The 72,089-nt window shown below is 35.6% G+C and overlaps 4 protein-coding genes and 1 long non-coding RNA gene across 6 annotated transcripts; 1 reads left to right on the forward strand and 4 right to left on the reverse strand.

Annotated features, from left to right (window-relative positions):
- Nucleotides 1-11,878: 11,878 nt before the first annotated feature.
- Nucleotides 11,879-15,063, reverse strand: LOC137837510 (lectin protein kinase family protein). Its single transcript, XM_068646516.2, has one exon. It carries the CDS (start codon nucleotides 14,732-14,734, stop codon nucleotides 12,218-12,220), a length of 2,517 nt encoding a protein of 838 aa, XP_068502617.1. The 5' UTR covers nucleotides 14,735-15,063; the 3' UTR covers nucleotides 11,879-12,217.
- Nucleotides 15,064-26,598: 11,535 nt separating this feature from the next.
- On the reverse strand, nucleotides 26,599-27,063 carry LOC137838592 (uncharacterized). Its single transcript, XM_068647833.1, has one exon. The coding sequence runs from the start codon at nucleotides 27,061-27,063 to the stop codon at nucleotides 26,599-26,601; it is 465 nt and encodes a 154-aa protein (XP_068503934.1).
- Nucleotides 27,064-36,487: 9,424 nt separating this feature from the next.
- Nucleotides 36,488-38,994, forward strand: LOC137837508 (PyrD). Of its 2 annotated transcripts, XM_090301862.1 has the most exons (3): nucleotides 36,488-36,645; nucleotides 37,686-37,812; nucleotides 38,480-38,994. In XM_090301862.1, the coding sequence occupies exon 3, from the start codon at nucleotides 38,495-38,497 to the stop codon at nucleotides 38,810-38,812; it is 318 nt and encodes a 105-aa protein (XP_090157988.1). In that variant the 5' UTR covers nucleotides 36,488-36,645; nucleotides 37,686-37,812; nucleotides 38,480-38,494; the 3' UTR covers nucleotides 38,813-38,994. The 2 variants fall into 2 exon arrangements, with proteins under 2 accessions (XP_090157988.1, XP_068502616.1); XM_068646515.2 differs by lacking the exon at nucleotides 37,686-37,812 and having other exon boundaries at nucleotides 36,489-36,645.
- LOC150027960 (uncharacterized) lies at nucleotides 36,525-38,587 on the reverse strand. The gene is made up of 2 exons (XR_016520653.1): nucleotides 38,456-38,587; nucleotides 36,525-37,925 (listed from the first exon to the last, which is right to left on the reverse strand). It is a non-coding gene; the product is annotated as an uncharacterized LOC150027960 (long non-coding RNA).
- A 4,218-nt stretch (nucleotides 38,995-43,212) lies between the features above and the next one.
- Nucleotides 43,213-44,232, reverse strand: LOC137836470 (protein DMP2). Its single transcript, XM_068645169.2, has one exon. The coding sequence runs from the start codon at nucleotides 44,073-44,075 to the stop codon at nucleotides 43,416-43,418; it is 660 nt and encodes a 219-aa protein (XP_068501270.1). The 5' UTR covers nucleotides 44,076-44,232; the 3' UTR covers nucleotides 43,213-43,415.
- Between the last annotated feature and the right edge of the window lie 27,857 nt (nucleotides 44,233-72,089).

Consider the following 72,089-nt stretch of genomic DNA (forward strand, 5'->3'; position numbering starts at 1 on the left):
CTTAAAAACAACACCTAATAACATTTTTAACTTATTAAAATCCATAAAAACTCAAGAGCTCAATGTATTACACACGGTACAACTCAAAAACAGTAAGGAACCTATGTGAAAATTGGTTTAGATGGTCCTTCTTGAATTTGGAGTATTCTAAACCGATTAAAGTTGAAAACAAAAAAATTAAATGGTGGAAATGAATCAAGACAAGTAAAATCATATGTGAATAACACGGAAAAAACAAGAACACAAATATTTTGAAGTTTGAACCGAAGAACTTAGTTGGAATGTGTTCAATTGTGGCTCTGATACTAGTTGACAGATTTCTCCTTGGCTCCAGTCTTATTCTTTGGTTTGGATGAGGATTTGATGGAGAAAGATGTAGCGAAAGTGGATTTGGATTCAGTGATGTTGAGGTGTGAGGTGTGTAGGCAAAGGAGAATAAGTAGCTTGAAGACATTAGGCCAACCTCAAGCTAAAATCTCTAGGCTAATTCACTATGTAGAGTGAAAGTAAGAGAAGAAAGAGTCAAAAGAGATTGACTGGAAATAATTCAGCAACAATTCAATAATTCGTTGTCTGAAAATACATGGTGCAAATGCCTATTTATAGAGGAGGTAGCTTGCAAGCCAAGCTACTACTTAAGCTTTCATGGCAAGCTAGGGTAGATTGTCACCCAAGTCTCCGAGCTTTAGCTTGGAGCACAAGCTTCTAGTAAAGTTAGTAAAGACGTGTATCTCTCCCATCTTGATGGTAGGGGCCTCAACTCAGGACCAACCACTAAAACTATGGCAAGGAAGATACAAGAAGATTAGGACTCTGCTATTGATGGCAGATACACTCTTTTATACATGTTAAAAAATGCCATAACTTAGTGTAATTTCCTAAAGCATAGTTTTTTTTTCTTGCTTAAATTTAGAATAGGAAATTTACTTGTAATTTTATTTAATTCAATTAGGGTTGGGAATAAGCATTTAAAACCTACCTACGGTATAATTGGGCTTAATTGTAACTCACATTAAACCTAGATCTAATTAGGTCACATGATGCACATTTGATCATGCTTACCTTGTGACTCCTAGATTCGGCGTCTAATTCAAACTAAATAGAATTTGAATTTCCTTCTCTTTTGTAACCCATGGCCGGCCTTCTACACCTATATAAGGAGTAGCTTGGTTCATGTTTTATAACATTAATTTTATGAGTGTTATGCTACCAAATTGTTAGTTTAAACACTCATTTGTCTAAATCTCTCTAGGATAGACACCTTGATCTTCTTCTTCACCTTTTTCAAGTGATATGGTTGAACCGATCACTCTCCCTACTCTTCATGCAACTACAAGGACACCATAGCTCCAATGAAGCCATCCTTGATCCATTTTTTCCATTAAGCTTTCGCAAATTTCATTCAAAATTCAAGAAAACATGCAACTGGAGAGGATGCTATCACATCTAGGGTTGCAAGCCTTCCTTTGTAGCACTTACTCATAAACCCTACTCTACTCAGCTCAGAATACAAAGCTGGCAAATAGTTTAGTCCAGAATACAAGATTATAAAAGCTATACTATTCTATATATGTGTATACAAAACTTAAGTGAATCAAATTTATATTTTTGTGTTATCTTTTTCATTCATTATAACCTGAGTTGGTGGTGATTGGATTAACCTTCTTCATTATGTTAGGAAGCTATATTTTCAATAGTTCAAAAGATTTTGACATAACATATTGTAGTAGACATGATTAACTACGAAAACCACAAAGAAATAGCAAAATTTGAATATTATCAAACTTCTTGTTTGCTCAGGACAGAAATATGCATAAATTTATTGAAATTAAAACAAATTATGATGTTTAGGTGATTATTTACTGTTCGTTTAAGGCAAGATAACTTCAGTCAGTTCTCTTTGAAAAAAAATGGACCAACAAGCTTGAACTATTTTACCATTGATATTTAGGCAAACTAACTAAGACTCTACTTACTATAAAAAAAAAAAAAGGTATATTTTTTATACTTGTCCTACAAGTTTCACCAATATGACAACAATATATAACTATTAAATTCTTTCCAATTTTTTATCTCGTGTTTTATTATCGTCATCTTCCATTTATATTTCTCGTGTTTTGTTATTTCTAAATTAATGATAATTATTTTTTATTTGATGTTTATCTTGTTCATATTTATCTAACTCATACACTACATTCATATTTTCAATAAATATTCCAAATATAACAATAATATGATAATTAATTATAATTTTTTAATATTTAGTCCAATAACTAATTATAATTATTTTTTAAAATATGTACTATCTTTTCACATTCTATATACTTAAGCTAGTATACTAATTTAGTTATATGTTCACTTAAATCGTTAATTTAAATTAAAAATAAAATTTGCAATTTTTATAATCAAATAAGTTTATATATTAATTATATTTATTTAAAAAATATTAATATAAATTGTATTTAAAATAACTTGATTCATTAATTTAAATAATAACCTAAATTTTCAATGTTTATTATCAATAATTTTTCTCAAAAATGGAATAACTTAAAATATTTTTTATCTTTAATTCACAAATGTATCCTTTTATTAACAATCGTATGAAAATAATTTTCATAGATATAATTTAAAATGAATAATATACATTTTCCTTCAATTAATTATTTTAAAAAGTACGACAAGTAATTATAGATCTAAAATTTAAATAAATTTCTTAATATTCAGTTCAATAATTAACTACAATTTATTTCCCGTATATTTTATTCCATATATTATATAATTGAGTTAATAAATTGATTTAATTATATATTCACTTAAACCAATATTTTAAATTACAAATAAAATTTCCAATTCTTATTATTTCTTTCCAAAATATGTTATTTTTCTTAAAATGTTAAAACAATGAAATTAGAAGTATAATTTCCATTTTACAACTCCAATCCATCTATATACCAATCTTGTTTAACTACTTTTAAGTTAGTACTTATTCAATAATTTTGTCAAACTAAATTTAACTAAAAAAAATTCTAGCTAAATTGCTCTATCCGTGCTTGTTAATAAGTCATCTATTTTTGTAGTACTCCGAATAAAATTCCCGAGACAAGCCAAAAATCAATTATCACACTTGTTCCTTTACACTTTCCTCTCTTTTTCATTTACCAAATATTGAAATTGTTACATTTGGTTTTTCTTAACCACTTATATTAAAACTTTATTAAAGTAACTAAAACTTAATAAATGTTAATACTATTATTTTGCATAATCTCACTCCTCATCATGTACGTCTTGATTGGAACAAAATTGGATTTCTATTAAAAGAATTACTAAAACTAACCACCTAAGATTTTGAAAGGAAAAAGTTGATAATGGATAAAATTATTGAATAATTTGTAGTAACAATATAGTTAAAAAACATTATAAGAAAATCATCAAATAGAAACCAATTTTTAATAACCAAAATAGTTAGTTGCAATAGTAATTAAATTAGAGACCATTTTAGAAACTAAAAAAAAAAATTGGTTTCTAAATTAGTTTTTATTATTGTTAAATGGTTTCTAAATTGGTATCTAATTAACAACCAAGGTTTTAACTACCAATTATTTAGATTCTAAATTTGGTAGCAAAAACCTTGGTTGTTAATTAGATACCAATTTAGAAATCATTTAACAATAATAGAAACTAATTTAGAAACCAAAAATTTATTTCGTTCCTAAAACAGTCTCTAATTTAGTCACTATAGCAACTTATTATTTTTTTCCTCTAAAATTGGTTTTTATTTCAAGATTTTCTTGTAGTGGAATCACTATTTTTCTTCACATTAGGTTGAAAAGTGGCTAAGTTTTTCCTAAACATGTTGTGGTATGTGAATACTCTATTCCCCCATTGATAACACTTCAATCAAACTCCATTGATGAATTAATAATGAGTGTTGCATGTTACCCATTGGCAGAAGCTCATTTTAGGTTTTCAGAGTAAAATTTGTGATGTGTCCACCTGCAGAGGAAGCCCTACCTATACTGATTCACCAAATGATTGTGCACCATATGCTCATCCATAACAATCTCACTTTGTTGCATAAAGTGTTCATTGCACCATCCTTCTCCATTGTTGCAATAAGTTAGAGAAGGCAGTACAAATTGTCTCTCTCGCTTTAGCCACTACCAAATTAAGTTGCATGTACTTTTCCTCCATTTGTCTTACCATCATCATAATTGGATATCCCCATTTTTTTTAATCACCACTTAGTGACACTTTCAACATTTTATTATACTTGTTTTGGAATTTCAAAATGTTTTTTTATATTTCATTCAATTTCTTACTTTACATGATAGTGAATGAAAGTCCACTTGATGTTCAAGTTAATAAATAAAATAATATATATATATATACTATAAAAAAATTATTAAATAAAAACTAATTTTAGAAACTAAAACTAATTAGTTGTTATAATAACTAAATTATATATTATTTTAAAGACTAAAAACTTATTGATTTCTATAAATTAATTTTTATTATTGATAAATAGTATATATATATATATATATATATATATATAAATAAAGCGTGTGTGTGAGAGAGCGTTATGCAATTTTATTAAATTTCTATCTACCTAATTAATATATTAAATGTATAATAGATATAGGTTAGCTATAAGACTTTACATCGAAGTAGTTATTAATTGACATATTAATTCGAGTAAGGTGAGTATAGGAGTTTTCAACATTTGGTTTTCAATAACAGCAAAGGAAAACTAATTTCAATGCTTGTGCTAAAACTAACATTTCTTCCTTCAGCTCGGTACATCTTTTCCGCACTTCATAAACATAAAAATTTTACTTTATTCTTTTTAAATTATACAATTTTTAAAAGTGTATTCAATATTATGTAATTACGGAAAAAAAAAGTTTTGATTACACATGGTAAAAGTCATTTAAAAAAAAAGTTTTTGGATTGCAGAATTCAAAATGATTTTCATCATTTTAGCTTTCTTTAACACTAGCTACCGTTAAGAATAAAACTGTCACCAACATTGAACTCTTTGCTAACAACATCATTGTCTCCCTCGTCATTGTAACTTTCAGAAAAAGGACCACGATCACTAAGTGTTACCAACCACTCACTTATTTTTCGACACATAACGTCACATGACTTTTAGATTGCATAATCTAGAAATTATTTTTACTACCATATATACAATCCGGTAGTCAAAAATGACTTTTAAATTGTGCAATGCTAAAAAAGAATTCCAATTTGTAATTTGGAAGTCAAAAATAATTTTCAAATTATGTCCAAAAGCTTTTTGGATTGCACAAAATGAAAATGAAAGATACTCTTGATTTCTATATTTTACAATCTGAAAAAAAAAAAAAAAAAATTTATATTTATGAATTGCAAAAAAAAATGCATGGAGGTTCAAGAAGAAATGTCCTATTAAAAGAATAGTTTTTTTTTATGGGTTTCTCTTTATAACTTGTATTATTATTAAAAAGATGTCCCATAAAAGATATTAGCTTGTTTCTACCCATTATCAAGAAAAAAACAAATTCAACCTATATAGTTTGTGGATAAAGAACTAATTACCATGAAGTTACTCAAATAAGAAAGTTGGACAAAAGGTGGATAAAAGGTAGAACATCAATTAAGGGCAGTTTCTTTTTCACCCTTACATTTTTCTTCCTGCACCCCATAATATTATGCAAAAACAAACATAACCCTATTATTTTTAAAAACTCCAAAATGCACATAAGACCTATACTACTTTTTCTTTTTCATTTGCCTGCAGACAACACACACGGATTCATTTCTCTCTGAACAGCGGTGACGCTACTCCATCTCTTAGCACGTGTTTCTTTTGGTGGTGGTCAGTAGTGTCTCAGATTATCATTTCCATAGTTTATATCTAGTATTTCAGACAATGCGGTTCTGTAATTTTATGGAATCAGGAATCCGCATTGATTTTTTCACATTCTGAATTTGGAAATTCATAAATCTTTCGGATTGGAAAATTCGTAAATCTTCCATATCCATCAATCCGTAATAGAAATTAGACTTTCGAATTTAGCAATCCAAAAAATCAACAATTATTAACAATTTGCTTCTGGAACACATTCTCATCCAGAAAACAACATGATTCACTTTCGGATTGGTGAATCCATAGCACACTCCACCACGGCGCCCTTTTCCAAATAAAAAGTCAAGGCCAGTTTCGAGATTTTTAAAATTGTGGGGGTGCGGGATGAAAAACGTAGGGGTGCAGGAAGAAGAAGTCTCAATTAAGGAGGGTTTAAGATTCTTCAGAAGTTTCTAGAGCCCGTTTTGGACAAAGCTCAATATTGAAGAAACTCCATAATTCTTGTAATGGGTCCAACATTGTGAAGACCCCAGACCAAAGAAACAAGGACCATGATTTTGGAATTAAACAGATACATAATATAACTAATATATGATATTATAATTACTTTGAATGAAATACTACATTTACCAATACTGATATACAACTACAAATACTATGCTTAACATTTATAAATTTACAGTATTATTTGTTTTATTTTTATAACATTTACAAAGATAGATGTTACTTACTTTTCATGTCTAGTTTTTCAGTTTAATATTAGTTAAATATAAATAATTTTTATAAGAGAATATTTTTTATCTTGTGAGCAAGCATAAAACTTTTTCATGATATTTAGTTATGAAGTTATTACAATTACCTATAAAGATACTATTTTCGATAAAGTTGAATTATAACCACATACAATTTATAAAATTTCTGATAACAATAATTCATGGAATGTCAACCTCAAGGAAATTAATTAAAAGAAAAATTCCTTGTATACTATGAACCATATACAAGTTCTTTGAAAAAAAATAATGGAATACGTGATTTAAATTCTAGAACAAATATAGTATAGTACGTATCAGATAATGTTTTAATGCGTGTAAAAGTTAAACTATTGTCACAATTGGTGGTCAAAATTTTCATAAGCTTTGAGATGTTACATCTGCTTTTACTCTTTCAATTATGGTGATACATAAATATGGACAATGATACTTGATGTGAATGAAATGATACCTAAAAAATTATTATATTATTATAATATAATATTGTATTTCAAAAAATGATTATAGTTTTTTTTATTAGAATGTCAAAAAACTTTATTCCAATAATGTTTAACCAGCTATAGAAAGTCATATTCACCAATAATAGAAAAAAGAAAAGAAAAAGTAGGTTTTCATCAACTAAATAGTTAAATATTGATGAACAAATGTATAAGGAGAAATCCAATTGTTTTTCAGCTTACCAATCCTATCGACTATATATTTTTCTTCTTTATTTGGAAACCTTCGTATTAAAATTTTATGGTGAGTTTATTTAAAGGATATTTTTCTCTTTTTCTTATTCATAATATCTGCTTTTGAGACAACAAGAGCAAGTGAGAAAATGGATTCATTTTTACTTAAAAGTTTCCTGAATTCAAAAGAAAACCTAGAAAAGTAAGATTCAAATTTCAATGCAATAGAGAAAAGAAAGTCTATTAGATTAGACTTCATAATTAATATTTAATTTTTATCCCTTTTATCAATAAATAACTTATTTATTCATTTCTTTTTAAACACACAAACACAGTGAAACAATGATGTTTAGAACAAAAAGCTCTTATACTTTTTCTTACTGTTTTCGTCATTATTTTAGTTGTTTCAATCCTTTTAGGCTCAGGTTTACCCCTTTATGCTTCAGATCATACTCATCCCCAATAACACATTTTCTCTTCATTTCTCCAAGTTCAACCTTCAACTTCTCCTCTTTTCTTCATGTTGTATTGTCCACTCTAAAGGTTGCCTCCTCATTTGGTTTGGATTGTTGGTGGTGGACCTTTGTGGAAGATATTCATACGGTTGGTCCATCTCTTAAATGATCCTTTTTATTGAGAGACTCATTTCAAATACTCATAACTGAAAGTTTCCAACTTGTTGATATGGTACCATAGTCTAGGACTCAGTAACTTCCCAATGCGGTGTCTCATCTACTTTCCTTGATAAGCAACCCAACTTGGTTATTTCCAATGGTACTAGTGATGTGTGGTCCAACTTTCATCACAACACTCTACAATTGTGTCTCTCCCAACATAAGTATAGAATTTGAATTGTGTTAAGTTAGGCTTCAACCTTTATGTTACCTCTTGCTGATATGGAATGGAAGTGATGTATATTGGAACCACACCTTGAATGATTCCATAATTCAACTTGGCTAGATTTTGGGTTGGAGCCTATACAAAGGAAATTCTTAAACAATTGTAAGGAGTTTTACAACAATTCACATAACTTATTTAACCAACTGAATTAGACCTTCTTCACCATAAATGAAATGGTAGTCTAAGAGTGTTGAAGTTGGATGGTCATGGAAATAAGAAGATTTATAGTTAATCTAAAAGGAGTGGAATTGTCATCATAAGATGGATGGTTGTGAAAGTTAATGTGAAGTCCATGGATACTATGGTATTTGTTTCTACAAGGACTTAGTTCCTATTTGTGGATGCCATTTGAGGTTTTTGAGATTATGGATTTCAATATTTGTAAGAATGGATGTAGAGTAAGCATATGTTGATTATGACATCATGGAGTATGATTTTGGTGCACCACTTCACAATGCTCATATAAAGATTTCATAGGTCTCACTAATAGGTTTGAAGAGAAGCTAGGTGTTGAGAGATTTATTTCTATTTATAAAGGAATGCTTGTTATTGGAACTATTGTTACAGTTCGCAACTTCAAGGAATTGAACTTGAAAAGAAACAAATTAATTTGAAATTTTCTACCATATGTAATACTCATCATATGAATTTGGTGTGAATAATTGGTTTTTGCTTTCAGAGGTAATACAAGAGGAAAAGGAAGTGGAAGTTATGTAGTTCCATAATGACTTTCAAATGTTATGTTATGGTTTTGTATTGGTATGGACCGAACGCTCAGCACCAGACCGGTTGTTATTCCTTATTTGTTATTTTATTATGATTGTAAGAACTAAATTTAAAAAAGAGTTGAGGACTATTGGTTGGTGTGCAGTTGATTTCATTGCATGCTCAATATCAGTTAAGGTTATTTAGTAAAATTAATGATTTTGAGTAAAAAAAATTATATAACAACATGTTGATAATTTGACATTAGGGATTTTAAAATATTTTTAAAAACTTTTTTTAATAAAAAAATTTGGTATGGTATTTAATTAAGAATTTTAAGCATTAATTTTTTTGTGATATTTAATTAAGATTGTTAAGACTTTCTTAATATGGCAATAAAATCAGGTGATATTCAATTGAACATTTTAAAGATTAAAAAAAGAATAATGTGTTACTCATAATTAAATAAATTTCAATGGAGTATTTCGTTTGTTAGATTCTCATGAATTTTTTGTAACTTTTTATTTACATGTATGCGTAAAATTCTTACGGACAAATCTCATCCAAATATGCGACTTTTCTCTTTCAATTTGACAGAAGCAGACTTGTCTTGTCTCTTCCAATTTTAAATGTTCTTCCAGGAATACGTAATTGTTTTATGTTATTTATTGTTTATTGATTTAGTACAATTAATTTATGGATTATTGCATTTATTATTATTTTATGATGTTCAACCAATAAGAATTAAATTTGGTATTGTTTTAGGTAAATGCTATAAGAGGATAAACCAAAGTGAATTAGTTATTATAATTTGTATAGGTTTTATAAATTTTTATCCAAATCTTTTCATTATTTTATTAATATTCACATTGATTATAGTAGTTATTTTGTAATTTCTTTTTGACAAATTCACTTTACTTTTTTTAGAGATAATGAATTATTGAACAAATATCTCTTCTCACCACATACTTTGTATTTCTTTCACTTGATATTTAACAGTTGATCTACTTATGATAAATGATAATAAAATTGTTTATTATAATTATCTCGTTTAGTATCTAAAAATGTTATTAGGATTAAAACAATTTTTTATGAAAAAAACCCACATTTTTTTATTCGGAAATCGTTAAAAGTAACGGAGTTTCGAAATTGCCGAAAATGTTAGGGGTTTGGAAACAGTTGGAAATATGTAAGTTTGAACACCATCGAAAATATCTGGAGTTTGAAAATCGCTAGAAATACCAAGGATTTGGAAATCGCCAAAAATATTAAGAGTTTGGAAACCGCTGGAATGTAACTGTCATTCTAAGAATGAGTAAAAATCGCCGATAATCCGTTAATGCACACTAGATCTTCCAGGAAAAAAGAAAACTGTTATATTATATTATATATATATATATATATATATATAATCTTTAGAAACCTCAATAATATATTTAGAAACCCTATTGTATTTCTGATTTTTCTTTTAAATATCTAGAATCTTTAAGTTCTGGTAAATCTTTTTAAATCTCATAATTTAATATTTTAAACTTTTTTACGTAAAGTTTTTTTGAAATCCCAATGGATAAATCCTCTAAATATATTCCTACAAATCCTTATAAATATTTGTTGAAAATTAAAGATTCAATTCAATACATTCTTTAAATATTTAAGGGTATTTTTTAGGAAAATTTGTATAATGGTACATGGTTGATGCAAATCGATAATATATATATAATCTATATATTTACACGCAAAATTGGTTTCTGTCTTTTTTAGACCTCTTAGATAGTTGTACTAAGTAAGAAAACTGTTGCAATGAGTTATTGCTAATTTTTTTTGCCTGACAAATAGATTTTAAGATATTAAAATATTATGTCTGACTCATCAATAACATAAATGTTATAATATTATAATATAATCCAATAGTTTTCTTACTATAAGTATTCAGAATATATAAAGTTTGGAATAAAGACAAAAACCAGTAACAAAAAACATATTTAATCCAAAAAAATTAGTGTTTGAAATTTAAATGAATTTGATTTTGGTTTTGCTAAACTTAAAAATTATTTTAGTTCCTTACATTAAAAAAAATTTCAGTACCTAAATATTAAATTTGGGAAATTAAAATAATGTTTTAAAAAAAAACATTTTCGGTTCCCTAATAATGAACTTTAGAGACTAAAACTATATGTTTTTTCTAAATTTAAATAACCAAAATGTTCTTTAAAAAAAGAATCGGAGGATCAAAGCTGACTTCACTCTAAATTTCTGGATTAAAAACATAATTAAACACTTAACTAAATCTTAAATTGACTAACTAATTTATTGATCTATCTGGTGAATGACCTTCTACTTGATTACACGTTAAATACCCTCTAATCTCTATTGGTCTTCAATAGCTGTAACCAGGAACCAAACCCTAAACCCTCTAATCTCTATTGGTCTACATTGAATTTGAACTTGTTTGAAATGAAGACGTTGGCATGGTCACATGGACATTATTTTGAAGATTTATTGACTTCAAGCAATGAAGTATTCTTCTATTATAAGTAAAAGTATAACTTTGCTTAATATTTTTTTTCTTTAAGAACATCTCATTAAGTGAAGAGAGAATGCAACATATGTAAATTATTCCGTCCTTGACTTCTAAACTATATTAGAATTTTGTAAGCTCCAAATTATCTCTGAATCTTGTGGTAAAAGGAATATTTTAACATTATAAATTGGAAATACTAGAGTCCACAAACAATAAAAAGTGAATGACACGGGTTGCATGCAGATGCAAGATGCATGCATATAATTGACCATTGTGCTCTAAATCATTGCTGCTTGCTTTGTTTTCAAATTACTTAGCTGGATATTGTGACAACCAGAAAGTCCTCACAATTGATTATTATGTGCACCATGAAACAAAGAGTCTCACGTTTCCAGTCATTCTCTCAAACTTTTAGGTTTGGTAAAAGAAAAATTCAATAGTTTATTAGAAGGGTACTTACTGAGAACATAAAATTTTAATACTTTTATTGGCACACCAAAGATATTGGGTTGCACTGTTGACCCAGAAATATGCTGACACAAGCACATTTTCAGGAATTGAATGCAAATAATTACTGCAACTTTGCAATATCCTGCTTTGAAGGAGTATACAATACAATGATCAGGATAAAGAAAAGAAAAAAAATGAAATATAGCATACAATTAATATCATATTATACACGGTTTGAGCAGCAAAGCTTGTACTTCTGCTGTTCCAGGATAAAGTCCCCCCAAACCAAGAGAATGAGAGTTTGAACCAATTGGGAAATGTGAAAAATGAAAATGGAAGCAATTTTCTGTCATGTGTCTGATTGTAAAAGGGTCGAGGTTGGCTTCTCAGGGTTCCTTTCTGAGTTGAAGGTTGAAACATTATTACTAATCTGAAATGATGATGTAGAGGAGGGTCCAGGGGGTGAAACTCCAACCGTGGAGAATGCACTGGCATTGCTACTCAGGTATGTGCTTGTTCCACTAACAGTTCCTTCCATCACTACTGATTTTGGGGCAGGTGGCTTTTCAAACTGAGTTACCCCTTCTAGCATTTGCAGCACTCTGCTCATTGTTGGTCTCTGAGATGGCTGCTCCTGGATGCACCAAAAGCTTGCCTGAATTGCCCTTCTTACTTGCTCCATATCAACTTCTTGCCGAGCTAGTCTTTTGTCCAAAATTTCACTGATGTTACCTTTCTCAAACTCTTCATAGGCCCAAATCGAGAACTTCTTCCTGTTTGTTTCCTCTGAAACATCAAAATTCCTCCTTCCACTCACAATCTCCAACAAAACCATACCATAGCTGTAAACATCAGATTTGGATGTTATTGGAAGATTTGCAAGCCACTCGGGAGCTAAGTATCCTCTGGTTCCTCTCACACTTGTTAAGGTCCGATGCCTATGGTCCTTAGGATTAATAAGCTTTGCCAGACCAAAATCAGAGACTTTGGAAACATAATTCTCATCCAAGAGAATGTTTTCAGGTTTTATGTCACAATGGACTATGCAGTCACGGCACTCCTCGTGAAGGTATGTGATGCCTCTTGCTGTGCCCAGCGCAATGTTGTATCGGTAATCCCAATTCAACAATTTTCCTGAATGCTGTTCTGTCAGAAATAGAAAATTATCAAGAGATCCATTTTTCATGAACTCATAAACCAGAAGCCGGTGGCGCCCTTCTGAGCAAAACCCAATGAGCCTCACCAAATTCAGATGATGAGTGCTACTTATAGTGGCAACTTCCATCCGAAACTGCTTCTCACCTTGCTCAATGCCCTCAAGTTGCTTCACTGCAACAACAGTTTTATTAACAAGAGTGCCTCTATAAACAGCACCAAATCCACCAGCTCCAAGCTTCTCCTTGAACCCCTTGGTCGCTTGCTGGAGCTCCTTGTACGAGAACTGCACTGGAGCACCAGAAGCATACTCAAGAAGAGCATACTGAGCTGACAACCCACCAAACCTCTTGTTATTCCTACAACACCACATCCACAAACCCCCTTCCAAGGCTACCAAACCCAAAAGGGTACCCAAAACAACCACCACCACAACCCATGCAGGCACCTTGGACCCCCTTTCCCTCACAGTCTCTGCTGAAGAGGATGGTGGATTTGGAGCCAACGGCGGACAAACCTTGAAATAAGAAGTGCCAGGCAGCGAAGGATCCTGATATCCACTAACAAAATCTACTGATCTTATTACACACTGCCCTGTGCCATCTGACAAGGAAGTAGAGGCAAAACATGCTGTTGAACCCGAAAGACAATTCGTTCTACACGCTGATAAACCAATGAAAAACGTCTCCGATGAAGCCTCAGGGAGATAACTCAACACCACAGCATGATCCAAGGTCAACATGGTTGCGCTCCCTTGACAACTATCAAGACTCGCCTTCCTCTTACACCCTTTCCTACCATCATTGGGATCAACCATCTCAAAATTCTCTGAAGGGCAACCACATACCGTGCTGGAATCATTGTAACTACACACACCATAGTTCCCACAGTAAGCATAAACCTTACATTGATCAGCAACAGCAGCCCATCTAACAGTAGAAGTTCCACCACCCTTATTAGTACTATAAATCCTCAAATTCCCATCATTATCCAACTTCAAAACCCTAAACACATCAGCATTCAGATCATAGTCACTACTATAGGCAACAAGAACAGGAGAACTCAATTTCACATCAGAAAGTTCCAAAAGCCCAATTGATGTCAAAGTCAACACAGGGGACTCTAAACTCACATTCACAGAGGAATTCAAACCCTGGGTCCAGTACACTATGCTACTGTTCCACTTCAGAGACAAATTCCCAATTCCATTAAGGCTAAAAACATAACTTTCAGAAGTGAGAACCTTACCAACACTGAAATTCTGAGAGGGCACCAGGGTATCAGTGGGGTTGTCAAAGCTTGACCAGAGGGGGCTAGTGCCGTTTGAAATTACCAATTTGCCACTCTCCTCAAGGGCTGCTGAAGTGGCGCCCGCCGTTCCAGAGTCCCACACGGTGGCGCCGGAGCCATTGACGAGGCGGAGGGAGCCGGAGGAGAGGAACCGTAAGGAGCCGCCGGAGTCGACTGCGGTGCCGTTGCCAGCGGACCAGACAACAGGGTTGCCGCCGGTGTAAACGATGGCGGCGATGAAGGAAGGAGGGGTGGTGGGAGGCTGAACGGAGATGAATCTGAGGGAGAAGGTGCCACTGGGAGAAGACCACGTTTGGTTGGAGGTGGAAGAGGCCGAAAGAGTGGAACCTGGGTCTATGGCGGTAGCAACGGTGGCTGCCAGAAAAAGGGTGAGGAACAAAAATTGAATTTTGAGGAACATGTTTTCTGATGTTTCAATTGGGTGTGTGTGTTCATATGGGTATGTTCGTGAATGGAATATAAAGATGTTGGTGTTGGATGCAAAATATGTATTCTTTTTGGGTTGAGATGGAATGGAGAAGAAAAGGAATGGAGAAGACTTTGACTTGGCCCTTTCTTCGTGGTGATTGGTGGAATTATTGAAATAATTTCTGCTTTTGTTTTCAATTTTGAAGATTGGGGAAAGGTTTTGAATCTTAAACAGTTTGAATATTTTATGGGAGAAATGGCTGCTGCTACTCGTCCTTCACGTTTAGGAAGATGAAAACTTTTCAAGCTTGACCTTCTAGTTCTATTGCTCATTGGAACACTTCTAATCCCTTTTAAGGTTTAGATTGTGGATTTTTTATTAAAATAAATGTAATTTCACACTCTAATTATTAATAAATAAAAATTATTAAAATAAATAATTCATATTACCTAATTTAAAATTTGATTATACTAAAATTGTCTGAAATCGTATCTCTTTTTGTTAAAATCTTGGATTGTGGTAAAATGGAGACAAATTGGATTTTCTTCAAGTTGAAGAATGAACACTTTCATTGCAGCTGAATAACCCCACCTTTTATTTGGTTACATTACAATGCAAACAAGAACAAGGGAAAATATTGTATTATGATATTATCTACCTTTTGCTTTGAAAATAAGTACACTTTCAATTTGTAAGATATAACAATTACACAACAACTTAGTATGTACAGGTTTAGGGTTGCTTCAATTGGATGTTAATATATTATTTAATCATTCAAATTTTCATAATGTTAGTGTAGTCTCTTAATTGTAGTTGTATAACATATCACAAGTTGATGTCATTTCAAGTCAATGTGAAACTAAAATAAAATAATTATAGTTTATGATGAACAAACGAATAAAATAGTGAGTTCTCTAAAAAAAATATTATTTCCTTCTATTTTTGTAAAGAAAGCAATAGAGAGAAAGTCAATAAACATCCTTAATGTTAATTAAGAACATTTATCTCATTTTATAAATTTACTTTATTTTCAATTTTTTCTTCATTCTTTTTCACATTCTCTTCTTCCACCTTCTCTACTGATTGAACAAAGTATAACAAATATTTGCCTCACCATAATAAAATCTTTTCTTCTACTTTCTTGTTACATTTTTCTTTGCTCTTTGTTTGAATCCTCGAAAATAAATGTGGTATATTTTCTTTAAATGAGGTATGTTTTGTTTCAAGTTTAAGTAATATTTTAAATTTTAGTTTTAATTCCAATTAAAAATTGTACCGTACGGTCCTCGAGCGTTGACCAAAGTCAACATGGTGGGACCCAGAGCGAGGAATCCACTAGAGGTATTGCAAAGCAAGAAAGGAAGTTTCGTTAAGGTCCACGACCTCGAACGTTGACCGACCTCGGGTGTCGCCCAGGTTTTGCACCATGAATGCGCCTATGCCAGAAGGGTGTCCCCTCTTGATACCCACGGGTAGGGATGACCGTGGAGGAGGCGGCACGGTAGGAGGCGGCACGGTGGAGGCCTCGGGCCTTGGCACCCAGACAGTAATGATAGATAAAGAAAGGTGGTTTCCAAGCCACACCCCAGCGTTGTTAGTAGGGAAGGTAAGCAAACGCGCAGTGGAAATGAGAAGCAAACAGTTAAAGTAAAAGGTGCAGATTTGTTATATAGATATTGTTCAGAATACAACTTGCGTAAGAAAAATCAAAGGAGTTTTAAAGAAGGGCTCGAGGCACGATCTCTCCGTCAACGACGTGGTTGGCTATAACAAAGAATGAAGTGTCAACCTCAGGGTGCTCGCAAGCCACCTGAGAGAGGGCATCTTCAAACCCAACACCGTAGGCCTTCGTCGCGTCGATGAGGAGCTCTGCCTCGGCCTTCTTGAAATCCTCAGTTAGAGCGGCCTTCTCTTTCTCAGCTTGGGCGAGGGCTTCAGTCCTCTCTGCAAGCTCCTTTTTACTCTCCTCAAGAAGTTTGGCCTGCTCCGCAAGTTCAGCTTTAATCTTCTCAAGAGCTTTACTCTTCCTAGCAAGATCAGCTTCGACTTTGCCCAGGAGCACCTCTCGGGTAACGGAGCGCTCCTCCTGGCTCCTCATCTTGGCCTGGTTAGCGGCGGCGGCGTCTTTGAGCGTCGCTATCTCAGCATGAAGAGGCACCACTTTTGCCAAAAGTGTGGTGTACTTCTGACCTTCATCGTGGAGCCTCTTGTTGGTCTCCACCTCAGCTTCCGCACTACCCCCAGCGCCTCAGTTAGGGCGGCCTCCTGGATGAAGAAGCGTTGGGCTTGTGCAGTCATTTGCTCCTTCAGCTGGGCTAGCTCGCTAGCAAGAACCTGTTGCTCCTTGGCCTTCGCCTCAGCCTGATAAGTTGAAAAGTTGGAGCCCACAAGTAACCCGCCAAGGCCGAGGGCCATGTTTTCAGGCAGCGCCCCATCATCCAAGTTCCCCAGGGCTTCTTGTTGGATGCCCCTCAGAATGTGTTGGATGACCCGTGGAAGTTCGGGGGCAGGTGCAGGAGAAAGCTCTAGGACTGTCTCAGCTCCTTCTTCAAGTGCAAGAGGATGTGGAGGTGAGGAGGCGCTGGAAGGGTTGTCCCTGAGGGAGGCAAGGCGCCTATCAGATGAAGAGTGAGAGGTGGCAACTGCAGTGGTGGTCCTCCTCTTGAAGACAGGGCCATCCACAGAGTCTTCATCCTCATCAGAAGGGATGAGAACCACCCCCTTATTTCTCTCTAGGGGGTTGGAGAAGGTGAAGCTCTAAGTGTGGCTAGAGGGATAGCCGCGATAGGGGTTGGAGAGGTAGGGGCTGATGCTGTTTGTGGTTGAAGGGGGGTCAGCAGCAAGGTGTGGGGAAGAGGTGCGTGGAATTGGTTGTGGTGAAACAGGCGTCGAGGTGGCTTGAGCAGGAGAGGCGGGAGATGTGGTAGGAAGGGCAGAAGGAACTGGGCGTGAGGAAGGGCCGCTTTGTTTGTGGCAGCCTCGCCACGAGACAAGAGCTTAGCGAGCCTTGCTCATTTCTCCTTAGTCATCACCATCCCTGCACCAAAGAATAGGAGATGAGAACAAGTATAAGCAAGATGAAGTATGAGTATCAGTTAAAGTAGGCATGAGTTAAGCACGAATGTGAGTTAGCAAATGAACGAGAAAGCATGAGCAAGGTAATATGTGGGGAAGGCTGGTAAAAGGTTCCCCATACCTAAGTAGTTAGAAAGAACAGTGGGGTCGCACGCACGCTTGATGAGCTCTGCAGTGTTAACGACCACACCTAAGCTAGCCAAGGCTTGGAAGACCTCACGATCAGCTGAGGAGAGTTCGTCCAAGGTCTTGGCCTTCTTGAACTTAAGCTTCTCCACCCAGTATAACGGGAAGCCATCAAGGGTTGTGCAGTCTTGATTTGCGCAACACACCCTGAAGAATTTGCCCCTAAATCCCTTGTAGGATTGCTGGAATAAGGAGAAGATGTCTCTCCCCGTCACCCCGCTCAGGCTTACCCATAAGTTATTCCCAGGGCTCTTGGCTTAAAGAAGTGTAGAAAGACGTCCACTGAGGGAGCGTGGCCAAGGTAGCCGCAAAGGATAGAGAAGGCCCAAATGAAGGCCCAGCTGTTGAAATGCAGCTGGGCAGGGGCCACGTTGAGCTTTGTGAGCAACTCTCTTTCGAAGTTGCTGAAAGGGAGTCGTTGACCGATGCGCTTGAACACCGTCTAGTAAAAGAAAAAGAAAGGCTCACCGTCATTAGAACGGTTATCAACACAGAAAGGTTCGCCAGCTGTGTAGGGGCGAACAAAGATGTATGCGTCATGTACCCTCCCAAAGGACTTTCCTAGGGGTTCACTGTCTACGTGAGCCTTCCAGTCGGCGATGGCAGTGAGGGAAGAAGTTTCTTCGAGGAGCCTATCAGAGGCCCAAGAGTACGAGGCTCTGTAGTTTATGCTAGGAGGTGGAGGGTTGGTGGTAACTTTGGTTCTCGCCATGGTCGAAGAAACTGGGAAGAGAAAAAATAAAGGTTCAGCAAATAGGGCTAAGGCGTGAAACTAAGGAGAAACCCAGGAAACCCTACCCACGCGAGAAAAACCCAGAAAACAGGGGAGAGAGGAAATACGAAGAAAAACGTAAATGCGAGAATCTAAACAGTCTCAAGCAGAAATATCAACGCATGGAATCAAGAGTAAAGAACCATCAATGCGTAAAAATCATACCTTTTGTGGTTGATCAACGAAAATCTTGATTTTTCCAGCAAAGAAACCAGAGAAAGCTCGAAGAAGAAGATGAAGGGTGCAAGAGCAAGTTCGAGTGATGAAACAGTGACTGAAGCGTGGGATTTCGAAGGCTTTAACGTAAACTTGAGAAGCACAAACGACGTTAAGTCCCAGCCACACGATAGGGCCAAATGTCGGTTGATTACAATGTGAGTAGATAAGCGTCACTTCAGAGCACTGTGCATGTCTTGTCACGGAATGCCACGTAGGACGGTAGGGCGAGGCCATAGTCTTTTTGCTGAACAGTCGTCAGCTCAAGACTGGGGGCCTTGTGTATCGTACGGTCATCGGGCGTTGACCAAAGTCAACATGGTGGGACCCAGAGCGAGGAATCCACTAGAGGTACTGCAAAGCAAGAGAGGGAGTTTCGTTAAGGTCTACGGCCTCGGGCGTTGACCGGCCTCGAGCGTTGACCGAGGGTGTCGCCCAGGTTTTGCACCATGAATGCGCCTATGTTAGAAGGGTGTCCTTTGATATCCACAGGTAGGGATGACCATGGAGGAGGCGGCACGGTAGGAGGCGGCATAGTGGAGGCCTCGGGCCTCGACACCCAGACAGTAATGATAGATAAAGAAAGGTGGTTTCCAAGCCACACCCTCAGTTCCAGCAGGGAGAGACCCAACTCACGAGGAATCCGTGCATGAGGTGTAGGGATGCGGCAGTACGCACCACCGCTGGAAAGCCACTAGGAAAGAGATGACCCATGAGAAGGTCATGTCCCAGAGGGTGATCTGCATGCATGGCAGGTGAGGAAGGTGAGGGACTCCCAGGGCAAATGACTCAGAGATTGGGCGCACGAGTTGGCACCCAAGCAGTCATCCCCACACGAGTTGCACTACGGCGAGGCGACCTTACACACTGAGAAGGCCCTAAGACTGGGAACAATATTTCTAAGGAGCGCCCTCAGAATACGCAAGTATCAGGCTAACACGTGGACAGAAACACCATGAAGGTATATAAGGTTTTACGATAAACAGACTAAGGTACGCTTTCACATTTTATGCACAAGTTAACTCAGTGAGATAGAATTCAGTTACGATTCAATTATGCACTTCTCTTAGCACTGAGTTGTTGGTGTTCTACGACGGGAAGTGTTACGGTGTTTTCTACCATAGCTGACTTGAGCATTGGAGCGCAAACGGCCGCAAGAGCGCCCATTTGTCTCTCTGTTTCAGGTGTTAGCAGTGGAGGAAGAACAACGTTGGAATAGAAGCAAAGGCGTTCGTGAAGCAAAGCTCGTAGAGACGTGCGAAGGTGTCCAAGTCCAAGCGGTAGGAACAAAAATAGTAGTTAAAAACTAAAAATCCGACATAGACTAATATGTTTTTATACGAAATATATATTGTTCCTGCCGGTTGACCAAATACGTCTTCGTGCGTCTACGTCACTCTCACGTCCAGAATCCCTGCACTCGCACGTGCCTTTCCTTTGATGAATGCCTGAAAACACAAAGACAAAGGGCGCCCTAGAGGTCGTTTGCACTCCGACGCTCAAGTCAATCTTAGGGCTAGGAAACACCAAAACTGTTTAACGTAAGACTGTAACTGTGTGTGTTAAGCGGCGCAAATGAATAGCGTACCTTGCTAAGTTTGTTTCTTCCATTCATATAGACTGAAACTAGGGTTTCCACTGTTTCCATTACCCAAAATAGGCTTCTTGAGGGGGTGGGCCCCAGCGTCGCAGTTACTCACTCTTAGGATAACCTAGCGCGTGGGGTTCCCTAACTGGAGTGCAACCTCTGACGGGATGACCACCTGGATGCCTCCTCGTGCACTTGATCTCTTGGGTCACCCGTCTTGGGAGCGCCCTGACTGTTCACGTGCCATGCATGCAGCTCACCCTTGGAATGTGACCCTCACAACTCGTATCTTTTCCAGTGACTCTATACTTGTGTTACGCCTGAACACATCATCCACTCCACACGCATGGACTCTCATGACCTAAGCTTCTCCCTTACTGATAACTAGTGTGTGGTCTGGGATCCACCTCTCGTGGCCCAGCTCTGTTGTTTGAGTCCCCGATGTCCGACCTCTCCACACTGCCTAGTGGCACGTCAATACATCCTAGTGACCGATGTCTGACCACTCTTTGGTTCCTTGGAGCACGTGCCTCGCGAGACACTGACCCACGCCGCACGTGAGACCCCGCTTACGTGGCCCCAACATTACTAGTGGTCAACGACGCCAGAGTACAGGTCGGTACATATATCATATATTTATAATAACACTGTTAGCATTTAATGTAAACCTTCAAAAGTTTAACACTTGAAAATCACTATGGATAAAATGGATGGATCATATTTTCAATGCTAAAAAATTTGAGGCAAATTCTCTAACCTGCACCCTACATAGTTTTAAATTTCTAAAAATACCCTTTATTCTGAACATAAAAATTCAGAATTGAAAATAATACATTCTGGAAAAATAGATCTGAAAGAGATTATTGTGTTCCATAAATGAATATCTGGAAATCAAAATCAAAATCCCATTTCAGATAAAAAAATTCGTAATACAAAAATTTGTTATGGAAAAAAAATCTTAAAACATATTTCGGAAAAGGAGTCTGGAATGTATTTTTATATGTACTCCATTTTATTTAAGGGCATTTTCGTCTTTTCTTATTGAAATTGGGTGTAGTGATATGGTGCAGGAAGTAATTGTCAAAATTTGATGCAACCAAGCTCAACAAGATATGTTTAGGGTTTTTAACCTACAAATTATAAAACACTACACAGACAAAAATTAATAGATCTATATTGAAACTCATTATCAATGGGAATTTATTATGTAAGAGTTTCTATATAGGCCATAGGAGGAATACAAATATTTCAAATAAGAAAATCCTAAGCAACAAAGTTTATCGAAGAATGACAAAGCTATCTTGTAGTCTTCTCGATAAGGACTCCTGATTCTTCCAGAACTCAATATCAAAAATAGAGATATAGTGTACATTCTTTAAACCAAGACTTTTATAAAGAAGAATTATCATCCATAGTGTATATTAGTGTATATTCTAAGACCTAAGACTTGTTATAAAGAAGAAGGAAAATAATTTTTTGACAACCAATTTTTCCTTTGCTCTAGATTACAACTTTAAGTTTATGTGATAGAGGCTTTTTTTGTAAAATAATAAGGCATAAGATGTATGTCATTTGGTGGATTGGTTGTCAAATAATCAATACTCAAAGAAGAATTTTCATCCAAAACATGAACAATAGTAGAGATGAAATTTTTCTTCTCGATTGTAACAAAAATTGCATAATCAAAAATAGAAGAATTTGAACACCATTTCTCATTCTAGAAATTGAAGTTTTTTTCCATTATTAATGGTCAAACAAATATTTTTAAAAGAGATTTGTACCAGTCAACAATGTTAGGTCAAATTGAAGAGGATTTATAAAGAGCAATTTTGTAATAATTATTTTTCAAAAATCTTGCTCTTATAAGACAAATTCAAGACGATAAGCAAAATTCTAAGTTAAACGAAATAATGAAGCTTTATTTTCTTCAAATAATTTGAAAGCCTATAGCCCATCTTCTACTTACTTGCATAGAGAGAATGCCACTTCATATAAATAAAAAGACCTATATTAATGTCCCTAGTCCAAATGAAATTTCTCATTCATCTATCAACATCTTTCAAAAGAGCCATAAACCATTTATAAAATTGAAAGATGTAACTAAAAGTACCAACAATAACCATATTAACTAATTGCACCATGGCCATCATGCTAAGCATATTACCTTTCCAAGAAACAAGTTTAATTTGAATATTGTTCTTGTCGGTTGACTTGCTCGCCGGTTGACTCTGATGACAAACTCTAACCCCGTTTGTCTCTGTTGGAATTTGTTTTTCCCTTCGTTGCACTGGAACGCGACTCCGTTGAAAGGGGCCCTACCTGTTGATTGCACTCTGACGATCAAGTCAATACAGGGCTTATAAGAATCAATAAGTAACTAGTTTCATTCTTAGAAACAACATACCTTAACCTGGGGTCTTAAGCCCCTTTTATAGCTCACCTCTTGTAACATATTTTTATCACGAGAATCTAATCTCAAATGAAAGCATACTCAACAGGAAAATATTTTGTTCAAGGGCACACTCTCACAATGCTACAACATAACAAAATCTTTCCTCTTGGGAGTGCATAAAATAATAACAGAATAACCACCAGGATACCAACTCATGTACCAGCATCAAGGGTCTAGTCTGTTTATGTAGGCACCCTCAATGTGGTGCTACGCTCTTTTTCATCATACATGCAACCTAACCTTTACGTGCCCTAACACACATGGGCTTAGGTTTAAGAGAAAGCATTTTACTTGAGCTAGACCCTATGCACACTAAGCGCACCCCTAGGTCCATAATTACCCCTTGCTAGCCGTCTAGGCCTTATGCATGAAGGATTACCTTAATTATACAAAAAAGGGACTTATACATACATATGGGGCCAAATCACATGGCCCGCTATCTTGGCTCAAGAGCCGAGCTGACCTGTCTGTGCCATGTACTGAGGCTCGACCACCGAGTGCTGAGTTTTAAGCGCTCTGGTTCAGTACACAAGCCCCCCAATCTCGAGTTGAGCTTGCTTTAGTGAAGGGACTACTTGCATGCCCTTGGCAACTTATGTGTAATTCTCGTAGAGGCGGGTGTGGCGCGACACACGAAGCATCTTTGAGATGACATCTCACCATACTCCCTCATGAGCGTACACGTGGCTTTTCATCAATGGTTGGAAGGTATTGTCGCTTGCTCTTCCCAACATCGTTTTACTTAACTTTCAAAAATCCTCAGTGTTTCTCATTGTTTCATTTCTCCTTTATGAAGCTTTAGCGCCTTTCTCAGACTCTCTGCACCTCCTTCCTCAACATGGGAAATCTCCTCGCCTCGACTCGCCCACTGAACCCAGGTACTTCTTTCCACTCAACTCATGACCATGTACTGGCGTCATTATCTAATTGAAGCTTTCATTACGATCATATCGCGTGGGCTGGGACTGTTTTGTATCCATTCTTTTCTAATTATGCTGGTTGTTATTCCTGCTAGTTTCATCGTTTTTCTTGAATCTAAAATGGAACTATAAGCGTGATTTGCTTGGATGTATGCCTAAATGTGTGCCTGCATTTGCTTGTTGTCTTCTGTTCTAGATACTCTGTTTGATGGATTACCATGCTATGTACCCTTGGGCACCAGAGAACCTTTTAGAGGAAACCTCCATATCTACCTCTCATGAGCAAATAGTGATTTTACATGAAAAGCGAATGCCCTAAGAAGTGTATTTTTGGTAGGGAAAACGATAGAGGCCTTAAGTTAGTGTCATGTAGTAAAGGACGAGCCAGTCTGTTGCGATGAGTTCTGGGACCCTGATGGTCCATTTTGTTATTTTTATACCACTGTATTTAAGAAAGTTCTCCTTCGCTACCTTTGTACAATTTTGAAAAAAAGCTTGTTACCGAAATTAATGTCGCCCCAGCCCAGCTACATCCAAATAGTTGGGCATTTGTTCGGGGTTTCTCCATTCTTTGCACACATTTTGGCCTTTTTCCATCTGTGGAAGTCTTCTTATATTTCTTTTAGGCCAAGCGTTTGGGCCGCCAATTGTGGGTTTCATTAGATGGAGTGGCTGGGAGAGCATTTTTGTTGCTCTTTCAGCAGTCGTATAAAGGCTTCAAAGGCAAGTTTTTGAAGGTACACTGAAACAAGAGGGACCCAACTCTTCTAAATGGGTTTTCCTTATACTGGACCCAGAAACCAACCTTCCAGGGTGCTCGATGCTTGAAGAGCATATCGCAGCGGGACTAGAAAGTGTGTCACTTCTTCTCCAACCTGAAGGTGGTTTTTTATACGACCACCCTCATAAGCCAAGAGTTCTCCCCAAGAGGACTAAAAGCGTACATTGGTATCTTTCCTTTTTTTACTCTTACTGATGTTGACTTGTTTATTTGTTTATTGAACTTCCCTTGTTTTTCTTGCACACAGTATGTTGGGTAAGCTCAACAAGAAGGATTTGGCAGCTAGAGCCAAGAAGATGAAAGCGACTACCCAAACACTCCCCACTGAGGACCTTAAGCTGAAAGTTGTTGTCGACGTCGCCCCTGCTCCTATTGACGATGAGGAGACCTATTCTGGGTCGGTTTTCAAAAGGAGACGAAAGACCATCACTGAATCCTTAGATCTCTCTATCTCAGATGGGCGTGCTCCTTCGCAACAGGCTCCTCCACCAAGCCCATCTCCTCCTCGTGACATGGAGGTGGTGCAGGAAGGTGAGGGTACAAGTACGTCGTTGCCCAAGCCTCAGGAATCTATCCTGGGATGGACTTCTCCCAACTTGGCTTTGGCAAGACGGTGGTAGATGGGCAACTTGTGGATGAGTAGCGCACTTGTGTAACCTGCTGCCCTTTGTGGCACTATGAACAATCCTAATACATATATATGATACTAGTATTTTGATTTGCTTATTTGACTCTTTTAGCGTTGGTAAGCCTCGACTAGTATGTTAACAATGCATGTCTTGGTGAAAAACGAGTAGTATAGACTTATCATCTAGTAGTAATTTAATCAACTACCCAAATAACATAATGCACCAACTAAGTATGGGAAATCACAATGCTCTGGTAGAGCTAACCTGTGGATGACTCATACCCTCTGGCTGCGAAGAACGTCTTACTCGCTTGAGCGTTAATTAATCACGTGAGCAAGGATCATGCTCTCAATCTTGTCGAATAGGGCATGCATGCTTAGAAGGACCACCCGCTTTCTGAGCGCAAATTTCCCCAGTATCGAGGATGACTTGAGTATCTAACTTGGGCACTAATCTCCATACCAAGTCTACTCTTAAGTAATTGTCTTTCCTTGCTTGGAGTATCAAGGTGTTGGCTTACATACCAAGTATACTATTTACACCTTTATGGTGCATTGCTATCCCGCAAGGTAAACCTTAGCTCTTCCCAGAGAGCGCCTGAGCTCGGGTGGTTTAACCAACGCCGAGGTGGGTCGTATTACCTTACCATTGATAAACAATTTCTTCATGGCGCCTACTCGGGTATTCTGACCGAGTGAGGACACCTTACCTGCCTTAGTTATAGCTAATCGTGGCTTAGTACTTCTGGACTCAGAATCTTACTAAGCTAAACAATCTTAGTTACGACAAACAAAACTTTAGGACACCTGAACTCAAAATCTTACTCAGACAAGGTCGTCCTACCTCATAGTACGTGCTCAGGACGCCTGAACTCAGAGTCTTACTGAGACAGGTCGACTTCCCAACTTAAGCCAAACAATCTTAAACCAATTCAGGGTACCTAAACTCAGAATCTTACTGAGAAGAGGTTTCCCCACTCGAGACACCTGAGCCTGAAATCATACTAGGGTGGTAGGTTGCCTCATTTAATAATTTCATGACTAATTATACACACATGGCGCTTACTCAAATAATTCATCGGCCAAGTCGCCTTATCGTGTGCCAACAAGTAATTCGGATGACTCGTTTTTCAAGAACAGTTTTTCATAGGGCAACCTTATTAAAAAAACCCTCGTGAAGGAAAAAAAGTGTCCCCTTAATTATTCGAATTGTTCATAAAAACATTGACAAAATATATCAACTGAAATAAAACTTGAGGTTAGTCCCGTAACACGTCCAAGGTATAACTCCACCCTCTAGAGTTTCAAGCCTGTAGGCTCCATTTTCGAGCACTTCCACCACGCGAAATGGGTCAGTCCATTTGGGAGACAACTTATTTTTCAACTGGTAAGGATGAGTCTTTCTCATTACCAAGTCAGCGATCTGGAACTGCCGAGGTCTCAGCTTGGACTTTTGCTTCAGCTCCACACTTCTCTTCAAAGCTTCAGCTTTGACGCGTGCTTGCTCTCGCACCTCGTCGAGTAGGTATAGGTTTACCTTCCTCCCTTCATTAGACTTTTCTATCATGAAGTTATGGAATTGTGGCGAGCTCTCTTGGATCTCCATGGGTATCATGGCATTTAACCCATACACCAAACTGAAGGGCGTCTCCTTCGTGGTGGATTGAGGAGTGGTGTGGTAGGCCCACAAGATTCGAGGCATCTCTTCTGCCCAGGTCCCCTTAGCTTTCTCCAACCTCCTCTTCTAACCTCTAAGCAAGACTCTATTGGCAAACTCGACTTGAGCATTCGTCTGAGGATGCTCCACCGAGGCAAACACCTGTTTGATCCCGAGCTCTGTGCAAAACTTGCACAACTGTTGACTTGAAAACTGGGTACCATTATCGGACACCAAGTGTCTTGGGATCCCAAAATGGCAGACAATGTTTCTCCACACGAAGTGCTGGACCTTGTGGGCGGTTATCTTCGCAACTGGTTCGACTTCTATCCACTTGTGAAGTACTCAATCGCTACCACGAGATACTTCATCTGACGAATCGTCAAAAGGAAAGGACCCAAGATGTTTATTCCCCATGTATGGAAAGGCTAGGGGCTATGTATTGATCGCAACTCCTCGGGGGGTGCGTGATGCCAATCAACATGCTTCTGACACTGTTCGCATCGCTATGCATACCTCATGCAGTGCTCCCTCATAGCTGATCAATAGTACCCAGCTCGAACGACCTTCAAGGAGAGAGCTCACCCTTCGACGTGGCTTCCACAAATGTCTTCATGGAGCTCTTTCAAGATACAGGTGCACTGATCCCCACTCACACAAGTGGGGATAGGATGAGTGTAGCCATGACGGAACAGCTTTCCGTCCACCAGGGTATACCTTCTTGTGTTCCTCTTGATCGTCTTTGCCTTTGTGGGCTCTGCCAGGAGCATACCATCAACAAAGTAGCGCTGGTATGGCACAATCTAGGTCTCCACTATATCGACCTGTAAGACCTCCAACGACTCTTCTCCCGACAAGCCATAAACAATTACCTTGGGCACCTTCAACGTTTCTTGTGTCTACGATTGGTGCCTCCTTCCTTTTACCGAGCTGACCTCTAAGGTCTCTACATGACTGACCTTTCCTGCTCCATCTATAGTGGTCATGGGTGACTTTAGGGTCTCTTGGATAACTAACCTCTATCGACCTCCCTTGTTTGAGCTCTCCAGCTTGGCCAGCAGGTTTGCTCGGGCATTCTACTCCCTTGGAACATGCACCAGCTCGAACGTGGGAAAAGTTTCCCTCAGAAGTGTAACACACCTCAAGTATGAGGCCATTTGTGGATTTTTCGCTTGGTACTCACCTATGACTTGCCCGGTTACCAACAACGAGTCACTTTTTACCAACAAACTTCGAGCGCCCAATTCTTTGGCCAGCAGCATCCCAGCTACCAAGGCTTCTTACTCAGCCTGGTTATTGTTGGCCTTGAAGGTGAATCTAAGGGCCTGCTTAATCAACAGTCTGTTAGGTCCCTCCAGAATAATCCCAACACCGCTACCTTGCTGATTAGAGGATCCTTCCAGGGAAAGGACCTATTGAAAGTCTTCACCTTCTACCTGGGTGGCTTCTGAGGATAGTTCTACCACGAAATCAGCATACACCTGACCCTTGATAGCCCCCTGGGTTCGTATTGCACGTCGAACTCAGATAGCTCGACTGCCTAGCGCACCATCCGATCTGCTACATTAGGCTTCTAGAGGACCTTGCGGATATGGAGATCGATCATTACGATTATAGTGAAACTCTGAAAATAGTGACGGAGTCGCCGAGCTGCAAATACCACTGCCAAGGATGCCTTTTCGATGGCCTGATATCGTACCAACGGCCCTTGTACTACCTTGCTCACAAAGTATATAAGACTTTGAGTCTGATCATGCTCTTGCACAATGGCCGAGCTGATTGCCCAATTTGTAACTGCAAAATAGAGATGAAGGGGAGTACTTGGTAGCGACTTACAAAGGATAGACGGGCTGACCAAGTACTCCTTCAACTTGAAGAATGCCTCTTCACACTCATGAGTCCATGTGAAGTGGTTGTTCTTCTTCAAACACTAGAAGTAAGGGTACCCCTTATCTCCTCCTGTTGATAGGAACTTGGATAGGAAGGCCATACACCCAGTCTGCTAATGTACTTCCTTCACAGTGGTGGGACTCCTCATCCCTATGATTGTTGCACACTTGTCTTGGTTCGCTTCTATCCCCCGTTCAGTGAGCAGGAACCCTAAAAGCTTCCTTGCTTTTACCCCAAACACACATTTCTCTAGGTTTAACTTTAGATTGTACTTAGCTATTGTAGTGAATAACTCTTCCAAATCAGCAACATACCAATCCTTTTCTTCCGAGGTGACGACCATGTCATCCACATATGCTTGTACGTTTCTCCCAATCATGGGGGCGAGAATCCTATCCATCAACCTCTGATAGGTAGCGTCGACATTCTTCAGCCCAAAAGGCATGACCTTATAATAGTAGCTGGAGAGCTCCGTCATGAAGGCAGTCTTGCACTCATCACGGGGGTGCATGCGGATCTGATTGTACCTCGAGAATGCGTAAAAAAAACTTAAAAGTCGGCAACCAAAAGCGTTGTCCACTGATACAAACCCATAGATGACTAAAGACACAACAATCAATTTGCAAAACGGTCATTCATCTCAAGTTACAAAGTTGGGGCCCACCAAACCTCAAGACAACATTAGCAGAAGAAGAAGCTATAAACCAGAGCACATAAAGTTCTTCCTGCTAGTCTTCTTAAATGTTTAGAATATTTTGTAAATAAGTTAGGCTCACATGAGGGATCCAAATAGTAGAATAAGCAAGAGTAGGTTTATATAGCATAAATAGGAGGTGAAGATATAAGAATGGGCCTATGAGAAGTCCATTAGGATAGGAATGAAACCCTAGGTTCTAAAGTGTGTAGGAATGGGCGACTTTGACCTAAAGTCCAACCCTAGGTTGCCCCCTTGCATAAACCATCCTACCCCTCTCCTTTCTTGTTCTCCAAGGCTCCTCATTCTATAAATAGGAAGCCTCCCCCTTTGTAAACAAAAGTTGAAATTATAGTAAAGAAATTCTGCACAATTTTTGTGTGAGTAGTGAGTGAGTGTTCTCCTCCAAAATTGGTCTTATCTTGTGAGATATGAAGCTTTCAAGTGGCAACCTCCTTTCACTCATCTTGGTGATTCTATCCCATCAAGTGGCGTGATCTACCATAGCTTCACATCCCTAAGTTCTCCTTTTCATCATCTCTTCCATTTATCCATTTCCATTCCATTCTATCTTAAACATGTTCTTAGTTTTGTTTCTTTGAATTTCAATTAGGTCTTCTCTTTTGTTCCTTTATTGTTTGTTCATTTCTGCACCATATTTGTCATCATTCTCACCATAAAATTGTGTTTTCCTTTTGCCTTTATGAAATGAACATTCACATCTACGTAACCACTTGGTTAAGTTAATGTCCAGTGGGGATTTTCCTTAGGTTTTTCACCTCTAATTGTCTTAAAATCTCAATCATAAATATCAAAGTGTCACCTAATGATCAATCCTAAAATCAACTCACATCATTCACCAAGGAATCAATGTTGGGCAGCGGATACGAATCCTTGGGACAGGCCTTATTCAGGTCTGTAAAGTCGACGCACATTCTCCACCATTCGTTTGCCTTCTTTACCAATACCATGTTTGCCAACCACTCAGGGTATTGGATCTCCCTTATGTGGCCAACTTTTAAGAGCTTCTGGGTTTCCTCTTTGAGGACTAGACGTCTCTCACTTCATTGAACTTCCTTCTCCTCTGTATCACTGGCCTAACTTCTCATCCATAGTGAGTCTATGACACAAGAAGTTAGGATCTATGTCGGGCATGTCTACAGAAGACCATGCAAAGCATTCATGTTCTTTGCTATCACTTCGGCGATCTGGTATTGCATCTTCTGGCCTAGTGATGAGCCAAACTTGAATGTCTTCCCTTCAATCTCCTTTTCATGAACCTCACAAGCAGGCTCAGGTTGCCTCTCGCTGGTGGCTTCCACTTGGGTGGTGACCATACATAAGGGATTTATCCTATTTTTATTTTTCCTTTATTTTTATTTTTCCTTTATTTTAATATGGTATCAGAGCCATTGAAAACATATCCTAGCGAGAGTTTATTAAGCTTATCAGACCACCCATTATCGGGTTGCTATCGGACCACCCATAAATAAATAGTCTCACACACGAGTGAAGGGTCTCGGGGTGAGAAGGGTGTGTTGGAGATCCCACATCGACTAGAGATAAGGACATTTCATAGTATATAAGTTGGTTATGGGCCCATTGGTTATGGGCCCATCATGATTGATCATCTCATTGTGCCTAATGCACCTAAAGATTCACCACCAACACCAACTCTTTAGGTGTACAATCGTCGTCAAACTTCCCATCATGATGTGAGTTGATTTTAAGATTGCACATTTTATGGGTTGCACTTTGTTTATGATTTTTTTGGATTAACAATTATAGGTGAGAACCCAAAGAAGATACTCACAAACTTAACCAAGTGGTTAAGTAAGTGTGAAGGTTCACTTCTATAGGGCAAAGAGAAAAACACAATTATATGGTGACAATAATGCAATGGTGCAAAATTGAAGATAATATGGCAAAGATAACCAACAATTTAAGAGACAAACATGAGAATATAAAGATGAATGGAATGGAGGGTGCAAAGAAAGATAAAAAGAGGAAGAGATGAAGAAAGCTTATGGAAGAAAGAAAGATGTCACACCACTTGGAGAAGAGAGAGTTCCAAGATGAGTAGTGCAAAGAGCCTCCACTTGAGATGTTACACACCCAAGATAAGACCCAAAAATGAGAGCTCACAAGTCTCACAAAAGAATTCCTACATAGTTTCTTTACTATTCAATTTCAATTGTGAATACATGAGGCAAAGAACCATATTTATAGGAAGGGGTGCCTTGGTGGTCAAGATGGGGAAGGGTAGAATGGTAATAAGAGAGGGGCGGCCAAGGGGGTTGACCATGGTCAAAACCGCCCCTTAGATATGTCTTTTAGAAGGTAGGTCAACCTTCTTAAACCTAGATGCCTTGTCTTGAAAAAGTGGGTTTGGTAGAAGCCCATTTCACTAAGTACACTCCCTTTTATGCTATGTGAACCTACTATGACCTATTTTTCTATTTGGACCCCTAAAGTGAGCTCAATTTATTTACAAACATGTTTTTGTCTTTTAAGACCAGAAGAAAGAACATTTGATGTTCTGTTCCATGCCTAGTTCTTCTTCTATTAAGGTTCGTCTGATAGTTGGTTGAGCCTTGTCTTGATTGCTGAGATGACTGATCAGAGTGAATTGTCTCTAGAGTCCTTGGTCAGCTGCTTGGCTACTTGGATTGTATCACATCATCTATTAAAGAACTCTCTTCTAGTGCCAACACCTTTACCCCCTTCGGATCTGACTGTTGAACCTGATCTTCCTATTGCCATCTATAAAGGTATATATTCTACCTATAACCTTCTCCACATTATACTAATTTGAGTTACCATAGACTATCTCAATCTTTTATTCTTGTCTTTCGTGTATTTCTTTTGTATCCATTCCAAAATTTGTAGGTGATGCCTTAACACATCCTAGTTAGCGTTAGGCCATGCTTGATAAAATGAGTGCATTTCAGAATAATGGAACTTGGGAACTCGTTCCTCTACCTTTTGGAAATTTTGTTGTTGGTTGCAAGGTGGATTTTTGCTGCAAAGTTCGTCCTGATGGTACTATTGATCGTCTCAAAGCTCGCCTTGTGGTCAAGGGTTATACCCAAATTTTTGGTTTAGACTATGGTGATACTTTATCTCTAGTGACAAATATGGCTTTTGTTCGTCCTCTTTATGAACTGGATGTCAAAAATGTATTTCTTAATGGGGATTTGCAAGAAGAAATTTTATAGAGCAACCTCTCAACTTTGTTGCTTAAGGGATTCTGGTTGCTCAAGGGAGTCTTTTAGATTAGTATGTCGTCTTCGCAAATCCTTATATGGCCTTAAGCAGTCTCTCAAGGCTTGGTTTGAAAAATTTAGCAATGTTGTTAAATAGTTTGGTATGACTTGCAATGAAGCAGATCATTCAGTTTTTTACCATCACTCGAGTCTTAGATGTATTTATCTTGTAGTATATGTTGACAACATTACTCTTACATGCAATGATCACCATGGCATCTCACGGGCAAAACAACACCTTTTTCAACACTTTCAGATGAAAGATCTTGGCAAACTTAGTTACTTCTTTGGGAGTGAGGTAGCACAATCCAATACTGGTATTGTTATTTTTCAAAGAAAATATGCATTGGATATTTTGGAGGAAACTAGATTGATGAATTTGAAAGGTGTTGATACATCCATGGATCCCAATGTCAAACTTTTATCCAATCAGGGGGAGTCTCTCTTAGATCTTGAAAAGTACAAAAGATTATTTGAAAAATTGAACTATCTTATTATTACTCGTCCTAATATTTCCTTTGCAGTCAATGTGGTGAGTTAATTTCTTAATTTTCCATGTGAAGACCATTGGAATGCAATCATTCGTATATTGAAGTACATTAAAGGCTCCCCATGAAAAGGTTTGTTATTTTGTCATAATAATTATACTAAAGTCGTTTGTTATCCAGATGTTGATTGAGCAGGATCTCCATTTGATAGAAGATCACCTTTTGAATATTATGTCTTCATTGGTGATAACTTGATCTCTTGGAAGAGCAAGAAACAAAGTGTTGTAGTGAGATCCTGTGCTGAAGCAGAATATATAGTTGTGACCTCAACTACTTGTGAACTTATTTGGCTTAAACAATTACTTAAAGAATTACAATTTGGAGATGTCACTCAAATTACACTTTGATAATGAAGTTGCTCTTCATATTAGCTCAAATTCAATTTTTCATGAAAGGACCAAACATATTGAGATTGATTGTCAATTTATTCAATAAAAGATTGTATCGGGAGATATTAAGATTGAGTTTGTTAATTCAAATGATCAATTAGGAGATATTTTTACTAAATTATTATGAGGACCTAGGATTGATTATATTTGTAACAAGTTGTAAATATATGATTTATATACACCAGCTTGAGGGAGTGTTATTATTAGATATTATCATATATTTCTTTTTATGTAACCATATTTCCTATATGTTTTTCCCTATATAAACATAATCATATGTGTTCAATATACAAAAAAGACTAAACCATAAAAAAAACAAGCAAAAAAATCTGCAAGAGACTGCGTGAGCAAAAAAACAAATAGGTGGAAAGCACCACAAGTGAGCCTAACCAATCGACATAGGATAACAACAAGTAACCAAAAACCTAAGAAGACAAGACTATAACCACCCAAAATAAGAAACATACTTGAGATGCAAGATTAACCCCAAACACCAAGCAATGAACCTAAACGGAGGCACAACGAAAAAGAACGTTTTGGTAAAGAGGATTCACATATAGATGTTACTTTCTCAAACTAATTCGGTCAACCCTATCTTTCTATGCTCATTCTAATTCTTTTAAAGATTACTTAATTTATTTTTCGTTGTGAAACTTTATTATATTTGTTCTAGTATCGTTAATATAGTCTCACATCGTTAAGGAATCGAGATCAAGAGCAGTTTATATACTCTTTCTCCCTCCAATCCATTGAGGCACAATATCTCAGATGTGGTGATTGACCCTAATAATATTATCTCAACCAACTTAAGGTCAGAACAATATTAAAACAAAATAAATAAATAATAATAATAAAAATTAAAACATAAAATTTGACAGTTAAATTTTTAAGCTTCTATCTACAATAGCTTTACCGCAATATATTTATTTTTTCGAATTTATTTAATAAAGTTTATTTAAATATTAGTTGGATAAAACTGATATTAATTTATCATTCCTGAAGTGTCTAACATCATCATATCATCCGTTGAACCCATTTATTAAACAAGTTTTAGATTTTAAACAACTCTTAGATTTTAGATGCTGATATCACTTATATTGAAGTTTTTTACAATTTTAATTTAAAAATATAATACTAATTTAGTATAGGCTAACTAAAGTAAAATCTTATGAAATAGATTAAATTAATATGATTTCAAAAACTACTTTGATTGACTTAACATGTAAAATTTTAATACTCTTTTAGATAAATATTTCTTTATTGGATAATTTATGGTTAATTCTTAAAATGGTAAAACTTTTCATTTTAAAGTAACATTTTTATCTTTTTACCGACCTCTTGTTTTTGCAACAAAGAAAGGGCAAGTTTTTTTTCCCAAAGATTCCTTTACTGTATTTAGCAGTTATAATGAGTAAAGAGAGAATTCTATATTATATATTATATTTATTAGTTAATTTTAATATTTCATTAGTATAAAATTGCATTTTTAACTAATTAAAAAGTCACCAAAAACAAGTTTTGATTATATCATATAATATAAAACCTGTATCCATTCATTATATTCTAATCAAATTCGATCACTTGTTCTGCCTGAAATTGGTTTCTTAAACATATTATCTAAAGATTAATTATCTCTACTCTCTACGACATCTTCAACTCTCTTTTTTTTAAGAATATTCTTAGTATAAACAATAAAATGATTTTTTTAAAGAATTTTTGCACTTATCTCTATTTAATGACAGTTATATTATATCCTCTTTAATTTATTGTAGGTAATGTTTATCTTTTTACATTTTGAATAAAATGACACTTGTATTTAATATTTTAAAATCAGATAACTTATTCAACTAATTTTTTACCAATTTGATACCATTTACCCTTTTGATATCAGTTTTATTACAACCAAATTAATTTTACACCAATACCAAACTAAATAGGGAACTGTTCCAATTGAATTGACCAGTCCAATCCGATTTTAGAACTTTCTTTAATTACTTATTTTATTTTAAATTAAAATATCCATTAAAATTTAAATAACCTAAAATTATGAAAATTAAAAGTCAATGTTTTTAATATAGAAATTGAGAATCATTATAAAAATTCAAGAATTTATTTCTTTTATATATAAAAGGTTTATACTTTTTGTGAAAAATGGTTTTAATATAAAAATAAGTAAATATTTTCTAAAATATATGGTTAGATTTATTAATTTATTACTATATTTATATATAATTTTAATATATATATATAATCATAAATGTTCCTAATTAATAATATACTATTTAAAATTGGAATGTAGGTCTATTTAAAATTAATGATACGTGAGTTTCATGTAAAAAAATCTCCATGTTTTTTTTATCCAGATTATGTTTGATTGAAATAAAATTATTAAAAAAATCTTCTTTGGATATTTTAATAAAATTTTAATTTAAGATCACTAATTAAAGGGAAAGAATCACCATAATGAAGGATCTCAGTGGAAATAAATTTTACATTTTTTATCAGTTTTACAAAAGCTAATTGCTTATTAAGAATTGAATTAATTGATAAATAATTTCATCGTAAGTTTTAATTATTTTTATAATAAGAGAGATAAATGAAAGTGAAGTAACTGCTGATGTGATAATTTAATTTATCTTAAACAAATAGAACACAGTAACTTTATTACGTAGTTGTTGGGGAATTTACTACACGTGTAGTTCCTCACACTCTCTTCTGTGCGCTCCTCATCGAATCTTGTCTCTCCCATTCTTTCTTTCTCTCTCTCCCTCTTCTCTGCACACTGCAGCCTTCACCTATTTTCCCCCAAATCGTACGCACCAAACGCACACAGATACGAGGTTAGTTTCTTCAATTCAACTTTTCTTATTCCATTTTTCTTTTCTTCATTTTTAGTTTACTTCTGTAACTTGTTGATTCAACTCATACCCTTTTGTGAATTCTTCTCAATTTGAATACTTTTTGCTCAGATCCCGTTGAGGGCCTGTGGCTGGTGTTTGTGTGATGTTATGGCTGTGGGTCGGTGCTTTCATTGTCGGTTAATGATTTGGGTCGTCAGAGTTGCATTTCTGTTTTTTTTTAAGTCCTCTAGATGCAAATCAAGTGGTCATTTTGGAACCTTGTTTTTGGGGTTTGTGTTTTTCGGATGTGGGGGCTTTTAGGAATGAGAAGTTGTAGATGTGTGAATCAGAGTTGGGGTGTGGAACAAGTAAAAGTGTAGGAATCATGGTAGTGTGACATGATTATCAAATAACTTTGTTCCTTGAGCATGTGATCAGGAGCATGTGTTAAGAAATGTTCATCTCTTAAATGGATCTCAATACTTCAAAAGATTAATCCTTAGCTTTTTACTGGAGGATACCATGTGTTCAATCCTACCCCAAAAAGTAAAAGTGTGGGTGGGAAGAAGAAAAAGAGTAGCAAAATAAAGGCTAAAATAAATTGAGGCTTTGTTTAAACATAAAAGCAAGAATTATGGAGTAATTGATGTCGTTTTGCATGTAGTTGTAGAAAAGTAAAGGTATGGTTTAGATTTATCTTTTACTAGACATATGACTATATGACTGATTTCCTAGTCTGCTTGAGTGTGAGTTTTTTACTTTATTTTAATTTTTGCATTTAAGTATGGGTAGCCTACAAACTTGGTCATCAATCATTAAACTAATTTTTGGCTCATCAACCTTTGAGCTTGACCCCTTTTCAGAAACCTTTAGAATTATTAACCTTTTGGTTGCCACTTTTCTTCCATCTTCTTCCTCTTGCTCCCGACATCCTTTTTACTGTTCCAACTTCTTTGTATGGGACCTATATATTTCTGCATGGAAGGTTTTCGGTTGTTTAACATATAAATTGTCTGAATTCTTCCTGTGATGTGCTGCAGAAGAGGAAAATTTTGCTGAAAATTGTTGAAACTGAAAATCTGACCTTGTGAGAAAATAATATGGAATAATCTGAGTACCTGATTTTTCCTCCTGTATTGACGGTGTTCTAGTTTGAGGCCGTGGAAGGTGAGGGTTGGATTTGGAAAAGATTGTCTTTTCTTGATAAATTTCTGAATATTTTACTTAGATCCAGACATGAGGGCCCAAGTATCCCCTGTTACATAATCATATATGTGATTCTGTAAGGGAAAAGCATTTTGATGTTAGAATCATCATATTTTATGCTTCATTTTCTTTAATGGTGTGAGAAATATGCTGAGAAGATCAAATATTTCTTACTCATACAGTGCATTATAGAAGTTCTTAAGGCTATATCTTAGGGTTTAAATGTCATACACCTCATACTTGCTTTAAATGGAGGACATTAGGTATTAAGTAAATGACATAGGTGAAGTAATGTGACAGATTTTACTATAATCACAGTAGTATGCTTCTAAGATTACAGTGTCTGAGGTTTGTTGTTTGGTCTATTTTCACTTAGGATTAGGTGTCCAATACCTAACCTAGTTAACCATTTGCTCATAGGAAATGGGTGAATTTTGGTTTAAGAAGAATTCATCATGTGGTGCTTCTTTTTAGCTTAGATCTTTCAAGATAGATGGTTCAAAATTGAGCTGAATATAATATTTTTTCTTCCCTTATGCTATATCCCAGAATTAGTTTGATGTGAAATGCTTAGTAAAATGTTTAAATGTGTCAATTATCTTACTTCTGACACAACTTGTTGGTGAAGGTTGCAAGAGTCACAATGAGTCTGGCATGTCTTGTGTGCCATAGTGTGGATAGTCCATCACCATCACACTCTTTCAGGAGCTACTCTGTGTCAAGTGCAGAAAATGAAGGAAGATGTCATGCTGTTGCAACCTGCTTAACCAGGAAATTATCTCTTCCACCCTCTGCAGTACACTCTTTTCTTGCACCAACATCATCATCCAAAGTGACACCGCAACCTACTGGTTCAAGTAACAACTTAATACCTGGTACGCCGAGGCTTGTACGAAGCCGTGCAGTGACAAGGGACCGAGTAAGAAATTGGAATTTTGATGAAATTGTAATGCAGTCCTAGTCAAAACTATAAGATAGAATAAGACTAGGGAATTTTCTGGTGGGATAGTTTATAGCATGGGATTGCTATTTTGCCCCTTTAAATTTTGTTATGGGTGCAATTTATCTCTTTCTCTAGTTTTCTTGTAAAAGAGTCCAAACATTTCTAGTCATGAAAATATCCTAATGTGTGATTCTACTTCATTTGGCATTTTCTGTCTGCACTTCAAGAATTAACCAAAGTTGTCTAGCAAAAGTAACTTTCAAGAATAAAGACAGACAATTTGTAACACTTCCTTTCCTTTGTAGTTGCCTCTCACACCATGCAAGTCTAAGTAGTAGAATAGACAAAAAAAAAGAACTAAGTTTTGATACCATTTTAGATTTCATCGAAAAACTAATTGAAATTAAGTGAAATTTTCAAAACATTAATCCTAAAAGGTTTAATTATGTTAAGTATCAAGGTTGACTTAGGATCAATTGGGAAGAGTTTCTCCATTAACATTTATATGAAAAGTAAAAGAAAAAAAAATGATTGCATTTATTTTAACTTGTGGAGAAGTTCATTTTAAATAAGAAAGTTAATTTTGACTTTTATTCTTATTTTTCTATTCTATTAGTGTATATGGAGAAGTCTCCAAAAGAGACTCTAAAATGAAGTGACCAATATATTTTTCTCCACTTTTTCATCACTCTAATTTCATATATCATTCCTTCAGTAGCAGAGTTCATAAACTACTCATATAAAACTTCTTAAAAATATAAGCTGTAGTTTCAATTGCACACAAACTTTAATAGAAATGGTTCTGTCAAGAGTTCCATGATTTCTATGTCTCAGAAAGATCAATCTATAGCAAACAAATTGTCAGTTGTGATGAGATGATTTGTTTCTAGCCATTGTGTTGTTATTTGTCAATCTCTCCCATATTTAGCAACAAAAACACTTTACAAAGACACTTTTTTAATCCCTTTTATTATTGATTGCAATATTTTAGAATTTATAAAATTTCATGTAAGATTTATTAAATAAGAATTGAAATTCCCTATTCTGTAAATCTGAATCAATTTTAACTACTATTAAAGAGATTAGAAAAAGAATTATCCAAATATTTAACTAACAAGTCAGTCTTATATATCCTCACCATTTTACTTTTATCAAGTCAACTTCCCTCTCACAAACAAAAGTCAACTTGTAAAGTGAAGATAAACTTGGTGCAATATCTTGAAGAGAATTGGTGGTTGTTCTGTCTCATTCTCACATAAGAAAATAAGAGTGTGGATTAGTTGTCAAATTCCTTGTGGGTTTCTTGAAGTTTGTCTCTTGCTAGTAAGTGAAGAAAAATGATGATTTTGTGGGGGCATGGTAGATTTTTGCTTTCTGGTCTGACCCCATTTTTCTGCCTAGTTTCAATTATCATAATATTTTATAAAGAAAACTTTAAATAAAGGATAAATATAATAATATTTTGCTTATGTAAAACCACATTCAAAATATACTATATAAAATAAATCAGCAAACTGTAAAGCTATTACTATTTGAATGTTAAATTAAAAAATAAAACTCTTAAATAGAAATCCAAGGTGAAAGTTTCCTTGGGTTAAGAAATTCACACTTACAACACATTACACTGTTTGGAGAAACAGTAATAGTGTGCTTCTTGGAAGAATTTTAAGAAGAAATTTTTCATTTCAAGATAGGATTTGAATATTTTCACTGGTAAACAATTGTTTGTTTTTTTCAATATTAATTAGAATTTTATCCCCTAATGTGAGACACTATCTTTTTGTTCACATGTTATGAATTTTTTTTATCAGTACCTACAATTTTTTTTTTAATTATTCACATTAATATTATTTTTTGTTAATAGTTTGTTTGGATTTTTTTATATGTTGAATGGAGAAAATTTTCAACTAAATTAACTAATATTGTTTAACATTTAAGAAAAATTATCCATTTATTGATAATTGAAATACTCTATTAAAAAAATTAAAATTCAATCAATTTAAATTGCTTTATCCAACGAAACATTTTTAAAATAAAACTATTTTAATTAATATAAAATCAAATTCAATGTATTTAAATATTTTATCTGTGCATAAACACAAGTTGAGAAAATTTAAAATCATTTTAATAAATAAACAGAAACTAAGTATATTGGGAAGAAAATAATCTCATCAATGGATATTTTGAATACACATTTTCCTCCTAGTATAACCTATTTCATTTTCAAAACAATTTCTTTCATTTTCAAACAATAATAGTATATATGATGGAGTTGTGGATATATTTTGTTTAGAGGAGCTGGGTGACAACTATAGTCACTGTGATGAATTAAGAGTACACAAACAAGCAAGGTTGAAAACAAATTCACATAAGTTGTCATGCAGTATATTGACATTTTGAATCCTAAAAAGGTTACTTAGAACATTTGGTGTTTAATGAAAAAATTATCTACAAATAAAGCCAGATTTAACTCACCATAATTAAATATTTCTTACTTATAAAGAATCAAGATTGGTGTTCAAGGTTTGCCATGATTAAATCGCACTTGTTTTTTTTTTCTCAATTTTTTTTTTAACTCCTAATACAACATGATTAACTACATAATTTTTTTTTAAACTAAAAAAAATAATAAAATAAATATGTGACATTTTAGGAATTTTACAATCTTATTACATAGAAACGGATCATAATTTCCAAAAAAACACCTAAAAATCATCATACATCAAAACATGGCCTTCGGTCCCAAAACGTCTACTTACATCATCTCCCACCTTTATAAAAAAAAATTGTCATGACCTAAGTTGTCATGATTACACTCAACCAAACAAAAACAATAAAATACAAGAAACCCAAAACAACAAAACACAAGAAACCCAAAATGTCTTTTGAAATAAGTTTATCATCATTCAACATAGAATAATTATTTTGAACCTCCAGAAATCCAGCAATCCCAATGGTGTATATAGTTGCTGAAGGAAACCAAAAGCAACAAAGTTTACTCTGTTAAGTACATTTTCCAGTCACCAAGGTAGAAAAACCATTTGGATAGAAAACACTTTAGGTCCAGAACAAGTAAAAAAACATAACATAGTATTTCACGTTCACAAATATGATCCAATAAACTTGGATCATCAACAAAGTCCCACAAAATTACCTTTAAAGTTATTAACAAATGTAAGAGTTCAACGACCTATCAAGATAAAAATAATTAAAAAGATTTAGGAAACAATTACTTAACTATAAGTAATATTTTTTAAATCGGAATTAGAATATATACAATGCAACTGAAGAAGGAAAATAGTGAAACCAGATGAGCCTATCACTCATTTTGTGGGTAGTTTCTTTCTGCACCTTCGAATTTTTTTGGTTACCCGAATAAATTTTTGTATTCCAAAATGCCCTTCTAAAAATAAAGTTAAAGTAGTTTATATTCTAGATTATGTAATCCAAAAATCTTTTTTAGAATTCATGATTATCTTCTAGATTATGTAATCCGAGATTAACTTCTAGCTTATATAATCTAGAATATATCTAGATTACATAATTCATTTACTACTCTCAAATCCAGAAATCCAGAAGAGATTTCTGGATTATGTTATCCACAATACCATTTTTATAAAATGTATTTCGGATTACATAATCCAGAGGTTATTTCTAGATCTGAGATTAGTTTTTGGATTATGTAATACAATTTTATTTTATTTTAAATTGCTTCTAGATTCTATAAATCCATAGAACACTTCCGGATCCAAATATATATCTTCCAGAATCTGAAATATTTTTAAAAAATGGAAAAAACGAAAGACACTCAAGAAAATAGTGGAGGTCCTTGGAGCTGCCATAAGATAAAATGGAAGGGGAAAAAAAAGTGTATGAGATTTTAAAGATTATTATTTTTTTTTTCTGAAGAACAAAAAGGTATTATCACATACTAACTACGGGTGCCTCAAAAATATATGGAGATGCTGGGCACAGCCCATCTTGTGTTTTGTGGTCCCAAAATCCTTTACTCATACTAGAGAACTAAATTGCATCTCTCATTAATGTAATTGTGTTAAAATTAATTAAAAACTTTTATGACTGTAATAATCCTACTTCATTTTCCTTAAAAAAAAATCCTGGTTGACTTCATATCAATAATTTTCAGATCCCAAGGTTATAGACCAAAAATTTCTTTATATTATTACTGAATTTAATAACGAGTTGCTAAATAAAATGTTTGATTATTAGAACAATTACTTTTAGCAAAACACTTATCACATAGTAAACAACCCTTATGACATATTTTCTGTTAGGTCCATTGATTTTATTTTTAGAAAGAATACTTTCACTTGACAATCAACTTTAATAATATAATAATACATATTAAGATTTTAAATTAAAAAACAAATGAATGTTTTTGTAGGTGTTAAATGAATGTATTTAATCTTTTAGATAGTATCACCACTCTTTTGTTTTTGTTTTTGTTTGTTTCTCACAAACATAAGATTATCATATTTTGTTAACACAAGAGGATCTAAGCCCTTTACAGATCAATTTCCCTTTAATGTGTTGGCTAAATTCCTTACACAAGAGAAGTGATGTTAATTATGATCATATAAAAGGTGAAACAAAGTGGGGTTCAAGGTCTAGAGATGAAAGGATCTCTCTGCAGCAAGAAGGGGTATCCAATTCCTCTTCTCTGGGATGGAAAAGCAACAAACAAGATGCTCACAAAGAAACCAACCACAAGAGGGAGAGTGTTGGTGAGCTTTCTAGGCAATGCTGGGTAGTAACACTTGACAACATCTTGATGCAAGCCTGCAAAAGCAAGAAAAGAGACCAAACACAATGATGCATAGAAAAGATCACTCAATCTTAGTCTATAATCTGATGGCACACGAGGCTTCTTCTTTCCCCCATTGAAAGTCCATATCCCTCTCAATGTTGCCACTCCATAGTACAACCTTCCAGTGGCACTTCTGAAGCTGTCAGTTAAGGTGAAGAACACACATGACACTGCCAAAAGGGCCAAAAAGGTTCCCATCAACCATCGGTTCAGTGTGTTGCATTTACCATCATCTGTGAGAAGAGGTGCAAAAATGCTGAAGGCAAGGATGGTGATTGTAGGCAAGAGAACATTGAGCCTAGCAGTGCCACTTAGTATTGCATTGATCACATAGAAATAGTTGGACTCATCAATGTCATAGTCATCAAGATCATAGTAGTCATCCTCCTCACTATTCTCTTGCTGTTCATCTTCACAGTGGATGATCAAATCTTCACTAACTGAGTTCCTCATCTCCAACCAGACAAGATTTGCTGATGGTTTTGAAGTTCATTCATGTGGAATTATAAGGAACTGTTTTCCACCTTTCTATATTATTTCTTGGATTTGGTTTTGGTTTTGGTTCCTTCCTTTGTAAAGAAAATTCTTGAAGGAATATATTTTTCCTTCTTCAGCATTTTTGCTTTCAAGTAGGGAAACCTTTATGCTTTGCCATGCTTCCACTTTCCAGAAGAAACCTTCTGTTCAACAACCTTTATAACTAACATTAATGTTGTCTTATTTATTTCAGCCACTTTTTTTAAGTTATACCTTCCTTTACACATGTTCAGAACCAATCATTTTTGCTTTCTCTTTGTCTATTTCACATTACTTTTTAACACATATTCTCTTCATACTTCTTATGAAGATGCTAAATGGTAACACTTGAAGAAGAGGACAAAGAATTTCAGACTTTCTATGATGCAAGTATAGCGAAACTGATGCAAAATTAAGCAGACCTGGGGCTAATGTTACATGTGTCAAAAAAACTTCCTTTCATTTTTTTCTCAAATTATGTTATCTTGAAATCATTTATTAACATTAATGTAAAAATAATGTGTTGACTTATTCTTTTCTTTTTTTCTTTTTTGGAGCTTCATAGAATCCAACATAGAGAGATACAAGTGAATTTTTTAGTTTGTAAGATTGGTTACTTTAACATCCTAAAATTTATAAAATAAATTACTTACCTTTGCAAAAAAAAAAATCATTAGTTTTAGTCTTAAATCTGACAAAGAAAAAGACCACTGTCTGTATATTTGTTTCATGTGCGATCAAATTATATAATAGAAGAGCACAATAGTAAAAGTATCTATATGAGAATAAAAATATTTTTTAAAATTAAATAATGTATGCATAAGTTAAAAAAAATAGTTATAAAAGATTAATGTTCAAAAGCTTTTATAACAAGTTCTGTTTAAAGTAATTCTAATTTGTGGAATTTTTTTATTTATTTTCTTTTAGTGCAATTGCTTATGAAAATAATTGCCTACCGAAATGTTTCAATTTTGAAATTCAACTGGGTTTGGGTCCATGTAATGCACGGCGTAAATCATAAGGTTTGATATAATGTGTAGCCCATTAGAAGAAAAAAAAACTACCTACAATACTATAAATCTATGGGAGAATGTCTACTAAGCTTATAATAGTATAAAACTATACCTTAAATTTATATACAAATACAAATATATTTATGAGAGAAGAATAAAGAAATAAGTAAAATATTTATATTATTGTTTCTGCATACGTATATATCTATATAATTATATATAATTATTGTAGTTAACAATACAAACAACTCATATAAGGGTGCATATGTTATAATTATTGCAGTTTACAATACAAACAACTCATATAAGGGTAACCTATATTAAAATATATTCTCAACATAAGTAAAAGTATATAACCAACCACAACAATTCAATTTCATTTAGATACCAACATACAACAATAAGGTACATAACATATGGATTTATATATCATAGATCTTTAACTAGCGGAATATCAATTCATGTCTTTCGAAAGACCCGAATGAAGTATATCCTACCAAAGATTAACATCTTATCCAAACAAGTACTTAGATTTATAAGTGAAGCAAAGAATAATGGATTGTTGAGAAAATCGGGTAATTTCTCCACTAAAACAACACGACTAGTGAAATGAACTAGTACAAAACAAATGAACCAGACAAAACACTAACAGAGCTACCCAACAAATAATATTGAATATTATACTACTACTGAAAAGAAAATAGCATAATACCAATAAATAGATGAGGAAAAATAAAAGAGATAAAGAGGAAAGAACACACCCGAAAATTTTTATTGGAGTTCGACCAATTTATCCTAATCTCCTAGCACAGCTGAAACAACCCACTTTATCTGATACCACATGATGTGATTCCAATAGCCACATAGAACAAGATTCTTGACACTTTGAGGAATCACCTTGAGCTGGAAAATGTAGAGGCACTTTCTTAGAAGTTGGATCATGGTTCTAAGATCAAGAACTCACCAATAACAAGTACCAAATCCCAAACTCATTTGGATGAACCAAATATTGTCAAATTGAATTAACAAAGAAATAGTAACTAGATCAACCGAACAGAATTAAGATACTAAACAAAAGAACCGAACAGAATTTAAAAACAAAACAGAATATAGGTGCTGAAAATAGAAAAAACCGAAAGCTAGACAACTCAAAAACACAAGGTAACATGAACAATTGAAGAAGAAGAAAGGAAGGAGAAGAGAATGCTCATGAAGATGGAGGAATGGTTGGATGATCACGCCACTAGAAGAATGGATGCTCCTAGATGAGTGTGGAAGCCGCCACTTGGGGAAACCATGGTCCTTCAAGATAAGACTAGAGAAGAAGCTCAAAGCTCTCCAAATGCTCACTCCAATTTTGAGTATAGTTTCTTTAGATAAAATTCAAATCTGAATTTTACAAAGGAAGCACCTCTATTTATAGCCTAAGGTGCTGAAAAATAGGTGGGAAATTTCAAATAAACTCATTTGAAATTCCCACCAAAAACAAGTCACATGGGAGGTGTGACCTTTTTCTACTATGACACCTCCCAAAAACTATACCTACACCACTCTCCTAAGTCACATGGACAATGTGACTTTATTTTACATTTTCACACACCTTTATTTAATAACCACACCTCCTAAAACTATACAAGAGTATTTCAAAGCTTGGCCTTGCCCCTCATGGGATGGACTTGGGCTCTTTGGGCTTTGGCCTTCTTGGGCTTGGGCTTGGGCCTCATCTTTATTTTATGTCTTCTTTTAATTTTGAGAAGACTAGAAGGAAGAACTTCAAATGTGAGGGTGGATGTCCTCTTCCTCCATTAATAAAAGCCTCCTTTATTTGATTCTCATCAGGTTAATTTATAACCCTCGGACCTCCTTCCCAAACAATGAACCCACCGATGTGGGACTTGGGATTAAGCAAAAAATGTCAACAAATTTCTACCTTGGCTTAATTTCAAGTCCCACCAAATACAAATATTCTCAAACAATCATAACAAAAACAATTTTGCGGTGCTTCAAATTTGCGCCTCTAGGTGCCAACTTCAAATGTGCAAGATATTAATCAAGTCTAAACAGTGTTCAAGCTTGGCCCTTGTAACACCTTCGTGAGCATATCTACAGGATTCTTCGTAGTGTGAATCTTCTGGAGAACAATCTCCTCTTCTTCGAGAATCTCACGCACAAAGTGATAGCGAACATCAATGTGTTTCGTCCGTGCATGAAAGACTTGATTCTTTGCTAAATGAATAGCACTCTGACTGTCAGAATATACCTCAAGTTGTTTCTGACCAACTCCCAAGTCTTTAAGTAACTCATGAAGCCAAATTGCTTCCTTCATAGCCTCTGTAATCGCCATATACTTTGCCTCTGTCGCAGACAAAGCCATTGTAGACTACAAGGTAGACTTCCAACTAACTGACGCTTTTGCTAAAGTGAACAAATAGGCAGTTGTAGACCGTCGCTTATCCAAATCACTTGCATAATCAGAATCACAATTGCTAACCATGCATTGGCCAAGTGATTTATCTTGCTCAAATGTCAATCCAACATCTACGGTATTTTTGGAGGTACCATAGAATCCATTTCACAGCTTGCCAATGACCCTTGCCCGGATCATGCATGTACCTGTTAACAACACTAACAGCCTGTGAAATATCTGGTCTCGTACACACCATTGCATACATCAAGCTTCCAACTGCATTTGCATATGGAACTTTCGTCATGTATTCTCGTTCTTCATCAGTCGTCGGAGATAAACGACTACTCAATTTCAAATGAGGAGCAAGTGGAGTACTTACAAGTTTTATATCTTCGTGCATACCAAAACGTTGTAGTACCTTCTGCAAATACTGCTTTTGTGACAGCTAAAGTTTCCCCCTCTCTGTGATGGATATCCACTAGTAGAGGATTTTATTAATGAAGGAAGAGGATTTTCACCTACACATTTGAAGTTCTTCCTTTTAGTCTTCTCACAAATTAAAAGAAGTCAAAGAGAAGATCAAGCCTAAAGATAAAGAAGTCTACAAACTCTCAAATAATAGGCTTCATATTAAATATCTCTCTTTATAGTTTCTTTTAAATTGTAAATAATATAGAATAATGTTTAGAAAGGTGCTTAGAGGGAAACATGAGACACCTCTTTTGTAAAAGCATCTTTAGGCTTTAGTTTAGCAAATTCTAGAAGCTTGGGGAGTGAGCTTAGTAAGGGGGGTGTGATCTTAGGAGTTTTTTGGGTAGCTTAGGGAATAAGCTATGTAAATGACCAGCCCTTACTCCTATATAAGGAGGGCTTAGGTCCTTCACAATTCAGATTGGAATTTTATAGTAGAGAGACTATACTCAAATTTGGAGAGAAATTGTGAGTCTTGAGTCTTCTTCTTCCTTTGCCTTATCTTGTGAGCTATGGTGAGCTTCAAGTGGCGGCACTCCATCACTTATCTTGGATCAAGGAACCAAGTGGCGTGAAGTGTTCTTCCAATTCTCAAAATCCAGCAAACTCCTTCTATAAGTGTTCTTCCTTCATGTTCTTTCAATTCCATTCGGTAGATTAGCTTTGTTTGTTGTTTCTTTTCATTTCTACCGTTTGAATTTCTGTTTTCCAGCTTTGCTTCTAGTTTCTGTTCGGTGCAGTAGTTTATTATTTAAATTCTGTCCAGTTTTAATTCTTGTTCTTCTTTCCTTTTGTTTTGATTCAATTTGACAATACATGGACTTCCATATGAGTCTTGGTTGGTGCTTAGTTTTGGTGAGTTCTTGAATTTAGAACATTGATCCAATTCTAAAGTAAAGTGCCTTTCAAATCCAGCTCAAGTTGTTCCTAAGAATGTCAAGAATCATGTGTTCTTGTAGTTACATTCACATCACCCAAATCCTTCATCTTGAACTCTTTACTCAACTGAGTCTTTAACCTGTCAATCTCAACTTGGCTTTTTGCTGCAATAAGCATATCATCAACATATAGGAGTAAGTACATGTAGGAACAATCTTGAAGTCTGTGCAAATACACACAGTGATCGTATTTGCTTCTCTTGTACTTCTGATCCTTCATGAACTTATCAAATCGTTTGTACCACTGTCTCGAAGATTGTTTCAGTCCCTACAACGATTTGCTAAGTTTACAAACCCAATCTTCTTTACCAACAACCTTGTATCCTTCTGGCTGAGTCATATAGATTTCCTCCTTCAAATCACCGTGTAGGAACGTGGTCTTTACATCAAGTTGAGCTAGCTCCAAATTTAACTGTGCTACCAAGGCCAACAAAATTCGAATGGAGGAATATTTAACAACTGGAGAAAATACCTCATTATAATCAATTCCCTCCCTCTGAGTAAAGCCTTTAGCAACCAACCTTGCCTTGTAGCGAACATCTTCTTTATTAGGAAATCCTTCTTTCTTTGCAAATACCCATTTGCACCCAATTGCTTTCTTACCTTTTGGTAATTGTGCCAGCTTCCATGTCTTGTTCTTCTTCAAAGATTGCATCAACAACGGCCCAATTACCACTCTCTGAACTCATAATGGCTTTTGGGTAAATGGATGGAATGTCATCAACAACTGGAAGTGCATAAGCAACCATATCCATGAAACGAGCAGGCTTATGAATATCTCGTCTCTGTCTTCTAACTGCAATTGGCGTTGATTGTTGTTGAGGTTCTTGGGTAGGAACCTCTTCCTTATCTGACTCTTCTTCTGCCATGGGAGAGTCATTCGTGGTGTTTCGTGCTGGGATCACCATTGTCTGCTCAAACTCCACCTGCTTCGGGGCACACTCCACCTATTGCGGAGTATTATCAGCTCCTTCTGGATTTACCTTCTTTAACATGGCAGATTCATCAAAGGTAACATCCTTGCTGATAATCGTCTTCTTTGCCTCTAGACACCGCAAATGGTATCCCTTCACTCCAGGACTAAAGCCCATGAAAAAAGGCTTCTTTGCCCGTGGATCCAACTTTGATTCAATCACATGATAATATGCAATAGAACCAAAAACATGCAAAGAATCATAATCAGTTGCAGGTTTTCCAAACCATAATTCTAACGGGGTTTTGCCATCTATTGAATATGGGCAAACGATTGACGAGATGTTGAGCGTATGTCACAGCCTTAGCCCAAAACTTTTTGCCTAACTCAACATTTGACAGCATACAACGAACTTTCTCCACAAGTGTCTTGTTCATACGCTTTGACACCCCATTCTGTTGTGGTGTTTTCTGACAGTGAAGTGTCGAACTATGCCACAATCTTCACATACCTTCAGGAACAGATCACTCTTGTATTCTCCTCCCATTGTTTGTTCGGAGAACCTTGATCTTCGTTCCTGTCTGGTTTTCAACTTGAGCTTTCCACTTAAGGAAAATTCCACGCACATAATATTTGTTCTTCATGGTAAACACCCAAACTCTCCTGAAAAAATCATCAACAAAAGTGACAAAATAATGCCTACCTCTGATTGATGGAGTCTTGGTAGTAATACAGATTGTTCTTCCTCACGCCTTTCATCATCACCAATGCTCCTGAAGTTGCTTTAAGAATTCCATTTCACATGATCACAACTAGGCTTTTAGATTCTAAAGCCCCCAATGAAATGAGATTCTTTTTCAACTTTGGCACAAACCGCACATCCCGCAAAATTATGGTGGATCCATCATGATTCCGCAGCTTGATTGAACCTATTTTGGCTGTCTTACATGAATTACCATTACCTATGTAAACAACCCTGCCATCGAGTTCCTGAAATTCAAAGAACCATTCCCGAGTGGGACACATTGTAAGAAAGTATAGCTTAAACTAGAGGGGGGGGGTGAATGGTTTAAAGAGGGTTTTCGCAAACTTTTAAGTCTAGAATGAAATTACTTCGAGAAAACTTGATTCAGAAATCAGTTTGCCAAAAACACAAAGCAATTTAGCACAGCACCAGAAAAAAAAAATCGGTTGTTTCGCAGAAACAATCGGTTGTTTATACCAGTTCAAAATATAAACTGAAATTAAAGAGTTCAAGGGATAGAGAGATTGTACACACAGAGTTATACTGGTTCACTCTTAACTAAGAGCTACATCCAGTCTTCCCAGAAACCACTGGGGAATCCACTAAGCAATCAACCCTATATTACTTACAACATTACCAAAAAAGTGACCTTGATCCCCTCAAGACGCACACTTCCTTTGGCTCAACACAAACACCACTAAGAATGCTGATCTTGACTACCTCAAGAACACACAACACTTCTCAGCTTCACACAGAGTTTCTTCAAAGTACAAAAGGATTACACTTGTTATAGAAAGATCTGAAATCAATACAAGATGAAAATCCTATTCCACACTCTCTTGATCCAAGCAATCTCAAAGCAAACTTCAACTCTTTAAAAGGAAAATCAGTGAAAAACTCAAATATGTTTTTCTTTTATTAAATCTCAGTTCTTTTTTGTTACATAAACATAACAAACTATTTATTGCTTTCAAAGACTGGTCAAAGCATTTAAAACTAGAGCGTAATCAGTTATAAAATCATTTAATGCTCAGTCAAAGCACAAAACAGTTTTCTGTTATAGTCGCAAAACAAACAATCCGTTGAATACTCGAATCAATCGGTTGTTTTGGTTTGACAGCAAGTCAACCATCAAAAACAGTTTTCAACCTTTCTAAAAACACCTAAGTATAAAACAATTGGTTGTTTCGACAAAACAACAGGTTGTTTTTCACTTAGTTTGAAAAACACTTTCAATTAAAAGGTTTAAGAATACTTAAGCTTTGGATTCAATCAAGAGTGGATTTACACGAAAAATCTACCCCAGATCCTATTCTAAAACACCTCTGCAACAGCAAGCACTGCCAGCCTTCCATCAAACTTCAAAGGGTTTGGATTCTTCAAAGCTTGAACACACTTGATTCAACAATCTCCCCCTATTTGATGAAGACAAATCCCTGGTTGCTTGTGTTGGATTTGATTGAATCTGAAGCAGTTCCTGTAAGAAAAAGTTTAAGCAAAGCACAATATCCTTGATAGAGGGTTAGAGCAAAAATAGAAACAGTATATCAGCAGCATTAAAACCAATAGAAATAAGGCTTACTGAAACACTCATACACAACATAGAGTTTGCAGAAATAATAAAAGATAATGAAAGACAACACAACATAAAATCTCCTCCTATTTGTCTTCACAAATAGACAAAAAGAAGAGATAAAAACATAATTGTTCCAGATTATACATAATTGAAAAACAGAAGCACTTAAACTGATACAAGACCAAAAACAATCAGTTGTTTCGTGAATTCAACCAGTTGTTTTGTGAATTCAACCGGTTGTTTTTCCTTTAATCATCCTTGCCATACTGGAGTTCAAAAATCTGATTTTGAACAGCTTATATTTGTTCATACAAGGTCATAAACCGTGTATCCATGTTGTTGAACCTGTTGCCTATACTCTGAAAGTTGCTTACACACAAATCATGAAGATTCCTTTGATTCTCGGCAAAACCATCAAGCCTATATACCATGTATCTTTCAAAAGAAGACATGGATGGCATTTTATCTCCTTGATTTCCTGCGTTGGTTCCAACACCTAGATTGGTTTCAGGTTGTTCCTCATGGTGAAAATCCATGTCAGCAGCTTGATCTTCTTCATCAAAATCAGCAGCTGCAGCATTTGATGAAGCACCATGATTTCCTTCTTTGCTCACCCATTTCCCATTTATTTTGGTGAATCCCATCTTGCTAAGAGAGTCATTGTTCATCTCTTGTGTTGACTTAACCAGCTAAGATGTCTCATCCTCAAGATTCACTTCAAAATAGAGCAAGAATTTAGAGATTAAAACAGCATAGGGATAGTGATAATTACTTAACCTCATGGCTTTTTGCATGTGTTCTTTGATGATGTGGATCCAGTTGATTTTGATATTCTTCATGATGCAGTAGATATGTATACAAGGTCTTCTTCTGTTAGGACAAAATGGTTGCTCCCCCTTAGAGTAAGAATCCAAGTTACAATAAGAGCAAGCACCCTTTCATCTAGCTTTAAGCCTCAAACCAAACAAATTCTCACTTGGGCATTTTGATTCTTCAAGCAGCTCTTGTAGTATTGGACTTTGTTAAAATCCTCCACTACTCCAAGATTTCCCTTGTTGATTCTTAGTCCAGCATATTTCAGACCAGCAACAACAGTCCACACATCATAAGTGATCTCCATGTCAACTCCCTTCACATGAGAAGCAAGGTTGTTTCCCTCAAACTTGAGATTGGTGTAGAATACCCAGATCAAATCAGGGTATATGTTCCACTTCATCTCCAAGAATCTTCTTAGAGATTGATCTTTGAGCAGTTTCCTCACATTATCTAGCTTTTGGCTTTTCAGCCAATCAAAGGAAACAACTTTGGGGTTGTTGATCACCTTTATGCTAGTTTCAAACCTATACCTTTCAATGAGCTCATTGTCTCCAGAAAACTAGCCCTCTAATCTCCCTCCAGACCTTACAACTCTGGTTTTGACCCTCTTTGATGTAGGAGGAGTTAATTCCATGACAACAGAAAAAAGGGGCAAAGAAGACTCACACAAGGAGAGCAAGAGATGTTGCAAGAGATGGCTCAATTGATTGTTCTTGTGAGAGAGAACAGCTGCAACAAAATTTAAAGAAATACAGAACCAAAATGCATTCAATGATGTGTGTGGGTTTCAATCTTCAGAGAGAAAAGACTTGACCAAGCCCTGCACAGAAAACGTCAAAAAAAGTAGAAAATTACATGGTCATCACATGTGATTTTTGACTAGTCATAAAGGCTCTTAAATTTTCAAGATTTTGGAATATATTCCTTTATGACATGTTGTAACTTCCTCCAGAACGTGATCAGCTTTCAACACTGCTTTATTGACTAAGGATTCTTTCATAATTGAGATCTGCAACAGACAGAATTCAAAAAAGAATTAACTCCATTCTTTCACAATGCTGTCAGAGAGGAAACAATCGGTTGTTTCGAGGAAACAATCGGTTGTTTTTCTATAACAGCAAAATAGATTTTGAATTTTAAGAATTTGCAGATAGAATTCAGTGTAGATGAAATTAAGCATTTGACCAGATATATTAAGCATGAATATGAATTTTAAAAGGAATTAAAGATAGAGATAAGGAAGGTCTTATCCTTTATGATGTTCCTTCAATGAGTCATATGCCTTTTGATTAAGAAGCTTCTTTTGACTATTGAGTACGTTGGACTGATACATAACATTGATTCAGCTTCAATGTTGATCTTTTCTTTCCAAAAACCTGATAAGATGACTCAGTGCCTCATGTTTCTCTAGATTCCTTGCATAAACATGAATTCAAGCGACAAGGTTTGGTCCCCTTACAAATGTGGGTCCATTTGGTTTACTTTTATCATTTGAAACCTCACAACCTTTGGGAATCTAACAGAATGGCCTTTCTTCATGCAATAAAAGCATGTAACAACCTGTTGTTTCGACTTAACAATCAGTTGTTTTACTGGCTGTTTTGGAAAATTCTTTGAAAACTTGCTTGTTTTGTGGATTAAAACCTAATCCAGCTTTTCCAAAAACACAGTTTTGAGATGCCAAGATATTCTCAAATTTGGATTTTCCTTTTGAAAGCTTATCCACAATACTCACAAGATAATGTATTTTCCTTTCAAGATTTTCACAATTTTCACAAATGAGAGTGTCACACTTGCAAGAAGAGTTTTTGCAATGAGTTTCTAGATTTTCAAAATCACTTTTTGATTTTTCCAGCTCTTCTTTAAGTGCCTTAACTCTCTTTTCAAGCCAGCTGTTAAGCTCTTTCAATCGGTTGTTTGAAAGAACCAATCTATTAGCTTCATCATGTGTTTCTTGAAAAGCTTCAAACAATTCACTATAATTTTCAACATTAAGAGAAGCACATGAACTTACATCACTTAAACTGCATGACTCATCATGCCCTTCTGTAATCAAGCATATGTTGGCCTTTTCTTCTTCACTTGATGAGGAGACTTCATTCTCATCCCAAGCTATGTAGGCCCTTTTTGACTTTCCCTTCTTTTCTTTGTAGCTTGACTTCTTCTCCTTGCTTTCTTTATTTGGGCAATCTGGCTTTATGTGCCCTTGCTCACCACAACCAAAACAAGTATAGTTATTGGAATTAAAATCATTGGATTTTTTGTTTCCATACCTTTCTTTGTTAGTGTCTTTGTTGCGGTTCCTTTTCAAGAATTTGCTAAACTTTCTAGATAGCAAACTAAGGTTTTCTTCATCACTTTCATCACTGGATTCTTGCTTGCTTTTGTGCTTGACAACTTTTAAGGCAATACTCCTTACATGCTTGTCTTCACTTTCTTGAACATTGAGTCTATTCATCTCCAACTCATGTTCCCTAAGCTTGCCAAACAAAGAAGTCACACTTAATGATGTTAGATCTTTTGATTCAGATATAGCAGTTACCTTAGGTTGCCATGACCTATCAAGACATTTGAGGATCTTGATGTTTAGCTCTTCTTTTTCAAAGGTTTTCTCAAGGCTCATGAGGTGATTGATGATGTGAGTGAACCTCTTCTGAACTTCAGCAATGGTCTCACCCTTGAGCATTCTGAACATTTCATACTATTGGATTAGAGTATGCTTTGTGGCTCTTTTCACCTCATTGGTACCTTCATGAGTTACCTCCAAGGTGTCGCACATTTCCTTTGCTGATTTGCATTGAGAGACCCTGAAAAATTCATCTAAATTCAAGGCAGAAGTTATTATGTTTTTAGCAATGCAATCAAATTTGGCCTTCTTGCTTTTAGAGTCAGTCCATTAAGACCAAGGTTTTTCAATGGAAGATCCATCTTTTTCAAATTTTGGAACAAAGGGGCCATTTTCAATTGCATCCCAAATACCTTTGTCAAGTGATTCCATAAAGATTTTCATTCTGACTTTCCAAAATTGGTAGTTCAAACCACAAAATAGAGGTGGTCTGTTGATTGAAGCACCTTCCCCAAAAGGTAGTCTATCAGCCATATAAAAACAGTTTTTACGATCACACTTGAATAAATTTCTAGAACCAAGCTCTTAATGCCAATTGTAAGAAAGTATAACTTAAAACTAAAGGGGGGGGGGGGTTGAATGGTTTAAAGAGGGTTTTTCGCAAACTTTTAAGTCTAGAATGAAATTACTTTGAGAAAACTTGATTCAGAATTCAGTTTGCTAAAAACACAAAGCAATTTAGCACAGCACCAGAAAAATAATCGGTTGTTTCGCAGAAACAATCGGTTGTTTATACCAGTTTACAACATAAACTGAAATTAAAGAGTTCAAGGGATAGAGAGATTGTACACACAGAGTTATACTGGTTCACTCTTAACCAAGAGCTACATCCAGTCCTGATGGAGGAGGGCCAAGCTCACCTCACCATAGAAGCCAAGACCCAAGACTAGACCGTCTAGAACCATGTGAGGAGCGTCTAGACTCAAGAGGAGAGCGTCTAGCACATGATAAGGAGCGGCAACAAGAGGAACGTCTAGGAGGAAGCCTAGACCGTCTAGGACCTATCACTAGGTCCATGACCAAGCACCTTCACGCACAAATGGGTCTAGCTACGGATTGGAGGGAGAAGAACCTATACATGTTACATGGAGGCCCATTAGGGGTGGCTTAGTAATTAGTGTAGTGTTAGAAAGCATAAACTTGTCTTATATGTGATTTACCCTAGATTTTGTGCACATTCTAGAAGATTGTCTCACATGGCCGACCATGTGGTCCATGTGCCATGTGCCTTCACATTTCCATTTCATTTTGCTTACATTTCATGTGAAATTAGCTTAACATTCACGGCCTCCTTAGCCTATAAAAGGAGATGCCTAGCTCTTGTATTTTAAAGATTAATGAGAGTAATGTTATGCTGCCCACATTGTGCCATACATTGCTTTTGCCTAGCTTCTAGGACCTAATCTTCATCTTCATCACCTACCATAGGGCTGGCCGAACCTCCCTCTTTCCATACACATCATGCACCTTCAAGATCACCATAGCTCCTAGGAGGATCTTGCACATCTCAATCCATAGCTTCCGCACCCTTTGATCACAAATCTGAGAAGAGCTCCATGATTTTGCCATCATTTGGTATCATGAGCATGGGTTCTTCAAAGATGAGTAGTTCTTGGTCATTTTCATTTTGAGTTCTTCTTTATTTCATGTTGTTCATCTTGTTTTCATACTTGTCTTGCTGTTTTTAATTTTTTTATTTTGATTTGGTGTGCTATTTGGAAATTCCAATCGGTGCACCTTGTTCAATTGATCTTGAGCAATCCTTGTGCAATTTTTGGTAGGATTCCATACACCTTTGAGTTGCTGTTTTTATTTTAGGTATTTGAGTCTTTATTGCAATTTTATTTGGTTCATTTTATGCTCTTTGAGTCTTTTAATTTCTGAATCTATATGTGTTTTGTCTAGTCATGTATTTCCAAAATGTAATCAAATCATAGTGGTACTTTGTTTGGCTTTTTTGTTTCTTGATTTTGGTCTAAATATTTTATTTGAATCTGCTGTGTTTTTGATCTTTTGGTGCCTTTTATTTTTTTAGCTTGAGTTCATATTAGTGTTTAGATCTACACAAATTCCTTTTCATCAATTCCATTGTGTTTATCTTTTGGTCTCTTGCTGTTTTTTTCCAGTTTTTACAGAATCCCCTGTTTTACATAATTCTGTGCTGGTTGTTTTGTTTAAGAAAATTATTTTCCTACATAGGAAATTTTTGATTCTCTGGATTATGCAAGATTGAGGTGTTACAGAAAAGACAAAAAAAGAATCAGCTGAAAAGAGTCAATAGAAAAAAAATGATAAATATTATAAAAACAGTGTGCAAATCTGGGCGCTATAGTTGGCGTAACTGAACACTGATTTTGCAAAATTTATTAAAAAAAATGGCTCATGCGTTTGGAGTGAAACCAACGCCAAAATTTAGTTAAGATCTTGAATATTTTTCATATAAATTTTCAGAAGCAAATCTTAAAAGGGCACCTCAGCATAAATCGGGGAAAATCAAGTTCTCTGGCCCACAACAATTTTCCAGTGGTGTTGTTTTTTTATTTTGAAATCTATTCTAGTGCTATTCTGAGGATTCATTTTGTGTGCCTACCTTTATTTGAGTACCTTTATTTGCTTGTCTAATATTTCTTGGAACTCTTTCTAGTTGTCACAATTTAACTTCTTTGTGTGGTACTGTTTTTCCAATTAAATTGTTTCTTGCTTTAATTCTTTGGCCTCTACATTTGGTGCTGGAATTTATTCTCAATTGGTGCTTATGTGAGTGGAAAATTGACTTGAGTAAGGTCTAGTCTTCTTGATAGGTGCTGGAATTGGAGAATTAAGACCCTAATTCTAAGAGGAACAAAGGCAAAGGCAGAATCAAATACTTATCAAAAACACCACAAACACTTGGAGGGCCCAACAAAGAAAAGACAACCAAGGAAGTGCCAATAGCAAAAAAAGATCAACAAAGGGAGTTTTCTTAATTTTCTTTGCAACTTAACTTGTGTTAATTACTTCTTTAATTACGTGATTAGACGGTGAGTGTGTCTTCAAGGGCTCCAAGTGTCCAAGAAGCCTCACCTTGGGCCGACTAGTGTAGAACTTTTTAGTTTAGCAAATTGTTATTTGTTTTTAATTGCATTTCCTTGCCTAATTAGCTACGCTTTTCAATTGTGTTGCCTTGTTTACGCTTTGTTAAATCTTCTTGCTTGGTTAATTAGTTAGCTTGCATTGTTTTCTTGCATTAAAATCTGATTTCTCAACTTAATTGTGTTCTAAGTGGTTTACTAAGAGAAAGCTTTGTGTGAAGACATTGAGGGATAGTTTTTGGCTAAGGCAAAGGCTTGGTACTTAAGTAGTCCACTGTGACTCACCTCCCTTACCTGGAAAACTACCTTCTTTGACTTTCCTAAATTTTCTCAAGGTAAAATACTTGTATACACAAAGCTCTAGTCATGTCTTCTTCTTCTCATTCTTCAAAGTCTATTGAAAGTGAAGTAAAATCTATAAAAACTCTTTTGAAAGAAGTTTCACAAGCTGTGCAATTGATTTCATTTAGACAATTGGAGAATGAGACTAAAATTAATGAGTTGACTAAAGCACAAGAAGAGAAGTCACAAAAATAAAAAAAAATCTCATACTCATGCATCTAAAAGTAATGAGTCTCTAGGGGAGGGGAGCCTTAGAATCAATGACTATTACCAACCACCCCCTAGAAGAAATAGGCAAAGGGAGCAAGAGGGGCCAAGGGAGGTTAGAGTAGACCTACCTCACTTCCATGGTAAGGAGAATGTAGAAATCTACCTAGATTGGGAGATGAAAGTAGAACAACTCTTTGCTTGCCATAGGGTGAGTGAAGAACGCAAGGTACCCCTAGCCACCCTTAGCTTCCAAGGGAACGCCATGTATTAGTGGACCTCTCTCGAAAGAGAAAGGCGTCTTCATAAGGAACCTCCCATTACATATTGGAATGACCATAGGGGAGCCCTAAGACGCCGCCACATACCTTCCTACTACCATAGGGAGTTGATGGACAAGCTCCAAAGACTCTAACAAAAGAACATGAGTGTGGAAGAGTATAGACAGAAAATGGAGCTCTACATGATGAGAGCATCCATTAGGGAAGAGGAGGACACCACCATAGCTAGGTTCCTTAGTGGCCTATCACTTGAGATAAGAGATAGGGTAGAACTCCTTCCCTACCAAGACTTGAATGACTTGGTTCAACTTTGCATTAAAGTTGAACAACAAATCTTGCGCAAAACTTCAAGTCAAAGGGTGAGTTCCTACTCTAACTTTTATCCCGAGAAAGAATATAGAAGGAAGGGTAGCACATCAAAAGAAAAACAAAAAGAACCTACCAAACCCTTAACCAAAGAAACCTCAACCCCACCCATCCGAGCTAGAGATGTTAAGTGTTTTAAGTGCTATGGTAGGGGGCATGTGCAAGCACAATGCCCAAACCAAAGGACTTTGCTTCTAAAGGGTGTAGATGAATACACTAGTGGCGAGGATGAGCCTAGTGAGAGAGAGGAAGGGGGGGAGGATGAGAGGGTAGCTCCACTAGAGGGAGAATTGCTTATGATTAGGAGAACCCTCAACAATCACCCTAGCACATCCATGGAAACACAAAGAGAGAACATATTTCATACAAGATGCAATGTTTTAGAAAACATATGTTCCCTCATTGTGGATAGTGGATCTAGTTGTAATTGTTGTAGTGCTAGAATGGTGGAAAAGCTTAATCTACAAGTAGTTCCTCACCCAAAACCTTACAAATTGCAATGGCTTAATGAAAATGAGGAACTAAGTGTAGATAAGCAAGTGGAAATCAAGTTTTCCATAGGGAACTACAAAGACAAAGTTTTATGTGATGTAGTGCCTATGGAAGCTTGGCACATCTTATTAGGGAGACCATGGCATTTTGATAAGAAAACCTTGCATGATGGTCTCACTAACGAGATTTCCTTCACCCACAAGCATAAGAAATTTGTACTTAGTCCTTTAGCACATTCTCAAGTGGTGAAAGACCAAATACAAATGAAACATAAGAGGGATGAGGAAAATAAAAAAAAAAGCGCTAGAAAAAGAGAAAATCCTAGGGATAGGATGGCGTGGGAGAAGAGTGTTCCTTCCCACAAGGTTGCTTAACAAGAAAAACCTGTTGAAAACGTTTTGGAAAATTTGCTTCTTGTTGAACAACCAAGCCTTGTCTTTTGTAAAGGAACACTTACATGCACTGCCACAAGTAGTGAACTCATGAATCTACCTCCTCAAATAGAAAAACTTTTAAGTGAATTTGAAGATATATTCTCTAATGAGGGACCCATTGGACTCCCTCCCATTAGAGGTATAGAACATCAAATTGACTTCATTCCGGGGGCAAGCCTACCAAATAGGCCCGCTTTTAAGACCAAATTTGGATTATATGAGTGGTTGGTGATGCCCTTTGGGCTCACTAATGCCCCTAGTACATTCATGAGGCTCATGAATCATACCTTGAGAGATTGCATAGGTAAATATGTAGTAGTTTATTTTGATGATATCCTAGTGTATAGTAAAACCCTAGAAGACCATCTAAGTCACCTTAGGGAAGTTCTTCTAGTGCTTAGGAAAAATAGTCTTTTTGCCAATAGGGATAAGTGTACCTTTTGTGTAGATAGTGTAGTATTCTTAGGGTTTATAGTTAACCAAAGGGGGGTGCATGTTGACCCCGAGAAAATCAAAGTCATCCGAGAGTGGCCCACTCCACAAAATGTAAGTGATGTAAGGAGTTTTCATGGGTTAGCTAGCTTCTATAGAAGGTTTGTGCCTAATTTTTCAAGTCTAGCTTCTCCTTTTAATGAACTTGTAAAAAAAGATGTTGCATTTTGTTGGAATAATAAGCATGAGCAAGCCTTCCAAAGGCTAAAAGCTCAACTCACCAATGCACCAATTCTATATCTTCCAAATTTTTCCAAAACTTTTGAGATAGAATGTGATGCATCGGGGGTAGGCATAGGTGCGGTATTGTTGCAAGGTGGACACCACATTGCATATTTTAGTGAAAAACTCCATGGTGCCACCCTCAACTATCCCACCTATCACAAAGAGCTCTATGCTCTTGTGCGAGCCCTAAAGACTTGGGAACACTACCTCTTGTCCAAAGAATTTGTAATCCATAGTGATCACGAGTCTTTAAAATATTTAAAGGGCCAACACAAGCTCAACAAGAGACATGCTAAATGGATGGAATTTCTTGAACAATTTCTTTATGTAATCAAATACAAGAAAGGAAGCACCAATATAGTGGTCGATGCTCTTTCAAGACGGCATACACTCTTTTCAAAATTGGTGCACAAATTCTTGGATTTGATCACATAAGAGAACTTTACCAAGAGGATCAAGAACTTTCATCCATCTATGCCCAATGTCAACATAGAGCGCAAGGAGGTTACTATGTGTCCGAGGGATATCTTTTTAAAGATGGAAAACTTTGCATTCCCCAAGGCACACATAGGAAACTCCTTGTCAAGGAATCACATGAGGGGGGACTCCTGGGCCATTTCGGAGTTGATAAGACTCTAGACCTTTTGAAAGCAAAATTTTGTTGGCCACACATGAGGAAAGATGTCCAAAGACATTGTTCTAGATGCATATCATGTTTAAAAGCAAAGTCTAGAACAATGCCTCATGGACTCTACACCCTTTTGCCGATTGCAAATGCTCCTTGGGAAGACATTAGCATGGATTTCATTTTAGGACTCCCTAGGACTGCAAGAGGCCATGACTCTATCTTTGTGGTAGTGGACCGTTTTAGCAAAATGTCCCATTTTATTCCTTGCCACAAGGTAGATGATGCTCAAAATATTTCTAGACTCTTCTTTAGAGAAGTGGTGAGACTTCATGGTCTCCATAGAAGTATAGTATCCGATAGAGATCCCAAGTTTATAAGCCACTTTTGGAAAATTCTTTGGGACAAACTTGGAACAAGACTACAATTTTCAACTTCTTGTCATCCTGAAACGGATGGCCAAACCGAAGTAGTCAATAGATCTCTTGGGACTATGCTTAGGGCTATCATGAAGGGAAACCATAAATCTTGGGATGAGTATCTTCCCCACATTGAGTTTGCTTACAATCGAGTAGTCCACAATACTACTAATGCTTCTCCTTTTGAAGTAGTATATGGTTTTAATCCTCTCACACCTATGGATTTGTTACCTCTTCATAATCCACAAGAATTTGTGCATAAGGAAGGAGTACTCAAAGCCGACTTTGTGAAGAAAATGCATGAGAATATTAAACTCCAAATACAACAACAAAATGAGAAGTACACAAAATACAACAATAAAGGGAAGAAAGAAATAATTTTTGAGGAAGGATACTTAGTTTGGCTTCACCTTCGCAAAGATAGATTTCCAACTCAAAGGAAGTCCAAACTAAGTCCCCGAGGTGATGGACCCTTTCAAGTCCTCAAGCGAGTCAATAACAATGCATACAAATTGGACCTACCTCTTGAATATGGAGTACATGACACTTTTAATGTAATTGACCTTTCTCCATTTGTAGGTACCAATGACGACGAGGACGAGCTGGATTTGAGGACAAATCCTTTCCAAGGGGGAGGGGATGATGGAGGAAGGCCAAACTCACCTCACCATGGAAGCCAAGACCCAAGACTAGACCGTCTAGAACCATGTGAGGAGCGTCTAGACTCAAGAGGAGAGCGTCTAGCACATGATAAGGAGCGGCTACAAGAGGAGCGTCTAGGAGGAAGCCTAGACCGTCTAGTACCTATCACTAGGTCCATGACCAAGCACCTTCACGCACAAATGGGTCTAGCTACGGATTGGAGGGAGAAGAACCTATACATGTTATATGGAGGCCCATTAGGGGTGGCTTAGTAATTAGTGTAGTGTTAGAAAGCATAAACTTGTCTTATATGTGATTTACCCTAGATTTTGTGCACATTCTAGAAGATTGTCTCACATGGCCGACCATGTGGTCCATGTGCCATGTGCCTTCACATTTCCATTTCATTTTGCTTACATTTCATGTGAAATTAGCTTAACATTCACGGCCTCCTTAGCCTATAAAAGGAGATGCTTATCTTTTGTATTTTCAAGATTAATGAGAGTAATGTTATGCTGCCCACATTGTGCCATACATTGCTTTTGACTAGTTTCTAGGACCTAATCTTCATCTTCATCACCTACCATAGGGTTGGCCGAACCTCCCTCTTTCCATACACATGATGCACCTTCCAGATCACCATAGCTCCTAGGAGGATCTTGCACATCTCAATCCATAGCTTCCGCACCCTTTGATCACAAATATGAGAAGAGCTCCATGATTTTGCCATCAAGTCCTCCCAGAAATCACTGGGGAATCCACTAAGCAATCAACCCTAGATTACTTACAACACTACCAAAAAAGTGACCTTGATCCCCTCAAGACGCACACTTCCTTTGGCTCAGCACAAACACCACTAAGAATATTGATCTTGACAACCTCAAGAACACACAACACTTCTCAGTTTCACACACAGAGTTTCTTCAAAGTACAAAAGGATTACACTTGTTACAGAAAGATCTGAAATCAATATAAGATGAAAATACTATTCCACACTCTCTTGATCCAAGCAATCTCAAAGCAAACTTCAACTCTTCAAAAGGAAAATCAGTGAAAAACTCAAATCTGCTTTTCTTTTATTAAATCTCAGTTCTTTTTCGTTACATAAACATAACAAACTATTTATTACTTTCAAAGACTGATCAAAGCATTTAAAACTAGAGCGTAATCAGTTATAAAATCATTTAATGCTCAGTCAAAGCACAAAACAGTTTTCTGTTATGGTCCCAAAACAAACAATCGGTAGAATACTCGAATCAATCGGTTGTTTTGGTTTGGCAGCAAGTCAACCATCAAAAATAGTTTTCAACCTTCCTAAAAGCACCTAAGTATAAAACAATCAGTTGTTTCGACAAAACAACATGTTGTTTTTCACTTAGTTTGAAAAACACTTTCAATTAAAAGGTTTAAGAATGCTTAAGCTTTGGATACAATCAAGAGTGGATTTACACAGAAAATCTACCCGAGATCCTATTCTAAAACACCTTTGCAACAGCAAGCACAACCAGCCTTCCATCAAACTTCAAAGGGTTTGGATTCTTCAAAGCTTGAACACACTTGATTCAACACACATATGATAAATACAACCTGAATTCAATATCCACTCATCTGGATGCAATGATGCTAAAGGTGATACAATCAAAGAGATATTTGATTCCACATCACTTTTTGCATTCTGCAACATTTGCATATTGTGGAGCCTTCCCTTTATTCTGCAGTTTTGGACAGTCTTTCTGTTAGAATGTATGGCTTTAAACTAGAGGGAGGGTGAATGGTTTAAAGAGGGTTTTCGCAAACTTTTTGGTCTAGAATGAAATTATTTTGAGAAAACTTGATTCAGAACTCAGTTTGCCAAAAACACAAAGCAATTTAGCACAACACCAGAAAAACAATCGGTTGTTTCGTAGAAACAATTGGTTGTTTATACCAATTAAAATAGACAAACTGAAATTAAAGAGTTTAAGGGAGAGAGAGATTGCACACACAGTTTATACTGGTTCACTTTTAAACCAAGAGCTACATCTAGTCTTCCCAGAAACCACTAGGGAATCCACTAAGTAACCAAACCTAGATTATTTACACACACCACCAAAGAAGTGACCTTGATCCCCTCAAGACACACACTTCCTTTGGCTCAGCACATACACCACCAAGAATGCTGATCTTGACAACCTCAAGAGCACACAACACTTCTTGGCCTATCACACCAGAGTTTACACAAAGTACAAAAGGATTACACTTGTTATAGAATTATCTGAAATCAGTACAAATGAAAATCCTATTCCACTCTCTCTTGATCAAAGCAATCTTTAACTTTTGAAAAGCAAAATCAGTGAAAAACTCAAATCTGTTTTTCTATGATTGAATCTCAGTTGTTGTTTGTTACAAAAGCTGAACAAACTTTGTATAGCTTTTAAAGATTGGTCAAAGCATTTAAAATAGGAGCGCATTCAGTTATAAAATCATTTAAAGTTTAATCAACACTCAAAAGCGTTTTCTATTATGGTTTGAAAACAAACAATCGGTTGAATGTGCGAATCAATCGGTTGTTTTGCTTTGACAACAAGTCAACCATCAAAAACAATTTTCAACCTTTCTCAAAACACCTAAGAGTAAAACAATCAGTTGTTTCGACAAAAACAACAGGTTGTTTTCACTTAGTTTGAAAAACACTTTCAATTCAAAAGGTTTGAGAACACTTAAGCTTTGGATTCAATCAAGAGTGGATTTACACAGATAATCTACCTCAGATCCTATTCTAAAACACCTTAGCAACAACAAGCACATCCAACCTTGCATCAAACTCAAAGGATTTGGATTCTTCAAAGCTTGAACACACTTGATTCAACACTTTCTTCCAGTGTCCTTTCTCATGATAGAAAGCACATTCATCTTTGGCAATGGCTCGGCCTTTAGACTTAGACCTTCCTCTTCTCCCCTTTGTTTGGCTTTGTTGACAACCTCTTGCCACCAATGCTTCTTCTGATGTCGTTGATTTGGTGTTCATCTTATCCTGCTTTCTCAATTCATGACTATACAAAGCAGAACAAACAGCATCTAACGACACATTCTCCTTCCCGTGAAGGAGTGTAGTCTCCAAATTGTTAGAATAGATGGCTTTAAACTAGAGGGGGGTGAATTGTTTAAAGAGGGTTTTCACAAACTTTTCAAACAAGAATGAAATTATCTCAAGAAACAATTGATTCAGAAATTCAGTTTGCCAAAACAGCAAGCAAAAGCTGCAGTACCAGAAAAACAATCGGTTGTTTATACCAGCAAACAACAAAATAAAACTGAATTTAAAGAGTTAGAGATAGAGAGATTGTACACAATTGTTTATACTGGTTCACTCCAAACCTAGAGCTACATCCAGTCTTCTCAGAACCCTGAGGAAATCCACTAAGCAATCACACCTTGATCACTTACACAACAACCAAGAGAATGACCTTGAACACCTCAAGACACACACTCTTCTTAGCCAACACACCAACACTAAGATTGCTGATCTTGATCCCCTCAAGAACACAACCAATCTCAGCAAACACAGAAACGAAAGTTGTTCAACAGAGTACAAGGATTACACTTGTTACAAAAGATAATCTAAAATCAATATAAGCAGAATCCTATTCCATACACTTTGATCAATCACAAACTCTTAGCAATCTCAGCTCTTTGAAAAACTCAAAAACTCTTAGCAAAAACTTGTCAAAGATTAATTGTCAAATCTGTTTTTCTGAATATATTCAAAGATGTAGTTTGTTATCAAATCTTAACAAACTCTTAAATTGCATTAAAAGATTGGTCAAAGCATTTAATGACTGGAGCGTAAGCAGTTAAATCATTTAAAGCTTAGTCAAAGCTAAAATAGTTTTTCTGTTATGGTCCCAAAACAAACAATCGGTTGTTTCCTCGAATTAATCGGTTGTTTTGGTACTTAACAGTTCAACCATTTTAAAAACAGTTTTTAATCTTTTTCTTAAAACACCTAAGTATAAACAATCGGTTGTTTCGACAAAACAATCGGTTGTTTTAACTTAGTTTTGAAAACATTTTACTTTCACAAAGATTGAGAATGCCTATGCTTTAGATTTAATCAAAGGGTGGATTACAACATCCAAACTACCCCAGAACTAAGCTTAAACCAGCACAGCAACATCAAGCACAGCAGAGGCTTCAACATCCTTCAAAGGATTTGGATTCTTCAAAACTTGAACACCACTTGGTTCAACACAAATGTTCAAATTCATCAATAATAGATGATAACAACATCAAAGCCAAATTCTCATCCTCAAACTTCACATCTAAATTCAACAAATCTGATACTAATTGATTAAACATAGTGATGTGTGTATTCATAGTAGTACCTTGTTGGTAGTCAAATCGGAACAACCTTTTCTTCATCAGGAGCTTGTTCTGACCACTCTTCTTCAGACACTTGTCCTTCAATGCCTTCCACAGTTTGTGTCCAGAAGTCTCGTTTTTTATAGCATTCTTCTGCTCTCTGGACAAGCAGGATCGAATAGTTTCGCACACCAACCGGTTGATGATGCTCCAGTCTTTCTCCTCTACCTCTTCTGGTTTCTCTTCCTCAATAGCAATATCAAGACCAGCTGAAAAAGAGAATCCAAGACCTCTCCTTGCCACATGCCGAAATGTCTAGTGCCATCAAATATTTCTACCGCCAATTTCAAAGCGGACACCGGGAACCTCAACCATGATGACGAGGAGCCTGACACCATCGATACATCCTTCGCTTCTCGATCTTGATTTGCTATTACAAACTCAAAGTATAGTATTCAATATTACAAACAATTTCAGACAACCCAAGGGCTAACCTTCGGCTCTTGATACCACTTGTTAGGGAAATCGGGTAATTTCCCCACTAAAACAACACAACTAGTGAAATGACCTAGTACAAAACAAATGAACCAGACAAAACACTAACAGAGCTACCCCACAAATAATATTGAATACTATACTACTACTGAAAAGAAAACATCATAATACCAATAAATAGAGTTGAAAAATAAAAGAGATAAAGAGGAAAGAACACACCTGAGAATTTTTATTGAAGTTCGTCCAGTTTAGCCTAGTCTCCTAGCACAACTGAAATATGGGAGAACATATTACAAATTGGGATATACTACAGTGAACGAGGAGAGGAAAAAAAAGTAAGGAGAAAATTTAGAGTAAGTAAGGAGAAAATTTAAGAAAGGAAGAGGAGGGAGAAAATAACTTAAAAATGAGAGAGAAATGTAGCCTTACATTATGTCTTTACTACTTTCTCTCTATGTGACTTATAAAAGCTCTTATTAAAAATATCAAATGAAATTTATTCTAATTTCATCAAAATTATTTTCTAATAATTATTTACTAAATTTTCTCATGGCTTATGTTATATGTTTTAAAGTTTTAAAATTTTATTTTCAATTTGATGGACAATAAAACACTAAGCTTTGGATAAATTTATAATAGAAAAATAATGTGTTTATAAAGTGTAGAAATAAAATATTTGAAAGTAGTCTTATAAAATAGGTTTAAAATAAGTTCAAAATTCAAGCATTATTGTAGTTAAGTGATTGTTTAGCTGTGATGAAATTTCTAATATCTAAATAGAGTGTTTGGAGAGAGAATTTTAAGCGAGTAATTATTATTATAAAAAATCAAATTTTTTTACGATAAGGGTAAGAAATTTATAAAGAAATTTAAATTCTAGAATTTCATAGTAATTATATTAAATAAAATTAGAAATTTCAAACTCCTCAACTTATCTTGTTCAGTGTGTTATCAATTTGATTAAGATGGATACATTTGAAAAGACTATTTTTTTAATTGATATCGACTATAACTTTTTTATTATATTGATAAGAGTTATTTTCTTATTTGCAATTTTAAGATATTATTAAGAGTTTTCTTGATCAATATGGAGGACACAATTTCTACACAAATATGAACAATATTTTTTTTATTGATATCTATCGTGGTTTATTTTTTTAAATGTTTGTGGTGGTTGTTGATCAACACCAATATTACTCTTTGTTACAATTTTTGTAAAAAAAAAATTAATGTTGATTGAAAAACCTTCAATCAATATTTACTAGGACTTTTTTTGTTTGTGTCAATTGAAATAAAAAACAGTCAATATTAAAAAAAACTCAGAAAAAATAAAAATAATCTTAATCAACATAAACTAAAAAATAATTATATTATAACTAAAAAATCCATCAACATTTATACTTTTATTTATTAACAATTATGTAATATTTAAATTTTGTTTACTTTATCTAAATAAATAAAAATTGAAAACATTTCAATTATATTATTCAAATAAAATATTAAAAAATAATTTAAAATGAGATAAAATCAAATTCAATATATTTAAATATTTAAAAATTATACAACATTCTCACACGTACAAGGAATGATGGAAGAGGTCCAAGCCCATGATAGAAAAAACCCAAACCCAAATACAAGTTCAAGCTTCAGCTCAAGCCCAACAAATAGAAGATATGGGTCAACTAAGCATTATTGGATGTCTTTCTTTTGTAATTACTTTTGAGTATTTTTAGGAGAACATAAAGGGAGGTGTAGATATAAATATAAGATGTGCAAATGTATAAAGTTAAGCCATACCTTTCATGTGACATAAAAAGAAGGTGTAGGTGTAGATTTAGGAGGTGCCAAAAAAAAAGAAACCAAGTCACACTTTCCTTGTGACTAGGAATTGGCTCCAAATTGAAATGCTTCTCATTTGAATTTCCCTCCACTTTCTTTTGAATTTTCAGCCCTCTAAACACTATAAATAAGAGGGTTTAAACACTATAAATAAGAGGGTTTGGCTCATGTATTTGCAAGATTAATTGAATAGTAAAATGTTGCCAAAATTGTGTCATTCTCACTTCTTGCCTAAACTCTTTTAGGAATAGGCTTTTAATCTTCACCCCTTCACCTACAAAGGGAGTTGGCCGCACCACTCGTACTCTTCATACTTCTCATGCACCTCCAAGGCTATCACAACTCTTAGGAGAGCCTTGTTTCGCCAACAATCCATGAAACTTCCGCTAATTCACCTCAAAAACACAAAGGAGAAGACCACAAATCCATCAAGGAAAGTCTTTGTATAACCACCTTAGATACAAATAAATAGTGTTTAAAGTCTTTTTTTAGGGTTCGATGCATTGGCAACGTTCGACATATAACCCATCAAAAAATATTACTATGTTAATAGTTTATGGACCTAATTTGATATGTTTGACTTTTTTTCTAATTTTTTTTTCTCTACTTTTCATTTTGGGGTTTCTTTTCTTATTTTTAGGTTTTCTAATGTATTTGCAAGTTTTTTGTTGTACAATGTAAGGTTTATTTTTTCCGGTATGTGTTGTTTTGTATTTGATTCCACTTTTTTTTTATTATTAATAATAATAATTTTATTGATATTTTCATTAAAATTAATAATCATAATAATAATGATAAATATTAATAATAATATTAACAAAAATATTAACAATAATTTTGAAAATAATATCAATAATAATAATAATTTTAATAGTAATAATAATAATTTTAATTTTAATATTAATACTAATTTTAATAATAATAATAATAATAATGTTAATATTAAAGGTAATTATAATCATATTTTTCCTACTTACTTAGTGTTATCTATTTATCTATCTTCATATTCTTACAATCTCAATTTAACCTAATCAAATATGTTCCTGAACAAAATAAATATTTATTGCAAGAATACTTTTGAATTGAATTTTCTTGACATGATTACTGTAATTATATTCAAAATGTTTTTTTTTATGCTTAAATGCAAATTGTGATTAAATTTAGTATGAAAGATTTCATTTATTGAAGTACTAGCTAATTAGACTCAAGGACGATTGAGGTTAATGTGTTGGTCATTCAAAGAAATGGTCTGGGAAGTGGTGACTTGGTCTAAGTTTCTGCACAATGGCCAGGGAGGATGATGAATAAGGTGAACTGGGTTTGTTTATCACACATGAAATTGGTTTATCACATGAAAAATGAAATCAATTATTTTAAACATTTTGAACAATGCAACATTGGTAACACCGACCCACTAACTAATAAAATTGTCCAACCTAAAACATAAATTATAAATATTGTACACAACTACAGGTTTGATTCGTCCACTACGATAATTGTACACCGATAACAGTGACATTAGAGAAATTCACCTTGGTGTCCTCCGCTGGGGTCACTTCACACAAACCTCATGCACCACCTCACTGAACAACAACAATAAGCTCAAAATGTTAGAAATTTGTTTAATATGCAGAAAGTTGATAGTAGGTCACCACTTATTCCCACACAAGTCATTACTTATTATGACTAACTACATTGATACTAAGATTATAGAAATTTTCCTTGGTGTCCTCCATTGAGGTCACTTTACACACACCTCATGCACCCCCCACCCAAGAACAACACAAAGCTCAAAATTTCCAAAATTATTTCATCGTGTAGAAATTTTGTAGTAGGTCACCATTTATTCTTACCTTGATCACAACTTAATGTGTCTGTTACTAACTACATTGACAATAAGATTACAAAACTTGACCTTGGTGTCCTCCACTGAGGTCACTTTACATACACTTCATGCACTACCCCACCCAAAAACAATAATAAGCTCAGATTTTCAAAAATTTGATCAGTGTGCAAAAACTTGGTAGTAGGTCACCACTTACTGTGACTAACAACATTCACATCAAGATTAGAGAACTTGACCTTGGTGTCCTTTACTGAGGTCACTTTACACTCACCTCAAGCACCACCCCACCCAAGAATAAAACAAAGCTCAAAATTTTTAAAATTACATCA

The sequence above is a fragment of the Phaseolus vulgaris genome, chromosome 4 (genome assembly GCF_051622355.1).
Source record: "Phaseolus vulgaris cultivar YP4 chromosome 4, ASM5162235v1, whole genome shotgun sequence".
Taxonomy (NCBI): Eukaryota; Viridiplantae; Streptophyta; class Magnoliopsida; order Fabales; family Fabaceae; genus Phaseolus; species Phaseolus vulgaris.

Excerpts from the sequence above, each read along its gene's own strand:
- LOC137837510 (XM_068646516.2), bottom strand. The coding sequence starts at position 14,734 with ATGTTCCTCAAAATTCAATTTTTGTTCCTCACCCTTTTTCTGGCAGCC.
- LOC137838592 (XM_068647833.1), bottom strand. The coding sequence starts at position 27,063 with ATGCCTCGAATCTTGTGGGCCTACCACACCACTCCTCAATCCACCACG.
- LOC137837508 (XM_090301862.1), top strand. The coding sequence starts at position 38,495 with ATGAGTCTGGCATGTCTTGTGTGCCATAGTGTGGATAGTCCATCACCA.
- LOC137836470 (XM_068645169.2), bottom strand. The coding sequence starts at position 44,075 with ATGAGGAACTCAGTTAGTGAAGATTTGATCATCCACTGTGAAGATGAA.